Consider the following 71,663-nt stretch of genomic DNA (forward strand, 5'->3'; position numbering starts at 1 on the left):
GAAAAAACCCAGCATGCCCAGATCACTTGGAGCTTTGCAGCCTTGAGCAAAATGCTATATTTACAACCACTTTATTGTCATCTGAATGTCTGCAATACAATTGTTTGATGTTCAGACATGTCATTGACCTGGCAACTTATTACTTAGTAGTCAGTAGAAAGTAATGGGTGGCTCTCAGCAAAGGGAACTGGTTGCTGTACGTGACAGGCAGCTGATAAAACTGAATTTTGCTATTAGTTCAGAGATAACTCCTTTTATTACCCGAAAACCTCTGCTTCTTGACCTCTTTTTGAGGACTGGGCTGTTGCTCAGTGAGACTATCACAAATTAACCTTTAATTTGCTCAGATCTCACCAAGGCATGATGTGCCTAGATGTCATCAAGAGTCATGCAAAATGAGTAGGAATGTCAGCTAGAGCATGTGTGCTGCAAGCCGAGCCACCCAGCCTGGAACTGGAAGGAAACACTTGGAAACCACAGGGTCATAGAATGGTAGAATGCTTTGTGTTGGAAGGGACCATCTAGTTCTAATCCCCCTGCCATGGGCAGGGTTGCCACCCACTAGATCAGGTTGACCAGGACCTCCTCCAGCCTGGCCTTGAACCTGTGGGTCAACCACAAGCTCACTGGGCAACCTGTGCCAGTGCCTCACCACCCTCACAGTAAAGAATTTCCTCCTAACATCTAATCTAAATCTCTCCTCCTTCAGATTTAAACCATTCCCCCTTCTCCTATCACTTTCTGGACATGTAAAAGTCACTCTCCATCTTTTATATAAGCCCCCCTTAGGTACTGGAAGGTTCTGGAATGTATCCCTTGAGCCTTCTCCTCTCCAGCCCCCTCAGCCTGTCTTCACAGGACATGAGTCCCTCGTGACTGTGTGCTACAGTCCAGGTTTTAAAGCCTATCTCTTTGCTCTTTTCACCCAGAGTAGGACACTTTAGTCACTTCTCACCTAAATCCCACTTGGCATCTTGACAATTGTGGTCACAAAGGCAAGGGCTGAAGATTGACAGAGGTTAATCTAGGTTGTTTTAACAGAGTTCAAGGCACGCAAATGACAAGGAACACCAGATCAGCTGAGTTGGAACAGGTTTGCAACATGAGCATTGCTTTATTACCCAGCTGATATAGCTGACACAGCAAGATGTTGGGTGCACCAGCTTCTCTAAGGCTAAAGTGAGAGCAGCAAACTTTGAGAAAAAGTGTTATACATTTAATCAGACTGTACAAATTAGACTACCTCCTACCTATAGGCACCTGTAGGGTAGAGTTGAGATTAATGAAGGCAAAAAGGTGCTTATTTCCAAGAGATAAAAAGGGTATATGGAGAGGAAAGCTGAGATTGTGCTGGCAAGCCAGTTTAAAAATGCCTGTTGGGCTGGTAGAGTAGCTAGTGTTGCATAAAATTGCATGATTGTACAAGACATATTTTCAGTGGGAATCTCAAGAATAAATCTTGCTTACTCATAACTTTATTTCTGTCACAAAAAAACTTGTTTGCCAGAGAGCCAAGGGTGTGACACCAGGATTTTCTTATCTAGAGTTTTATAAACTAGTCAAAATATTCTCTATATCTCTACACCTACATTTTTTTTTCCTTCCCTCATGACTATCCAGGTATTTGCATGACCTTTATTCTTCTCTTACATAAGTACTTTGAAAGCGTTTACAAACTCACTGATAGTAAAATTTTATCTTGGCAAAGTGAGCACAGCAGTGATTTCACATTCTACTTTTATCAGCTGACTTCAGTCTAGAAACTTCGCAGCCCAGGGTTAATCATAAATCTCATGAACTTCATAATCTACAGGCAATGGGTCAGGAAAGTTCACAACCATTTTTATCAGTGTGAGTAAACGCAAAGTTCACTACTGGAAAAAAAGCCAGCACTGAAATAGAGCAGATACAATAAAACAAGGCTCCTGAAATGAGTTCCTTCAGGACTGTTTGGCTACAGAGGGGGATGGAAAGGGTAGGAAGCATTTTCACACCAGCTCTTCTGATTTTATCCTAGTGTCTAATGAGCCTGTAGGAATAGCCACAGGAATCGCTCAAGGATAACTACTACATGGGTAAGACTAGCAGGGTTCAAAGTAGCATTAGGCATTTTAAGGGGAATGAGAAATGACAGAACTGCAAGATTTTAATAGGGCAAAATGAAAAGATACCAGAATGATTTCAAAGTGAAAGATGAGAGATTTAGATTATATATTAGGAACTAATTCTTTGCTATAAGGGTGGTGAGGCACCAAACCATTCTATGATTGTATGAAAGTGTGAGATCAGAGGTGTGCAGAAAAAAAATAAGATGGACAAAATTTCATAAGCACCATAGATATTGATACACCTTGGGCACCAGCAGCAGCCTCTGTGCTGCAGGATCTGTTCTCTGGGTAGACTGTTCTGGCATTACACTCCAACTGAGATCTTCAGAATAGCCAAAAGAGTGAGGAGGATCTTTACCTGTGGCTCTTGATTCATGCAGATTTCAGTAGTTTCCAAGAGGTAAAGGTCCTGACCTGTCATTGCTACCTTGAAGGTGCTCACAACAATAATGGTATTGAAGAGGAAACCCCAGACAGGATCTGTATATCTGAATTTATCTCCTGCAGTGGACCACACATCTTTTTTGGGAGATGGGGCTGAATTCCCAACCCTGCCACAAGTCTTTTCTTGCCCCGGGCATCCTTTTTGCCACCAAAGCCTCCAGACATTTTCCATGCTACAAATAATAACACAGCTCCATGCTTGCAGACCCAGGCTGTCATACTAGACCAAGTGGTATATGAATTCCCAGTGCACCTGCAAAGATGTGTAATCACTCCTAAGTAATTTTTCCTGAGGGCATTCAGGGAAGGAAAGCATGGTCCCACCTAAAATTTTCCCGCTTTCGGCAAATTCCCACATATTTCAAAGGGAGGAAAAAGAAATCAAAAGGAGAGATTAATATTTGCTTAATGAATCTGCAGAAGTACATTTCTTTGTGGGAAACTTATTAAAAGTCCCTTCCTCATGGATATGTGGCTGGTGAGTAGGTACTTTGTCAAGTCTGAAAGGAAAAAATCCCAGATCGGAAGTCTAATCACATTAAAACCATATGTGCAGCATATGTCAGCAGTTACAGAGAGCTTTAGAAAAAACAACTACAAAACCTCGGCTTCTGACTTCAAAGGGGTTTTAAAAGAGCCAAAATGTTGATCACTAAATTTCTGCCCATTAGGGAAAACTCATGAGGATTTGTGTGTGTGAGTATGTGCATGTATGTGTATGTGTGTGTCATTGTGAATGGTTTTGCTGCAGAAAACTAACTAGAGATCCCAACCACAACAAAAAAAAACCTACCAGAGCTGGCTTCCTCCCTGGGACCCTACAGATCTCAGCACATACTGAGTCAGTTTTTTCCACAAATCAGGGCTCTGTTTTAAAGCCCAGTCCTGCCTCTGAAAAATGGCTTTATTCAACAACAGCACCATGGGGCTCTGTGCTTCCTGCCTCCCCTGGTTTCAATATGACATACACATTGTTTGCTCTCAGAGGGTAAATGGTCTTTCTATCAGCTGTTGAGACTAAAGACTCATTGTGGGTTGGAGGAGTTAACACAGGCACTTTCCCTTTTCATCTACAATCATCTCTGAAAACACTTCAGCATGTAGGTTGGTGGTAACACCCCCTTCACGGCCTTGATCCTCTTTTTTACTGCTATGGAGCACCTTTAATGAGGGAAGGCATGAGCTCCCAGCACAAACTGGGAGTTTGTTGTTGTACTGGGTTCTGCAGAAAAAGGGGTGAAATCCCTAAGCCAGATACTTGGAGACCTAAAGGCAGAGTGGGGGCAAGCACTCCTCAGCTCGTGGCTTAGCTGTCAGCACATGCCAGCTGTGTCTGCACTGCGAGAAGTCTTTGGCAGAAGGGGTAAGGGTTAAGTCCTCCGTGGAAGCCTGTGCACTGCTAAAGCAAACTTGCCACTTCTGAGGCCCCAAGCAGGAGAAGGTGCATAGGGAGACCCCAGCTCCCCCATCAGCTACTAGCTTTCCCAGGGAGAAGAAAACTCCCCAGCAGGGTTTGGGGATAGCAGAGATGTGAGAGACATGGGAAGGTGCCAGCACAGAGGTGTTAACAGCCCAGTGGGATGCGGCTCCTTGGGGAAACTGGTTCTACCAGGATGGTGCAATCACCTTAGTTCACACACAACCCTTTTTCCTCCCACCTGCTCCCACCATGAGGCTCCACTGGGCCAGTTGCATTTGTCTGTGAACTGGAAAATAGCAATCAGAAGCTTCTTTAGAAAGAGCTGGTGGAGAAATCAATGCAGGTACATAGAGCATCCAGGGAGCAGGCTGCCTCTGTGTACGTGGGTGTGTGGATTCTACATCACAGAGCTGTGGCAAAGGATACATTCGGGAGGTCACACCAGAGCAGACAGGATGGACAGGCAACAGAAACTTTCCTCCCAGGCAGTGCCACTGAGACACTTGGCTGACCCTGACCCTGACTCTGCTCTATTGAGTAGAAGATGGATACAATTCAAGATGGAGTTCCTCAGTCCTCTGTACGGCAAAGGGGTGCAAGGAAAGGCCATCTTCTCTCTCAGGGGACAGGGCCTGGGAAAAGAGGTTCATGTGGCAGTTCTCCAGCAAGGCTCATGCACCATTCTCTCCTCATTCAATGGCTGTCAAATATGAATGTCCCTGATGCCCCAGATAACTTCCCTCAATACACACCTTTTAAATCCCTACACAGCACACACCACAGGAGAACTCCATTTGATCCTTACTTCACCTAGCCTTCAGCTTTGCTCCTAACACTGACCTCCAGCACACAGACCTAAAATATCATTAACATCTTCAGCCCAAAATAAGGACTTAGTGATTTAGGATTTTCTCTGTTGCTGTTTTCAAGGCTCTTGGGAAAGCCTTCAAGTTGAGAAGCTACATAGAAGTGTCCCTGACATGTACTACCTCACCAAAAGTACTTGTAAATTCAAGCTGGTGGGAGATCTGAAGTGCCACCTCATTCAGCAAACTATATTTTGTTTAAAGATACAGCTTCTTGATCATCTTGAAAGATTTACCTTACACTTGGAAAATGAAGGATATATCAACCATTGAAAGCCACTGAAAAAAAATTTAAAGAAAATTCTTGAGAGCCCTTATAACAAGAAAGACATTGAGGTGTTAAAGTGTGTCCAGAGAAGGGCAACAGAGCTCAGGAAGGGTGAGGAGCACAGGTCTGATGAGGAAAAGCTGAGGGAGTTGGGGGGGTTAAGCCTGGAGAAAAGGAGGCTCAGGGGTACCTTATTGCTGTGCACAATTGCCTGGCTGTAGCCAGGTGGGGGTCAGTCTTTTTTTCCAAATTACAAGTGGCAGGACAAGAGGAAATGGCCCTAAGTTGCAGCAGGGGAGGTTTAGATTGGCTATTAGGAAAAAAATTCTTCCCCAAAAGGGCTGCCAAGCTCCAGAGGTGTTGATGGAATTTCCATGTCTGGAGGTGTAGGTGTGGCACTTGGGGACATGGTTTAGTGGTGGACTTGGCAATGCTGGGTTAGTAGCTGAACTTGATGATGATCTTAGAGGGCTTTTCCAACCTGATTAATGATATGATTCTATGGTTCAAGATCTTGGTGAAGTTTTAAAAAATAGTATTTTCTTTCCACATTCCTGTTTTTGTAAGGAAAAGCTATTTTATGGTAACCTAATTCATGAGCTCAATGCACTTAGGAGCTGAACACACTTCAGATTTGGACATTGTCTGAAAGATTTCAGAAAGAGATTTGAACCAGCCCAAGGAAAATGAGTTAAGAACAATAGTTGTGACTCACATGAATTCTAAAAATGATTTTGCTTGTTTGGCCTAGAGAAATAAGAGCAGATTACACCACACAATCACTTCATGTACAGGACTGTAAGCAGAGGGAGAAGGGCTGTGCAGGTTTAGCTGCTGTGGATCGAGCAAGGAAGGGGAGATTAAATTTAGCTGGCTATTAGAAACAATTTCCTGAGAATGAAGACAATTAGGCAGTGGAACTGTTTTGCCTAGTGAGGTAATTACTGCACAAACACTGGATGGATGCAAGCCAAGATGAGATAAGTATAGTGGAAAATGTAGTACAAGGTCTCTCCTGATGAGCCCAGAGGGGCTGGCTTTGCTGGCCGTGTGCCCAGCCAAGCAGTTGCAGCAAACTTTCCCTGGAGTGCTCTTGAGACAGCAGGGGCTTTACTGGGACAGGGACTGCAGGATCAGAGCTGGCTCATTTGTCAGGGCAGAGAGGAACAGAGAGCAATGCATCAAACCCCCTGCCATAAAAGCCCACAAAATGTCTGAGGAAGTTAGGAAATGAAAGTTGAAGGAAAATAAATCTAAACAGTAACTTTTGTGAGGGAGTATGAGCCTTTGTTAGGCTTTGTAAAGTTCCTTTTTGTTTCATATGGGGCTTGGATGTTTCTGCACTTGTTGGTTCATGTTGGGTTTTTCCTCTTTTCACTGACACATGTGGAGTGTTTGCTGAGTCTGGAGCTGGGACAGCTTCCAGAGAAAGGAGGCAGATTTTTGGAAGAGTCACTGGGCTGAGAGCAGAACACTTGAAATTTTGGACTCCTTTAGCATCTCTCAGAAGGAGGAAATGGCTGAGTCCTCTCCAAAATATATTTTCCGCAGCTATGACAATATAGGGTAACTCCTTCCCCTGTAATTAGGATAAGGAGATGGGAGAAAGACCCTGTCCTGCTGACAGACAAGGCTTCATCTCCACAGAAGATGGTACCCCACATGTGGCTCTGTACCATGGCTGAAGTCTGGAAGAAAAGGCAATGTGGGAGAAGGAGTAAGCAAGTAATTTTGGGCTGAAAGTAGCACAGAGTGATGCTCTTGGAGTAGCCATGGAATCCATCTTGGTGCCACACTAGGTAACCCAACCCTGGGGCTAAGCTCATCCTCACATGTCCCTGAGAAGTCCCAGGAAGGCAACAGGCACTCCTCCCCTTCACCAGCTACTCTCTTATGGGAGCATTTCTGGACCACAGCCTGATATAATCCAGTTGGAGGTTATCCCAGCTCAAAAACTAGCTCTGTAAGACAGAGGAGAGCATGAACGTGTAGGACACCCACCCATCCACCCCAAAAGATGGAAGCAGAGCAATGCTCAGTGTCAGCCTGGGTTTTATCTGCCAGCTATTTACTTAATGCAGTAAGTTGTCAGGTATTTCACACTGGAAATTAGGCCACTTAATCAAAATGCTGTGTTGTCCAGAGATGTTTAATAGTATATTTTCCCACCATATTGGTAATAAACCCCTTGGTTTATTTATCTGCCTCATTAAATAAGTGTGGCCCTTTTTAGGGAGGGGACAGAGGCAACTATTGCCCACCAGCATCACCAATATCACTTTTCTGTTTAGGGAAATTCCTCCTGAGTGGAAAAAGCCAGAGCTGAGCAAACAGGGAACCCTGCATCATCATGCCTTTATCACTTTTACAGTACCATCCCAAGATTTACACATGGGTTATTCAACCTGTGGGCTGGAGCTGCTACAGGGAAACCTTCAGGTTAGAATCTTAGAATCATTTAGGAAGGAAAAGACCTCCAGGACAATCAAGTTCAACCATTAACCAGCACTGACAAGCCCACCACTAAACCATGTCCCACATCTACACAGCTGTCACATTTGAGCACTTTCAGGGATGGTCATACTCCCACTTCTCTGGGTAGCCTGTTCCAGTGCCTGACAACATCTTGGGGAGGAAATTTATATAAAAATATCCAATGTAAACTGCCCTAGTACAACTTGAAGCCATTACTTCTGGTCCTGTCACTTGTTACTTGGGAGAAGAGACCAACCCCCACCTGGTTACAACCTTCCTTCAGGGAGGTAAAACTTAGAGAAATCTAATCTCCCTCCCCACGCAGCAGTGCTGGTTACAGCAGCAACAGCATGTTGACCATGTCTAATTCCAGAGGATGCTCTATCCCACAGTCCTGACACTCCATTACCTTCTACCTTCAAGCTCAGACAATGATGAAGAACTCCTGTCATCACCTATGGTACAATCACACCAAAGTGCCTGGGATGTCAAATTGCCCCTCCAAGCAGGATAGAGCACCATTTAGAGCAGTTAGCACCAAGCATCTAATGTGCACTGCATTGCCCTCAGAATGCAATCCAGCTTCATCTCTGCTCTATTCTGCTCCTAACTAAGGCCTGTTCAGACATTTCAGGGATATTTTTACCGTGACTGCAAATTCCTTTCCTGGTTAGTAGCTCCTTTTGGCCTTCTTCATGTAAAGCAGATGTTTCCCACTCCAGTGCATTAGTCCCAAATATTTCAGGGGCTAGATTCATTCATTTTGTCTGTGCTGCTTTCTGTTGATGTGCATCTCTTGAAACCAGTGATGTTACTCCTCTTTAAAGTGCAAAAACAAAGTTTATGTGACTCCTATGAAGTTAAATCAGGTTGAACACTCCAGTGTAAAGTACCAGGATAATTGGAGCTCAGTTCACAACCTCTCAAAACCCACACTGAACCTCATTTGCATGCCCTGGTACCTCCTTCCTGTGACTCTGCATTCCCAGTCTGGGGTAGCCAGGAGAGGGCTGCATGAAAAGTGGAAGGGACCTCTGCAGTCACCCCCTTTCTATGAATCCTTCATTTCTCCTGTGCCCCATCTCACCACACAACCCATCACCCTACAAGGCAGAAAGGGACCTGCAGGACCTGAGATTGTTCTTCAATCATTACCTCGTTAACCTGTGTTTTATTTCACTCATATGACACCCATAAGTTAAGTCTAGACCTAATAAACTCCTCTGGAACACGGTGATGCCATGACCAGGCACGGTCAAGGCAAAAATGGGAAGCAAAGTTCATGCGTGCTTTGAAACCCTTGCAAAATGTCCTGAAGCTGCTTACATAACAAAGCAAGAAATGCTTGTTCATTGTGGTCACCGTTCGTCACCACTGCCTCAGCTCTGCCAATTTACAACCCAGGGAGGCCAGATCAGAGGCTTCAGGCAGTACAGGATGTGAACTTTACCTAAGCAAATACAGGCTGGGATGAATAATTAACAGAACACTGTAATATTGAACTGTCCTATGAAGAATAGGAAGGGGCAAAGAGAATAATGAGAGAATATCACTCTTGTAAAAAGCAGCATTTTTTCTGACCTTCACTCTAAGCCTGGCCTCGATTTGTTCTGCTCTTCTCTGATCCAATCAGTAGCTCTCCTGCAAGGATTAAATTTGAAGAGAAACAGAGAATGTTTTTTTGAGAAGAGCTTTGCAGGACATCCAGTGTGTGGATGCCAAGTTTCCCCTGTGCAAAGAGGCACAAAAAGGAGGTGTAAAGATTCTCAAAACTCAATTAGTTTAGACACCCAAGTTCACATTTACCAGCTGCTGGTGGGGCTGAATACCTTCTTCATTCCTCTAGAGAGCTTTTTCCTGAGCTGAAGTTCCTGCTAAGGTACAGCCAGGAGGTGCCTGCTGAAGTCAGCTCTGAAAACCTATTGGCATGAGAGAAATTCTCTCTGCTTGAGCCAAAACCACCAAGCCAAATATTTTCCAGCTGTGTGCATTGTGTCTTTGCTCAGTTGACTCAGAGCCATGGTTGTCCCCCACAGCAGAAGGAGAGGTATCTATTTACCAATTCAGAACAGCCTGGGAACCCCTGGTGAGCTGCTTGCCATGGTTTGGAGAGCCCCAAAACTTCCACAAGTGTTTATGACAGAAATCTGCTGTAGTTGAAGAAGGCATCTACCCACCCAGCAGAGCAGTTTGGCTCTAAATAGCGCTGAGATGGGCAGGACTTTGATTTATATAATAGACCTGATCTATTGGAATCTGTCCCTGGCAATGGCAGGAGTTTCAGGACTAAGTGATCTTGAAGGTCTCTTCCAACTCAGGCCATTCTATGTTTCAATGATTCTATAGTTCTATAGTTCCATGATTCTATGGTTCTATGACACGAGAGCTCACACACCAACCTTCTGTCACCCAAACCATCCAAAGGTGAGCATGTTTCCCACCTTTGGCTTCAAGGCCTGTGTCCCAGGCTTTGACTTGGTGTCATCTGCAAATTTCCTGATGGTGGACTCAATCCCCTCCTCCATGTCATCAATGAAAATATTGAACAGGACTGGCCCCAGCACAGAGCCCTGAGGGACACCACTGGTGACTGATCCCCAGCTGGAAGCAGCACCATTCACCACCACTCTCTGGGCCCGGCCATCCAGCCAGATCTTAACCCAGCAAAGAGTGCTCTTGTCCAAGCCATGGGCTGCCAGCTTGTCCAGGAGTATGCTGTGGGAGACAGTGTCAAAGGCCTTGCTGAGCATCTCCTGAGATACCTGACCCTCCTTCCAATGCTAATACACCCTTTTTTTTTTTTTTTCCTTAGTTCCTTCAAAAGCTCCTTGCCCATCCAGGCCAGGGGTTTCCTCAGCAGTTCATCTTTCAACACACAGGGACAGTCTCTTCCTGTGCCTTCAAGATCTCTGTTTGGAAACATGCCCATCCTTCCTGGACTCCTTTTACTTAAAGGGCTGCTTCCCAGGGTGTTCTCCAAATAAGAGAGGCTGTTTCTTGAACAACCCAAAGTCTTCTCTCTAGAAGTCCAATGTGGAAGTTTTATTTATGCTCCTCATTGTTTCACCAAATATTGAAAACTCTGTGATTTCATGACTTGACAGTAAAAAACAATCAAAATAAATAAGGCAAGTGAGAACTCTATACTTTCATTGGAGTGTTTTACCAAAGAGACATATTCAACCTATTTACCTCCTTATTTCAGACAGACTATGGGCTGGTAACCCTACACCTGCCCTAGCATTTGGTGGTGTATGTTTTCAGCTTGGGTATTTGATTCTGTTTCACCACCTAAACAAGGCATTCCGTTTGGAATGGAAGGGACCAGCCATAGCTCTTCTCAGATTTACGAACCTAAGATTTGCAAATATTTTCTATAAAGAAAAGCAAGACCCTGGTGTAAGAATTTTCTAGTGTTTGTCTTAACACTTCTACATATGTGGAGCTGTACAGATTAGTGAAGGGTTTTGATCTTGTTTTACTTGGAATCTGGGTGATGCAGTCAGAAGAAATAAAATCACAATTGCTTGTGGTCTCTCTCTTTTCCTCCCTCCCTGCCTTTATCCATCTACCTCTGTATATACACCAATCATTTGTGCTGTTCTTGCAGCTAGTGAATCCTTTCCCATGAATTCAGTGGCAATGGAGAGGTTCCCAGTGAGTGTCCTACAGTTATTGGAAGGATTGATAGGATTAAAATACCTCCTGTGGTCAGGTTCAGAGCTTGTTCATTAATTTCGTTCATTTCTTGATAGGTTGTTTTCCCAAAATCAGCCTACAGAGTACATTCATGTTTTACAGATAATATGTATCAATTCTTAGACTCATACAGATAACAGGAGGATTTTATCTAAGATTGTAAAGCAAACTCCTTGCTGCTGGTCAGATGAAACTTGTCTGGTGGGAAGTCCCCCACTCTTGTGTTTGAGGGCCTCCCACTTCTGTCTTCAATCCTGTTCCCTGGGGAATTTCCACTGCTCTTCCTATTTCCTTCTGGTCTGAATTCCTCACATTTCAGTTTGGCAAACTAAACCCCTTAACAAGAGAAAGAGCTTGCTGGGATTGGTATCAGTTTACACAGAGATGCCAGGGTAAAAAACACACATTGTTTGAGTATTGGAAAGAGCAAGGACTGGTGTATAAGAGGGGTCAGAGCAGGGTCTAGTAAGGAAACATGAACACCAGTTTGTTTTTCTTTCCCTCACTGAGAAATAGCACTCGAAGGAATCAATGAGAGGTGATGTGACTCAAAATGCATGTGCAGAGAGATGCCCCAAACTTGGAAATAGACCTGAGGGGGCTCTGAGATGCCCAAGTCCAGTAGAGATGGGCTCTGGCCAGGCTCTGTTGGTAACCAGTGCTTAGGGCTGGAGCTTGGTTTTAGAGTGGGATCCAGTTCTCCCTTAGGGCTGCAAGAAGGGATGGAAAACAACAGAGAGACCTTCCCTCCTATTCCAGCTAATCTCTCCTCTATTGCTGCACTTTTGGCACTGCATCTCTTCTCATTTCAGATCTTTCTAAATATGAGCAAAGGGGCAAAAAGGCAGAGGAGAACAATGGTGGGAATGGTGTCAGTATTGGGATGCAGTAGGGAGGGAGGAATGTTGAACATCTAAAGCTCTTTTCCCCTTCTAACACACAGTGTCTTAGGAGATACTTTACATCACTGGTAGTTCTGGACTTAACAGGAACGTCCAGATTGAATCAAATATAAGCCCTGTCCATCTGGGCTTTTCTTCATGCATGTCCCCAAAATACCCATACACACATCTGACTTGCCTCCAGGGTGCCAGGGATTTGGTATGGAAATGCTTAGGTCCTGCTTTTTTCTCTGGGACGTGATGAGGGAAGGTCAGTAAGAACATGAAGCACAGGAGGGGGGTAAGAAGAGAAGAGAACAGTGAGCTTTAGAGGAGATGCAAGGAACTCTTTGCAAAATTTTGTGGCTGCAAAAGCAGAATATCTTTGTTTGCATTGGCCTCAAAAACAAAATATGTGTGATTGTTTGTCATTTATTCTTGATTTGGTGTCTAGTGGCAGCTCTGGCTCTGTGAAAAGCTGGGAGCAGTGTTCCTGCCCCTGGTATGTGAAGATGAACTTGTGGTCGAGGGCCAGGCCAAGGAATTTGGCTCCTCTGCCAGGCCCTGAAGCAGACTGGCTGCCTCAGACTCACAGCACAGCAGTGAGCATCCCTGTGCCTCAAAACGTTTAACCATCTGGGGGCATCTGGCTCCAAAGGGAGTGAGGAGAGGGAAGGGGCATCTTGGCCCTACCAGTTTGGAAAATATTGAGTAGTGAATTAAACAAAGCATTTTCCTGGTCTGTTGGACTCTTTAATGGTGAAGATTCACAGCACCTTTGGATCAAAATCTTAACCAGCACGTGTTCTGACTTTGGGCCTCATTAAATATAAGAGAAGACTCACTCTTTGCTCTCCTTGTGAAGGTCGGAGTCTAAGCTCAGTCAAACGCATCAGATACCTAATTCTCTTAGGCTCACCCACCATTTCCTAGACCCCAACCAGGTTTTCCTGGCGACATCCTGGTGCTCCAAAGCTGAAGGGATCTAGTAGAGATTCTGAGAGATGCTGTATTGTACTTTATGTATGTATTGATGTGTCATCTTTTGTCCCATTAATGCTTGCAAATGTCTTGAGACCCTTGGGAATAAAAAGGATTTGGGGATCAGGCGATCACACACATTGCCTATAAAAGTTTGCTGAGCAGGGAACAGATTTAAGCCCATATTTAAGGGAATTCTAGGCTTAAATGCATTCTGAAGGCATCCCAGCTTGTTGGTTTTATGCAGTTCTGCTGGGATTTTGTTCTCTGCATTAGTCAGGCCGAAACTTAGGAGATCCTCATACCTGTAGAGTAACACAGGATGGTATTTTTATTTTGGTTTCTGTTTCAATTCCTCAGTCTTCACAAAAGGACTCGTGTAAAGCCTGTTACATGAGGACTGCAAGCTGCAGGCTGCCTACCTTCCTCTCTTGCTAAAAGCACCACTGTTATTCAGGTAAAGCTTTCCTTCTACACTCTCTTGCTTTATTCCATGTCAGCAGCTGGGTTAATTTTGAAGGGTTTGCTCTGCAGAGAGGTGAAAGCACACAGCCACGCAGTCAGAGAGATTTCTGAGCATGGCAAGACAAAGCAATCTCTTTTTTCTGTATGCCTTCCTTGGATTTATTGTCTGCATCAGCCAGGCTCTTGGTTCCAGCTGCAAGTTTTATTATTCCAGGAATAATCATTTGGCTAACAGAGACCTCTCCCTGCAGACAGAGGGAAGGATCAACCCAAATTGATATTGCAGGTGGAAGTTTGCTTGGAACAGATCACAATACCAAAGAGAAAGCAAAGGGGTTTTAACAGAAGCATCTACCTTTTTTTCCCTGGTTGGCCTTTCTCCCTTCTCTCACCCCCCCATCCACCACCTTGAAAAAAAAAAAGAAACATAAGTGCAGAACTATATAGCTGAAAGAAAAGCAGCATAAAGACAGACTATCAGATTCCCTAAAGTGCAGATTCAATTCCAGTGGCTTATAACATATTTGGGTCAGGTCCTTTGGAAGAGTTGGAGAAGATACACAAAGGAGGCACCTACAGCATCCCTTTACTCACCCACTCATGGGCTGTGAGTCCTGAAACGGCTGATTGGCTCCTCAGCTTATTGAGCTGAAACGTCAGAAAATGGGGTTTGAAAATGCCCTTATGCCCCAATTTCTCACCCATCAGGTGGGAGTCATCACCAACAGAGAAGTGGGCATGTAGGAAATAGGAAGGGCACCAGTTAATCTGGGAATTAGGCAATATGGGAGATGAGAACTGTCTTGGACATAGAAACATTACTTGGTTTTGTTTGTCTTTCTCTAAATACTTGGTTTTACTGACGAAATTAATTCCCTTCTCTGTACGAGGTTAGCATTAATCCAGAGCAGCAGTGCTTCCCCCCATGGGGCATAGCCAGACTTCTGCCATTGTCCTGGGGAGCAGAATATATGCCCAAAGCACAATGCCTGTCAGCCCCAAACAGGTTGCTCTGCTGGCAAAAACACCCAAAACTTCACTTTTCCAAGAGCAGCCTATAGTGTTGAGGTCCCCACTGCTCAGTCCTGGTTATGGTTGCTAATATGAACTCTACACTTAACCCACAGGCCCCAGCTGCTCTCCACAAGGCATCCAGATGCATTCCTAAGCTCCACACACTCCACTTTTCCACAGTCACAACTGCATGACTCAGTGCTGCACAGCAGTTTTCATTTCCAAAGAGTTTTGCAAACATGAGCTGAGTAAGCCGTGCCAGACCCCTTTCCTTGCCAATTGTATTGAAGGGGCCTCTGAGGAGAAAAGCTGCAGCTCAGCCCAGAGGTGCAATTTCATTTTCAGTTGTATAAGCATTTGGGGGGAGGTTGAGAGACGAAAAAGTTGTTGTTAGTTGTTGCTGAGATTTTATGCTGATTTCATTGCCCTGTGTTCTTATTCAGGAATGCAACAACATCCTGGGTGCTGATAACAACCTCACCTCAGAGCATGGGACTCCTGGGCCTTGAGGGAAGACAATAAAGGTGATAGTTAATGTCTCTTCAGTGTTAAAATCTGGTGATAGTTAATGTCTCTTCAGTGTTAAAATCTGTGACTACAGGAAAGATGATAAACTTTCTAAAACTGTACGTGATCTTCCTTATCCCACCTCTACCCCTTAGTCTGGAGGGAATTAGAGCAGGGGCTACAGTTTTCACAGATCAAAAACCCTGGCTGCAATAAATTCAAACAAAAAAGCAAGTTCTGGTCTCTCAATCTTTTCATGTCATAGGCTTCTCCTCTCATATGAACTACCTAGAGCCCCTCTTCATGCTGCAGTCAGGGGTGGCACCACACAGACAGAGGGGTGATTCTGGGAACAGAAAAACATGGGGAGAACATCTCCATTACATGTCTTCACAGTTATTGCATTGAATCACAGAACCATTTGGGTTGGAAGGGACCTTAAAGTTCATCTAGCTCTCAGCAGGGACACCTTTACTAGACCAGAGCTCCACCCAAGTTGTCCTTGAACACTTCCAGAGATGGGCCATCCATAGCTTCTCTGAGAAACCTGTGCCAGTGCCTCACCACTCTCACAGGGAAGAATTTCTTCCTAATATCTAATCTAACCCGGCTCTGTGTGAGGTTAAAGCCATTTTCCCTTGGCAACAATCCCTGCCCAGCTCTCCTGTAGCACCTTTAGGTACTGGAAGGGCTTCTAAGGTCTCCCCACAGCCATCTCTTCTCCAGGCTAAACAACTCCAACTTTCTCAGTCTGATTCCCTGAGAGAGGTGCTCCAGCTCTCTGAACATCTTCATGTCCAAAGAGTCTTCTTTGGACTCGCTCCAGCAGGTCCATGTCCTTCTTATATTGGGGGATACAGCACTCCAGAGCAGAGAAGAAAGGGAAAATCATCTTCCTCAACCTGCTAGCCACACTTCTTTTGAGGCTGCCCAGGATACAGCTAATTTCAGTCTTCTAACTACTAGAGACAGCCTAAGCTGCAGTACACTGAACTGGCATAAACTTTGTCCCCCTGGTTTGATGTAAAAATTTTAGAAAATTAAAAATTTGGATCAGTCCTAGGGAGTCTGAGATGGAGATAGAGTTAAATGCTCAAATCCCAGAAAAAGAAATTCTTGATCTGTAGACCAATTACTTTTCAACTCTGCAATGAGGTGGAAATTTCCAAGCCTTGGAATTTGTATATTGACATCTGTTTTGCTAGGAAGCAGGTACCCAGATGCCCATGAACCTCTTTGAAATGCTCTACTTTTGATGCTAAGCTTTATCACTTAGCGTAGTTTGAAGGAAAATGGAAGTGAAAAGTGTCACTGAAGTCACTTCCTGTGGAATGCTTGAACATTCCTCTACTCACAGAAATCACACATCAGCATCAAGTAGTGCTGAGCTACCAGTGCTTTGAATATGGGAGTCCAAATGGTCAGGATGCCATCAGGGCCTTCAGCTCTTACCTGCATTTGTTGGGACAGCTCAGTTTTAGCATCTGTGAACTTCAGCTCAAGAAAATTGAAGTGTCTGTTTAAAACACTGACATAAGGTGTAAATCCATCTAGAAGAAAAGCTCAGTTTTATCAGAGAAGACTTGGCCTGGGGAAGAGCTAGTCTAAGCAAACCATGGTCTGGCCTGTACCATCTTGCAGTCCCAGCCAAAAAAAGCATCTGTATCTTGGCTTTACAGGACATGGCTCAGAAACACAAGTCACTCAAAGTTATAATCAGAAAAGAGCACTCAAGAAAATCACCAGAAGGGGAAGTCATATGTTGGCATCTCCCCAGTCTGACCATGGTTTTACTGATCATAACATCCTATAGAGTAGTCTTGGCATTTTGATAAATGTCATTGATTTTCCTGAATGCAGACTCCAAGCAATGTATCTTTGAGAACAGTCTATCAGTTTCTCTCATAACTAAGTGTATTTCTATGTAGGTATTGACTGTTACTGTAAGAGGATGTGAGTCAAGAGTGAAAGTGCTTTAGAAGAAATGCTTTTCTATAGTCAGTCCCATATTTGTGAACTTCATAACAAGTGAATTTTTACTGCTTTAATTATGCAGCAGATAAATTTAAATGATCATGGTAGATCCTTTCAGCTCTGGGGTCTCCAAATCATTGTAACTTAGGCTATGGTTGGTTAAGCATAAACATTAGCTACAGATGGTTTCATCCTTCGTTGTCCTTTTTCAGCCCTGGTTAGTCCCAGAGCAGGAATATTTTAGCTGTTAAGGAGGGAAGGTGATTTGCAATCAATAAACACATTGGCATTAGCAGTGCACAAAAAAGAACTAACTCTAATCACAGAAAGATCACAGCTGATCTACATTCACACCAGTCATTTTTGATGTACTTCTCTTGAGAAACACCAGTTGCACATTGATTTTTCTACACTGAATGTGATGAAAGACGGACAAAGATGCTCTGCTTGTCACATTTCAACTCTTGCCTCCATACTGTGCTTTCAGGTGTGCTTCAGTTGTTCAGAAATGCCATCAGGGATCCCTGGTCTTTGTGGTTGGCTGAGCACATTGAAACCTACAGTCTGGGATCCCAAGGAGTATCTATCTGTGGGGATACCAGTTGGGGCTAGTAGGAAATCCTCAGTGAAATTCTTTGGGAATTCATAAAATCATGGAATGGTTTGACTTGGAAACAGACCTTGAAGACCACCTCGTTCCAACCCCTCTGCCACGAGCAGGAACACCTTCCACTAGTACAGGCTGCTCAGAGCCCCATCCAGCCTGGACTTGAACATTTCCATGGATGTGGAAATGGCCCTGAACTTATTAATTTGCACAACAATAGATGGTACCACAAGGAGTACAAAAAAACCACTATTCTGGCCATATCTCATATGCTTTTGCAGTGGTTTAAATGACAAAACTAGGAGTAGTGCAATGGTGATTTGGGTTTGGTTGTTTCTGGGAGAATTCCACAATCAATTACTAAAAATTTTTATTGAGTGTCCATTTTTAATCAAAACTCTTGATGTTTTGGGATGGTAACAGAAGGTTAATTTAAGCTGATGACATCATTCTTTGAGGCAGCTGACCTCCCTGTTGCCCCTTGGTGAGGCACATAAATGTCTCTGTGGGCACATGAGGGTGCACCACAACCTGAGGAGATTTGGTCTGCACAGTCTGTAGGGTTGCAAAGGGATTCAGTGGCCTCTAAAACCCAGAACCTTTGTTTGGTTAGCTGGATCTGGACTAAATTAGAGGCTGAGCTAGTGGAAATGAAAACAGCAACAGCCTTTTGAGGTGGTATCAGGTGTCTGACACATCTGTGTGGTGTCAGGTGACATGATACAAGACCTGTTCACTCCTGTGCCCCACGGGAGTGGCAGCTGTAGGACAGCAGGAAAGCCCAGCCAGCATCTCACACAGAGCTGGATGGTTGTACCTGGGCAGCAACTGCAGTTCCCTGCTTTGGGAAATCAGATGTGCATCTCACAAGGAAACATCTAATGCAGACAACCTTAGGTACTTTAATTTCAAACTCAATCCAATCATTGTATAGCCTTTTTGTTCAGTGTGTTTTCTATCTCAGGATATTTTAATAAACATTTTTCCACATGTCTTAAAAACTTAGACAAAGACAGGTTGCTCCTGTGCTAGGTTACAGACACTTGGCTTCTCCATATTTAGGTGATGGATGGCAATGACCCAAAAACAATCACATCAAATATTACTAAATAAAATGTAATGAATTTGTTTAAGGAAAAAAAAACCTAACAAACAAAACAAATCAAATCAAAAAGGTTGTATAACTTGCTAAAGAAATTCACTTCAACATATCTGAAGTATGTAAGTAGACAAAAAGTCAGATTTTTAAGTCAAAATAATCTAAACTTTGTTTGTTGAAGACAAGATATGAAAGTGGCATTGATACTCATGCCAACAAGTCCTGCAAAGTATTGTGAAGCTTTCACATATAACAGACAGGCATAAGCAGGTATTATATCCATAACTTGTTGCAGGAAGAGTTTTGCAGTCCAATCTGACTGATGACCCAAACACATGGCATCATGGAGGTTGGAGGGTGGCTGAAGACACCACATGGCTTCTGGATGGGCACCTGGACCTCCTTCTCACTCCAGAGCAGTGGCACCACAGCTGAGCAATACATCCACAGCTGCCAAACCAGACACCCTGGGAACACAGGTCATTTGGATATCATACTTATTTCTGGGTTTGTTTGTTTGTTTGTTTGTTTGTTTTCACATATGAGTAATATTGGATCTGTAAGCAAAAAGCATAAGGATTTCTGTGAACAGGAAACTCATGGCTGAGAGGATCATCACAGCAATATTGACTGCAGCCTACAGTGATCTCTGCCTGGCTGTGATTTGCTGCTATGCACCAAAACAAGTTGCAGGGAAGGGAAAATATAAATTTTATCAATACAGTGTCTGAAACAAGGCCTCAGTTTATGAAGCAGTTATGAAGGTGGAAGTTGGAAACATAGAGGGGGGAAAACAAAAATAAGCAAAAGAACATGCTGGGTCCTATGGGAGGAGTTGGGCAGGTAAGAAGTTTAAGTAGTTGATGTGGGGTGCATAGTCTGATCACTGGTGGCATTTGGATCCCTCATGGATTTGCGCTGGCTCACCAGCTGGTTACTCACTGAAACAGATGGACCACATGATTATCTGGAAAAGGCACAACAGAGTCACTGCTGGATGTGAAAGTCTATAGTGATGCTGAAGGGCAGCAGTGATCATGAATTACTTATTGAAAAGATGACGAATGCATTAAAGCCCAAGGGAAAGACGGGTGACACTGGAGTTAAATTTGATCCTGCCAAGTTAAAAGGCAAGTCTTTGAGAGAGACAGAGGAGGTAATGCTTGGGGAGCATTTCAGGCCATTACTGTGGAATGATAAAGAATTCTCAGTAGAGACCAGATGGGAAATATTTAAGGAAGCAATAGAGAACACAGTAGGGAACTTATTGGGAGGCCTAAGCAAACAAGGAGGAGCTGGACAAACATCAAAACAAAAGCATTAGAGGGAAAATGCAAACAGAGCCAAGGATTATGGGAAAGTGGAAACAAAAGCACAAAACAAAGCAGAGGAAAATTTCCAAACCCAAGTAAACCTCTTTAGGTTATGGAGAAGCACCAGGAAAACAAGGTGTGAAATGAGATGGAAGAAAATTATGATTATTGGGAACAACAGTGTGCCTGTGCTAAGAGCACCAAGAGGAATCCTGATGACCTGGGAGAAAATGTAAGAGAGAAGGTGGAGCCATGGAAAGAGCAATTGGCTGAACACTCTTATCACCATTCTTGGAGGGATTTAAAAGATGTGTAGGTGTGGCTTTTAGGGATATGGTTTAGTGGTGAGCTTGGCAGTGTCAGGTTAAGTTGGCCTCAATCACCTTAAAGGTTTTTTCCAACTAAGGGATTCTGTAATCTACCTGGATACAATCACCCCAGACCCCAGAAGATTGAGAGTTTGGCTTGTAAGACCAAAAAAAGGCATAAATTCTGAGCCAGGATAGTCTGAAATAGGAAGGACTATGCAGCAGCTTTTCTATCCTTTTAGCAACATACATCACCACAGAACTGTTAGAGAACACCCTACAACTAAGGGAAAGGGTTCAAAACTAATGCACCTTACTGCTACAGTGAAGATATAAAGACATACACTAAAGCACAGTGGGGAAAAACAATGGAAGCAATTGAGGAATGGTTAAAGCAAATTGCATAGGAAGCAAGTGGTGAAAAATGGTAAAGTGTGGGAAAGGATTAGCTTAAATATCCATGCTCTGACTATGAGGATGAAAAGAGTAAGGATGATGATTAAAGGTGCTTTTGACGATCTTTATTTTGAGACACGCACCATGGAAAGTAAGAAAATTAGACATTTTTCAGCTAAAAGCTTTGTAACTACAGTTGCTCTGTGCAACAGTAGGAGTAGGGAGGAAGTTAAGTAATGGCCTCAAGTCAGAAGGCTGCTAACATTTCCTCATCTTCCCACATTGTGTAGTAACAACCCAAACTGAGATGGATCTCATGACAACGGGTGTTATACTATTAAGATCCTTATCTTATGCAAATGACACCAAGCAATTACACAAGCATGCAATAATCGCTGAAGCGACTGCTGCAAGAGTAAAGACAGCAATTGGAGGGAGAAAAATGCAGGGAGAGAACTAAAAGATTAATTTGTGTTTCTCAGGCAGCACATGCATACCTGAGATCTTCCTCCAGAAGAGATTTTTAAAGACACATTCCTTTGGTAACTCTGCTATGTAGAAAATCACAGCCAATGCAGGCTCAGAGACTAAGATGTCTTCACGGAGATGTATCAGTCTGAGATACCTTCAGCACTGCCCTGGGCAACTGGCTCACTTGCCCTCAAAGAAACATGTATCAAACAGAAGGAACCACGATGTCTTTGGGCAAAAGCAGATGCAAAGCAGAGCCATTTTTAAGATGAATAAAGAAAAGAAGAGAGAGGACTCGGGTCAAATGAAGAGAAGGACCAAGGAGAAAATTGGAATAGCTTTAAGAAACCTTGGTCTCAGCTAACCACTTATTCATCCAAATAATGCCTAAAAAATTAACAATTTGGACAATAGAGTCCAGTATCCTCACTAAAGCACTCAGTGGGAGAAGGTTATAGGCAGATCCAGCAGAAAATCATTGTATTATTCGGGGGATGAGATAACCTGTTAAGCCACCCAGCTTTGTTGGCAATGCAGCCTCGTCACAGCTGGCACAGACAAATGCAGTTTCAGATTAGCAGGAATGATAATCACAAGCACCACCAGCACAGCAAAGTGGCACTTCAGGTGTTTATATGTCATTCACAGTGCTGCTTCCTGGGAACGTGCCTCCCAGTAAAACAGAGCTGCCTTATATTCCTCGGCTTTTATCTTGGGATAACTCAGACACTTCCACTATTGCCAGAAGGGAAATGCAGGTTTTGTCTCCCACGGAGTCCACTCTTTGCTGTGCAGCTCTCTGGAACACTCTGAGTCATCAGTATGCTTCAGAGGAAACCAGGGGGCTTAGGGTTTGGAATTTGGGATTTGAGATTTGAGATTTGGGTAGAGAGTGATCTCCTGGGGAGCTTTGCTGCAGGCAGGAGGGCAGAGAAGGAGCAAAAGGAAGTGAAGGATGGAGATTAAACTGACCAAATAGGTAGGGTTTTGCCCACAGATATGAAATATGGTAATCCTCAAAAAATCAGCAAAACCTTCTGGGCCATTAGATCTATGCCTTGCTAGCTTAATCCCACAATTTGAGACAAAAACATCATGTTTCCAGCTATAAAACATTTCTGCCCCATTATATCCAGTTGTGTGTAACTATATCTTGTGTTACAAAGGCAGCTTTCATCCTTCCATTGCCAGTGATTATATCCCCATACATTTAGGCAGGGCAACTGTGTCTTCATTCAGCTTCTGTTTGGCAAGAAAAGTCAAGCAAGACTCACATCTTCGACCTACACGTTTACCTCTTGAGTGGGAGTGGATGAATAAAAGGAAGGCAGCACACCAAGCTCAGTGCTCAGGAGGGAAAACAAGAGGATCATTTTTTGCTGCACTATGAAACCAGCTTCTCATTGCTGGACTTCCACAGGTCACGCTTGTCAAGGCTGGTGTTAAGTCAGGACGATGTCAGGGGCTTCAGCAAGCCCTTTTCTTTCTGCATCCTCTTCCCATCCAAAGATGTGTGTGCCTGTTCCTGCTCTTCACAGAAGGCACCAACACTCACTAATCCAGCTATCATGTCAGTGGAGGCTTCTGCTGCCCTTATCTCTTGCAGCAGAAATAAAGTCTACTTGTTGATGAGGGACTGCAAGGCTGGAGACAGGCTCTGGTAGCAGCTAATACAACCCCACACATCCTTCTGTGAGGAAGATCAGCTTCTAAATTTGTCATTAAATCTTGGGCTTTCTCTGAAGCTCACACTTTGTAATACCATAGAATCATAGAATGGGGTGGGTTGGAAGGCACCTTTAAGATCATCTTGCTTCAACCCCCCTGCCATGTGGGGACACCTTCCACTGCACCAGGTTGCTCCAATCCCCATGGCATCTTGGCTTTAAACAGTTTCAGGGGATGGGGCATCCACATCTTCTCTGGGCAGCCTGTGTCAGTGCCTCACCACCCCCACCGTAACAAATTTCTTACATAACAAATATCTAATCTCAACCCATCCTCGTTCAGTTTAAGGCTGACGTAAATCCTCCAAGCATTGCTGACAACTCTCTGCTTGTTTCATTGCTACCCCATCCTTGGGTTCACAAGGTTTCTGGTATTGATGAGCATATATTTTGGACCATGAACAAACAGCCAATGGATCAATGTTCGCTGGGACAAACTTGCTGAGATGAAATATTGGCTTCATTTGTTAAACTTTAATGATTGACCTGCCTGGCAAAGCCAAGAGTGCAATAACTCCTATTTCTCTAGCAAGTTTAGCTATTGAGTAATTACACTTTAAGCTCAATGAACATTGTTTCTTTAAAAGCATTTCCTTTCCACTCAGTTAAAAGTACCTGTAATTAAACCTCAGAGGAACACATCACAGATTTAAGGTCTGAGGTTTGAATGACAGTTTCCAGCAGCAGCTTCTTCCCACATGGAGATGCCAACTCATGGAGTCAGCATTTCTATGTCCTTTGGGAAAGTGGGCAAAGAGAGGAGACTGCAGCCTAAAGAGAGCATCTATTAAAGCAGGAAAAGATGCATATGTCATCTTGTCTGAGATACATACCATGCTCGGTTACCATGGCAATGGACATTATAGGTAGCTTCAAGGGAGGGGGAAGAGTGATTAGCGGGCAGATAAGGGGGAAGACTGTGCCGTGCCCTCTCAGAGTATTTTCATTAAAATTACAAGAAGCAGGATCTAGATGGTAGACAGTAGGTGTTTGCATTCTTTTCCTAATGTAACTTTAAAAGTATCAGCCACAAGGGCATCCCTTGCTTCCCTCAGCAGGCAACTCCACCAGATGAAAGATTTTCACAGTATCTGGCCTCCTGTTGTCTTTATTTCCCACTCTAGTGCTTAATCTTCTCAATTGACAAGCTGAAGCGTGCCAAATCAATATTTTCTTTTGAAATTTGGCTGTTCAAAGGCTAACTGCATCAAGTAATGACTTTATGCTTTGGGCTAAAAACTTGCTTCGAAGGCTTCAGTGCACAGGTGAATTTTTCCTTTTAAACTAAAAGAAAAAAAAATCATAATCGTTTTAGCTGAGACTAGATAAAAGCAGAAGAATAGAAAAAAATGCTTTATTGTGACTTTTATTGGGAATGGAGTTATTTTGGTCCTTTTGCCTGGTTTGTGAACAAAATTATGCCTATATGGTCTTTTGCCTAGAATTTAAACATCAACATTTTTAAGCATGTTGGCCATTACCACCCACTTTCAGAAAATGGGAGTAGGAAGTTCCTACAAGTTTCGTTAATATCATCGACCAGGGAAAAGGAGAATTCAGGGCAAATTAAAGGAGAATTAAATGCAAATTAATCTATCTTGATGGCTCCCTTAATGGAAAGGCAATTTCTTATTCATCCTGCAAGGCAGCAACCAACTAATAAGCCAGAAAATACCTACTGGTCCACCAGCCAGTGCTCAGGGCCCTACCAGCGTGGCTGTAGGTTGTCCTTTCCTGACCAAAACTGTAGGGGACACTGGGAGAACTGCAGCATGCAAATGTTCATGGGATCAGTAAACCAGTTTTCGTTGCTCATGCAGCAAGACAAGTATGTCAACAGCTTCCTCCAACAACAGCATTTTTTAAAAAAATCATCTAAATCTCATCTATTGTTTCCTTTTTTTGCCACAAAACACTTTGCTGCAGGGCTTGTTTCAGCAACTGAAACCACCATTTAACCCACACATTTAACAAAGGCCATGGGTGTTTAGTGAAACCCATGATCCTCCATAATTGTGAAGTCAATGGAGCTTTAACAAATTCAAAATATTATGTGAGTTTAAGACATTTCTGGGATGAAAGCTGGACTTTGGAGTCTTGAAGAACTCTAAAGGTCTCTTCCAGCCTAAAGTTTTCTTTAAGTTTGGATCTTAAGATCTGTGTCTGCAGTCTGTATGCACGGTACAAAGCTCTTACCTTATTCATCCTTGGTTCTCACCTTGTCAATGTAAATTAGCCTTGTTTTACAGACCAGAATTCTAGGGAATTTTCAGGTCCATTTTTTCTGGATAAAGGACCTCAACCCACGCAGCAATATCATCTTTGGGAATGAGATGTCCAAAGCATCTTTCAGCATCGAGTAGGGTGTGAATTCCCTGAATGCACCACTCAGACTCTTTCAGTGAGGATTGGGTGATTAAATATGGGCCAGGCAGTCTAGCTTTGACTTCAAAGATTTCCACCTTCTCAAAGGGATTCTGAGTCTATTCATTTTGTGTGGGAAACAGAGACAAAAAAACTTCTGAGTATTTAGGATCTAAAGATGGGGAACTGAGCAAAAATCTCAACAAGGTGTTGGAAACATGCAAATACCCCTTCAATTTACAGTTACAGGTTGATTTCTTGATACCAAATCAAAGCAGTTCCAGAAAACTGAGAGGAAAAACAAATATAAAAATCCCTGTGTTTTCTATCCTTCCTTGTGTGACCTTATGAACCTTCATGACTCCAGGTAGCATTCAACACAGCTGAGGATGTGACCTTCCAGTGGCAGAATGAACTCAATCTATCAATATCATTACAGAAACAGGTCTTGAAAGCATGGCAGGGTTTTTCCACTTGTTGGCCTCAGAGCTTAACCATGGATCATAGCAGAAAAATCTCAGGATACATTGATTTGAACCAAGCAAACCTAAATATTTATTAATTGAAGAGCTAAATATTGACTTCATGTCAAAGTGAAGACAGTATCTGCAATGACAGCCTCAACATTTATAAAAAAGAAACAAAAATTCCAGTGAGCAGCTTGCTAGGAAACAGCCACCCACTTCCAGGAGCAGCTAATACAAGCACATGGACAAAAGCCCACACTTCTCTTAGGTGGGCTATTTAGGCTCCACAATACCTGAAAAGAAGATGCTTGGGCCCAGTGTGGGAATAAAACTATCATAAGTCCTCAAGTCTCCTCCACTGTCCATGGAGAGAGAAATCTAGTACAAGAGCATGCAGTGACAGGACAAGAGGGAATGGTTTTAAAATGAAGGAGGGCAGGTTTAGATTAGATATTAGGAATTCTTTACCATGGTGAGGAACCGCACAGTTTGCCCAGAGAAGCTGTGACTGTCCCATGCCTGAAAGTGTCCAAGGAGAGGGCTGGCCTGACTTTCTGATGCTGAATTTTAATCAAGATGCATAAAAAAGGTCTCTCCAGCTCAAGGGAGTTGAAATCCATAGACCCCACTAGCCAAAACAGTGTCAAATCCACCAGGCTATGGAGCAATTGGGATGAGGGGGCAGCAAGGGATAGGGACTAAACAGTGAGGAAGAGGGTCTCTTCTGTTCCTCTTGGTCAAGCTGGGTCACCAGGCACTAAGGAGAGCAAAATTCATGAGGCCAGGCAGAAAGAATGAGTAAGAGGAACCTTGACCCTTGCCAACAACCATGGAGTTTCCACCAAGAGGAGCTGGCTTCTGCCTCTTTTCCTCAATATGTGTATTTTTCCTACTGGCTCTCAATCAATACAGATATAAATCAACATGGTGAGCAAAGAGGTGACAATTTTCCATACCAGTACACTGGTCAATACAGACCAAGCAAGTTGACTGCAGTTAATTACTGATGGGGGGGCTCACATCCACAGGATATGGTCCAGTGACAGAGGGGGAGGATGGACCTACAGAAAAACCTGTGATTTTTACCAAGGCTGTACACACTAGAGTGCAAAGTGTGTCCAAGACTGCCACGCTCTTCTGAGCAAAATAAAAAACCACAGCAGCAAGTAGTTGTTTGTTTGTCTTACTTGTTACAAAAGTTCAAAAAATTTTGCTTCTAATTCTGAGTTGCTACCGGACTCCCACAAGGATGGGAAACATTCCCAGAGCAGACAGGTAGACCTCCCTGTTTCATGTTTTCCCAGAGGGAACTGATGATGTTGTTTGCTGTTGTCATCAGTGTTTTGTTTAAACTTCTTGCAATAACTGAACTCTTTCACAAGTAATCCTGCTGGCTGCTGCTGTGGGTTCTTCCTTCTGAGAAATCACATCAATGGCAGTCGAGTTTGGACAGCTTCTTAAGCCATTTCTTCCATCTCCACCACAAAGGAGAGAGTTCATGAGCAATCCCTTGCACAGCACAAGGGATGGTTTCCTCCTCTGCAGGAGTACTCATGTGGGGGAGGACATCAAAGTTAGAGATTGCCAGCACTGATCTGGCTTTGTGGCTTTTCCCAACAGTTTGGCACATGTAAAACCTCCTTTCCTGGGATTGCATAATTAGAGTAAGGGAAATGAGATCTCAGGGAGGGACTCAGAGATCATGGGGCACAACTCCAACTCTAACTCTTCTTACTAATCCCGTTTATGTCATCCTCATTCTCACTTAAACTTCTTTTCCCTGACACATCTAATAGATTCATTCAGGAGAAAGTCAGAGTGACTCAGACATCTTTCCTTTAGCTTAAGAATTCTTTGGATTTTAACAAGTCAAACCAGCCATGATGTTATCAGACATTGAGAAACACAGAACTGAGCTGGTGTCTTCTGGGAACAGAAGACCTCAGCATGGTCCTGGAAGAACCTAACTGGGAGAAGATGTCCTATGGTTCTCAGACCTGCTAGAATCTCGGCAACAGCAGTACAGGAGGGCTATTTGGAGAGAGAAAACTGAAGTTCCATTTCCGTCTTTCACCCTCCCCTGGTGTCCCAGGCAGTGAACTGTTTGAGACAGATGGGGAAATTTGTCCAAACACAGCATGGCTGGTTTTGCACAGGAAAGTTGAGTCCATGGGACTACACAATTCTGGGGAAACCCTGTTTTATCTTTACAAAAATATACTCTCATGTGTAAAATATGTAAAAAGAAATAGAAATAGTGATGGTGGGAAACAGGACCTTATACTAAACGTCCTCTAAAAATGGTGTTATCATGATAGTTAACTCTTTGGTCTGTTGGTGGGTGCTGGAGGGCCATAAAGATGCTCAGAGGGCTGGAGCACCTCTGCTGTGGAGACAGGCTGAGGGAGCTGGGCTTGCTCAACCTGGAGAAGAGAAGACTCCAAAGGAGACCTTAGAGCACCTTCCAGTGCCTAAAGGGGCTAAAAGAGAGTTGGAGAGGGACTTCTGACAAGGACTTGTAGTAATAGGACAAGGGGGAATGGTTTCAAACTGTCTGACAGAGAGGAGGTTTAGATTAGAATTTAAGAAGAAATTGTTGTAAGCGTGGTGTGACTGTGGTACAGTTGTTTATGAAGCAGCTAAGAATCAGATGGATGCATAACTAATTCTGTGCTACTATCACATCAGATCTAATCCTTATCCCCAAGTCACCCAGAACTGCCAACCCTCTCCTTGTCATGTTTTCAGTCAACTAAATCAAACTGGGCAACATATATATATAAGTACATACATATGTGTAATATATCTAAATATATATCATATATAAATATTATATATTTGTATCTCAGCCAAAGGATTTAATTTCCAATTTCTTCACCTTTGAACTGGCATTTTGCTTTACTGAGGCCAACTTTAACGTGGCAAAGGCCTAAAATGAGGCATGGAAAAAATGAACAAAATGGAAAATAAAACAAAAGTTTCCAGCTTAACAACTTCCCCAACTCAAAGGTATAAAAACTGAACAGTGTAAAGAACCTCTGAATGGATCCTTACAAGAGACGGTTCATGTGTGGAGATATCAATGTGACAGTTACATGGAAAATCACAATCTAGACTAGGGGGTTTTCCCATGGTTTTCCCCAAAAAAAGCATTTGGCTCAGCCGAGTCCTGAGCACACATTTCCTCTCCCTGGCTCCCTGGGGCTGCTCCTTGGCAAAGCTCTCACAGCCTGATGGTAATTCCCAAAAAGCAGCTCCTGAGACAGGCAGAGTGAGTACATATCCTGGAGAAGCCGCACTCGGAAATGCAGAGGGTGGAGAGGAACAGCTGTGACCCCTTCCTGATGCCCCCATACCTCCTGCCTCGAGCCTCAGCCCCTCTGACCAGAGCTGTGTTTGCTGGGTAAGGAAGTCACCCAACAAATCTTCAAGCAGTGATGCTCTTGGAGAAAACAGCTGAGCAGAACAAAAACAAATCAAACTCCTTTCATCACTTTTTCATCACAAAGAGATGCTAAATACAAATCTCAGCACCAGGCTTGCTTGAAGGTTGTGGTCTGAGCAATATGGGGTGAATGGGATGTTTCGGTGCTACAAAAAGTAAACAACAGGAAATCTGATTGTATTTCTTTAACTTTTTAAGAAACAAGCAACCACACATCTGAACAGGCCAGTAATACACAAGGGGTGCAAGATGCTGAGTATGAGAAGCTGTAGCCAGCCACAGGACATGTCCTGTGTGACTCATGGACCCTTGCAGTCTCTTTTGCCTTTTCCAATGTCATGGTATCATGACATGAGGCAAATGACACCCTGAGATAAGCTCAGTCGGTTTGGGCCTAGTGCTCAAAAGCCAAGGTTGTGGGTTCAGTCCCTGTATGGGCAATTCATCTAAGAGCTGGACTTCCTTGGGAGTTCCTTTCAACTCAGAATATTCTGTCAATCTGTGACTTCTGATTCCCTTTCCAGTACCACTATCTTGACTAAAGCCACCACTGGACCCTTACATCTAATGGCCAAGAAATTCTGATGCAGGGCTGCTCATTCACAGCCCCAGGCACTGCCTATCCTCCAGTGATGGGGTTCAGACTCTCTGTTTCCCACACTGTGGATTAATATCTGTTTTTGTTTGGTTTGTCTTTTATTTTTTCTGTTTTCTATTCCAAGGGTTGCACCACACAATTTGTAAGCCCCAGTCTCCTTCCAGCTGGCGTTGCTCAAACGTTGGTGCTGCCTTGTCCTATCGGCACCCCGGGGTGCTGGAGCTGACCTTGGCACTAAACGCCAGGAAAAGTGAATGAAAGCGGTGTTCAGGAATAGAACTCACGTCTGTAAATACAGCCCTGCAGAGGTCAGGGCTGGAAACAAGGTTGTGCTGAAAGGGCAGCTCCGGCGTGATCCCCAAGAAAGCAAAAGGAAAGACAAGGAATTTTAGCCAGGGGGGATGAAAAGCAGCAGCAAGGGCCACTGTGTATGTGTGTGTGTGTGCAAAGCTGTCTCGACATCTCCCCCCTCCTTTTCCCCTGTTAAGGGGGGTCTGCCAGCTCAGGAGTGGCACAGTCTAGCGCAAGTCCTGCCTCCTTCCTCCTCCTCCTCCTCCTCCTTCCTCCTCCTCCTCCTCCCAGATGTTCCCTTGTGTGCAGCCATCTGTTGAGCTCCCTCCTCCTGCGGGGAAGGGGACAGCCAGCTTGCCCGGCCAGCTGCACGCCTTGGACGGGGAGGAGGAGGGAGAAGGAGGAGAGAAGAAGGGGACAGCCGGCCCCAAGCCCTGCCGGCTCTCGGGGCTCCCGCTCCCGCCGTGGGAACCGGCCCGGCGCTGGGGACCGACCCTGGCCCCGGTGAGTCCCTCCCTCTGCCCCCACCTCCTCCCTGACCCTCGCATCCCCTCCCTGACCCCCACCCCTTCCTTGCGCCCTCCATCCCTTCCCTGGCCCCTGCATGCCCCTTCTGCACCCCCCTCCAAACTTCCCCGGGTGTGCAGAACCGTGGGGCTCATTTTTGGGGAGGGGGGAAGCTGTACCGCGATGGGCTGAGCCCTCGCTGCCGCCTCCCCGGGGATGCGAAGGGTCAGCCCCGGGAGTCCCTGCTATGGAACCCTCCATAGCCTCAGAGTGCGAAAACTTTTTTTGGTGGGATGAGTTTTTCCTCGCAGAGAGGTTCAGCGACCGGGGGTGCAGGGTAAGGGGGAAGGACAGAGGTCTAGGGTGGAGGTAAACTACTTTTTCCCCACCTCTGGTTTTTCCAGAGGGGGAACTTTGAGATGCGGTGTGTGCCTACGAGCCCCCAGCCCGGCTCCCCGCCCGGGGTAAAGCGTTTCCAGCTGGAATCCCTTCTCTTCTCGTTCCCCCTGTGGAATGGGGGTTTGTAGAAGTCTCGGGATCGCCACGGCTGCAGAGTAATCCGAGCAGCAGCTGGAGGCTCCGTACCGCCTCCCGTGCCCGGCTTCGGGGCTTTGATTTCACACAGGGCTCCCTGTCTCCCCTCCTCTCCCTCCTCCTCCTACTCCTTCTCCTCCTCCTCCTCCTCTCCCGGCCCTCCCCTCAACTCTCGGGAGCGAAGAGAAGCTTTTTGGTGGCTTTATGGTGCTGGGAGGCTCGCAGGGTATTGCAGCTTACTCAAGGTAAGGAGAGAAAGGAGAAGGAAAGGAAAGCTTAGAGGGGTCGGCTGGATGGGGTGAAGAAGGTGGAAGGTGCAGAGGGGGGGGTCCTTTCCCTCCGGGCTGTATTGATAAAGGCATGGCAAATTCCTGCCTGGGAATTTCCCATCTGTAAGTGGATTAAACTGACGGGGAAGGTGTGTTTGGGAAAGGGGGAGAGGAAACCGAGCAAGATTTATTCATTCTCTCATTGAAAAAAAAAAAAAAAAAAAAAAAAAGAATGAAAGAAGATGCTGGGTGTGACTTCTGAAGCAGGAGGTCAGAAAGCCCAGGGCTCCCCTGACAATGCACACACCCTGTAAACTTTTAAGCAGCTCCCAGGAAACTTATTATTAATGCTGCAGTCATTAAAAGGCGCAGCCCACGGCAGATTTATTAGCTCAGTAAACCACAACACGTGCCAGGCTCTCTGGAAACAAAAGGGTCTGTCAACTTTCCTCCTCTTGCCTGGGATTTGAGAAGGCTGGGAGGAGAGCGGTGGGGATGGAGCTGGTGGCTTTTGTCGCGGGGAAGTGGCATCGCCTCCGTTAGCCGACGCTCGCCAGCGCGGTTCGTGAATGCAATTCCGTGGCAGCGAAGACATTGGAGCACGGCTGTAAGGAAAGCACAGCGAACCCTGCTGAGCTCACAGTGCTCGCGGCAGCGGGACGAGCAGCCCCCGGTCTCCCGAATGGAAAGCTTTCCCCGTGTGCCTGCCATGATAAATCAGCTGCCGTTCGCCTGAATAACAGCATTCACTGAAGTTACAGTAGGAAACTTGTCTGGGTGGACACTGTGCCATTGCTCTGCGGAGAGCAGCCGGTGCCGATCGCGGCGTTGCGCTGAAATATCGCATTGATTGCCGCTCCAGAGCTCGGCTGGCAGCACCGGGATATTGCAGCGGCGAGGAGCAGGGCGAACACCGGGAGAAGAGGCGCCGGGGAAAGGCAGGGCTGGACCACCTCGCCGATCTCTCCGGGAATAAGAAGCACGGGATGTGTTAGATGCCGAAAGGACCGGAGGAAGCTGGCACGTCGCTGGGAGGGTTTGCAGGCTAAACTTGGCTGGGGGCTCGCTGTCGGCAGCCGGGCGCTCGCAGGCAAAGCCGGTCGGTGTGTGCCATCGCCCTGGCGCGGGGCATGGCTCCCGTCCCACCGTGACCCGAGGGAGCCACTCCCAGTCCCTGTCCTGGAGAGGAGGTGGGAGGTGCCTGCTCACACGCGGATTATAAATGGCCCGGCGAGGAGCTGCCGCTTCCCTCCTGCCGAGGCGGTGGGTGCGCGGGGTGAGCGATGCTCGGCGCTGGGGCAGGCAGGAGGCTGGGGGGCAGCGCTCAGACGGGTTTTCCCTTGCGGCATCCTGGAGCAGGGCAGACGCTGCTGGTTTGTGAATGAATTTGAGCAGCTGCTGTCAGAGACAGTGGGGAGCAATAACAAAATGCCTGGAGGAAACGAGGACGTGACAGACATCCCAGGGGACGTTAATTTCTGATGGCAGGATGGCAGGAAAGGCTGCAGAGTTGGGGTGAGGGTTTCCTGGACCCCTATTATTTACAACTTAGTGCGAGGAATAAACCGGCATTGAATGGATGAGAGGAAATTGGGAGAAAAGGATAAAAACAGAAGTTTATAGGGGGTTTTGTGGATTTTCTTTTTTATATAGGGAAAAGCATCCAGTGCTCCCCCAGCCACACAGTGAGCAGCAGTGCGTGTCACCCCTGTGCAAGACCGAGCTGGGAATAAAAGGTGAGCCACCGTCTTCTGGAGGTTTAGAGTTTTCCCTCCATCCCTAACTGCTTTTTTTTTTTTTATCCTCTTTCAGTCTCTCCTCCTTCCTCCTCCTTCTTCTCCTCTTTTGTTAGCTGGCTGGTGGGGAGAAGCAGAGTCTGGAGGGTGGGATGAGACAAGGCGTCCTTGTCCAGCAGCCCCCCTGACCCCTGGCACCCCCGGGCTCTGCACGGTAGCCGCAGCACCGGCCGCCTTGGCAGGCTATCAAAAGAAACTTCCCAACACTGAGATGTTGAGGGCTGGGAAGAGATAAAGCCTGGCTTGAGCAAGCTGTTTCTTGTCTTAAAACTTGGCACCTGGACCTATTGAAGTAAATGTATGAACGGCTCAGCCATTCATTGCAAGGAAATCTTGAGATTTTATTTTTTATTGTAATTTTTATAAATTTTTGTTGTGGTTTTTTTTTTTCCTTTAATTTCCTGGGTGTTTCTATCGTATTCATGGTGTGCAGCAAGGGGCAAGGAAATATGTACTCTGGGAATCACCCCAGCCTTCCCGTCTGCTTGCAGACACTGCAAAAGATTAAACCATCCTGGCTGCCTTAGCATGGGACATTCCTGAGTTGCATTAACCAGGCTGGAAATCTCCTGTCAGAACAGCAGCAAACTGGAAAAAAGCACTTTATCTTCACCATAGCAGACAGAGGGCCATGTGCTGTGTGTAATGTCTGAATGCCAGTGTCTCTGGGGTTTCTTTTCCTTCCTCTTTGTCCCTTCCTCATTCTTTTTTTGCATTCTTTTTCTTTTTCTGTGTATCTGTGATGGTGACTCCTTTCCCCTGATTCTTGCCAGCAGCTCAAACCCAGGGGTGGGGAAAGAAATCATGAAATAGTTTGGGCTGGACCTTAAAGATCATCCAGTTTCAACACCCTGGCTATGGGCAGGGACAACTTCCTCTAGGCCAGCTTATTCAAAGCTCTGTCCAACCTGGCCTTGAATACTTCCATGGATGAGGACTGTATTTTCAATGAATGGTTTTTTTGTTTGATTGGGTTTTTTTACTTCAAATAAGATGATCCTCCTCAGGAAAAATTGAGACTTAAACTCCTATTGTGACTGATGGGACAAACCAGATGTGATTCCTCAGCCCCATCATGTCTGAGGTGATACATGTCCATGGGGCTTGTGTCACCTGTCTCCAAGTGGGACAGGTCCCTGACCCCAGAAGTGCCTCTTTCCCTCCCATCCTTGAGAACAATGTCTGTAGCAGTTGGCATGGTGAGGCCAAACTGCACAGAGCAGGACAGATGAGATCCTTTCTCCAAAGCACTTTAATCCTACTGCAAAAGTTCAGTTTGTATCTGTCCAGGACCAAAGCATTGCAACCGCTTGCAAGCGATCTCCAATTCAACAATTATAGGATCATAGGGTAACTGAACCTAGCCAGTCTCATCCATCCCCTTCCCTCTCCCCTGGCCAGGCTGCCCATTTTGCAGAGGGCAAAGCAGGGCTGCTGATCCTAGAGTGTCCAGGAAGGCAGGAGCTGAACATGGTGCCCAAGGACAGTGGTAAGATTTGGCTGGATCAGTTATGGCAGTGGCAGTGTTGGGTGGGAACTTCTGTGTGGGGTGAGACCCACAGGCCTTGTGCTCCCTTCCCAGTTAAACTGGTGGGAATTAAACCTGGGCAAGGTACCCCCATCCCCACACAGGAGTGAACACCTCTCAGACTTAGTGCTAGTCATCCTTAAAGTGTCAGGAGGGAAACTGAGGCACTTAAATGAGGACTCGGGATAGCATCGGTGGTGAGAAATTGGTCATGCTGGGGAAATGGCTCTCTCAACCCACTTCAGATGATCCTTCTCCAAAATCCTCCACCAAACAAGAGGGACTGGATAATCCCAGGCCAAGGAGGGGAGGAAAAGAGCTGAGGAGATACTGCACATCATGGGGGCAATGAAGCCCCCCCATCTGCAGTGGGAATCATGGTGAGGATGACACACTGCTGGTAAACCCTTCATCAGCTCTACCTAGACCCCTTCCCCTCCCGAAATCCCCCCTTCCCAAACTTTGTAGGAAACCCACTGAGTCTAGTAAATGTCCCACATGCTTCACTGGGGTGGGGGCAGCTCCCGAAGCCCCAGCTGATGCTCTACCAAGCAGTTTCACTGGCATTCATTGTTTACAGCATCACGGTGCAAGAATTATTGGAGAGGGGGGCAAAGAAAGACCATGAGAGGAATGAGATGGGAGCCTCCAGCTGTGCTGTTTGCAACAATAATGGTCAGGATTGTATTTGTTATCTCCTCAGTGGAGGGTCTGCAGCTGCACGCTGAGAGCCTCAGACAGCAAAGAGGCCCGGAGATTATTGTGCATGGAAAAAAAACCAACCACAAAAATAAATAAAAAGCCCACAAAGAATCCCTGGGCCAGCTGGAGCCGTGCCAAGGGGCACTCAGCTTAACTCCCAGTCTCCTCGTTTTGCCCTTCTCACTGAAGTCAGCAGCCCCGCAGGGCTGTTAGGAGAAGGGAGATTGGCAGCTACTGCCTTTCAGAGAGCTAAAGCTGCATGGGGTCCTCTTAAAATCCTTCTGCCAGGGCTGAAGGCGTTGCCCAGCCAGGTTGAATTTCTTTTCCCTCTGCTTTCTCATGATTTTTTCCAGTGCTGTCTGCACCATGACGAATGCATGCTGTTGGAGGCAGTACTTGGATCTGATCTGCAGCCACCTCTGTTGTAGTGGATTCAATTCTCTTAGAGGTCTTTTCCAGCCTTAATGATTCTATGATTCAAGGAGAAAGAGCTGGAAAGCCATTAGAGATAGGACGATTAGGCTGTGATGAGTTGTTTGCTCTTGGTAGGATGTGTCTCACCGGGAAGAGCAGAGGCATCACCCTGGGATGTATCACCTTCTCCTCCCTCCTCTCTCTTGTTTCCTTCCCCCTGCCTAGCTCATCTTCTCTGGGGGAACCCATCCATGCATACCCATGCAGCATGGTCTCTCTGCAGCACAGGACAGCCCTCTGGGGTGACAGGAAGCAATCCAGATCAGGAATGTGGGGTACATCCATAAGCATCACACCTTTCCCTCATTGACCAGAGAGCTGCTGTTGGTTCTTGGCAACCTGTGCTTCCCTGACATGTAACATGGTGCATGCCATCCCAGGGATGTGCATGGCACGTGGCATTTCCCAGCTTGGCACAGAGACATGGGAGATCAGCCCTTCTAACAGCTAAAACCAAGAAGTATCTGTTGTGGGTAGGAGGTTTCCTCTCCCCATGCTGCACCTCTTAACGTTCCTCGCTGGCATATGGTGTTCATCCTGGAGTGCATTCCTCTGGAATTATATCATGTCTCTGGGAGCTGGAGTGCAGTGAAAAAGTATCATCACAGCAGGAGCCAGTGCAGGAACCGTCTGGGGTTGGCTGTGTCAGGTGTGCATTGCCAAGGACTGAGGCTCCAGGAGAAACTTGCTGAGATAATTTTTGCTTGCAATAATTACCTAGTTAAGAGAGAAGGAGGGTTTAATCCTCTCAAGGTTACTGCTGTGATTTGGGTAAAGCCTGGGTTTACTTGCAGGCTCCCTTCATGCCTCACAAGGAATTCCTGGGCACTGGAGGTGATGGGACAGGTAGCTTCACCAGACCTTTCCTCAGCAAAATTCACTAGGACTGGCATAAAACTCTGTGTAAACCTCTCCTTTGACTATGAAGCACTGTGTTGAAGGGCTGGTCTGTTCCTGAGTTTGTGCCAAAATAACGGAGACCTCCCATTCTGGGACATGTCGCTATGATAAAAATTCTATTCGGGCTGAGTTAGAGATCGTTAAGAAAATATTTGTGTTCTTGGCAGAGATGAAGTCTCCCTTATACTCAGTGAGTGCCAGGATAGTGAGGCCTCCTGCTCCTGGAAATGCTCACAGCTAACAAGCAGAGCGGGGAGGGCGAGAAATAGCAGTTGTTAGGGGTAAAAGAATTCAGGGTCATGCTGGAAGTGATTCTAGAGCAGGAGAAAGTCCTGAGCTCTTACATCCCTTGCAGGCACCTGTTTGACTGATTCCATGCATCCCAGGCTGCTGGGAACCAGTCGAGGCTGCCAAAGCTCCCAGTTTGAGTGGTTCTGCAGCTGGAATAGCCAGGAGGCAATGGTGGGGCTGGGATGCTCTCATGCTGTCTGCTCCCAGAAAACCCTGTGAATCCCTCATCGTGCTACATCACTCCAGCACCTGCCTTCCCCTGCCCCCAGCCACTCAGGAGGCCTGGCAAACAATTTCCTTTTGGGAATGCCCCCTCTGGGCACAAGCACAGCTTGACTTGAGGCTGGAGAGCAAAATTGGTTTCAAAAGCCACAGGAGACTAATTCCTCCACCTGGAAATAAACGGCTATTAAGCTGACAGCTTTCTGGGCTGAGCAGAGAAGCAGGAATTTTGTGCAAATCCCGATGCCACAGTGATTTAATTCCTAATTTTCCTGTGCTGGATGTGGCAACAACATTTTCCCACTTGTGGAAAACTGCCTGGAGTTGGGCTGCTCTTCCCTCACAAAATGCATCTTTTCAAGGCACAAAGCTTTTAGTGTGGCAGAAATTCAGCCGTGGATGTAAATGAGCTGGAAGTTACTGTATGGGCTGGTAGACCTGCCTGAACATGTTTTCCTTTTGTCAGATCCCAAAATGCGCCACCCTGCACCTTGATTTCCTCCTCCAGGGGGAATGAGGGATGCCTGAGGGGGAAGATTGCACAAGTGGAATAAACTACTAGCTGTTTAAGCACTAGGATGATAAATTATCTGTGGCCTCTTGCAAAGCAGATGGGAATTCTGACATTAACAGTTGTAACAAAGTTTCTTTTAATAGGTCTTTTTATTTCTTTATTAAATAAAGGATTTTCTTTTTTCATTTAAAAAAAAATAGAGCAGAGACTTTCAGCCAAGCAAGCATTTCAGTGCCTTTTCCCAAGTAACAAGCAATAGGACAAGAGGAAACAGCTTCAAGTTGCACTTGGAGATGTTTATATTGCAAATTAGGGAAAATTTCTTCACCAAAAGGGTTGTCAAGCATTGGAACAGGCTGCCCAGGGAAGTGTTTGAGTCACCATCCCTGGAGATATTTAAAAGATGTGCAGATATGGCACTTAGGGATATGGTTTAGTGGTGGATTTGGCAGTGCTGGGTTAACAGCTGGATTCAATGACATTCAAGGTCTTTCCAAATCTAAACGATTCTATATTTAAAAACAGATCCATAGTGTGGCACTGTAGGGCTTGGAGGTGCTGGGTTCCCTGTAGATCAGTCCCACACATCTTCTCTGCAGCCCACGTGGTGGGTTGAGGGGCTGCTTGGCTTTGCCTTTGGGGCTCTGAAATGCTTTTGATGTTTTTGATGCTTAATTTAGCTTTGCCTTTGCTAATCTTATCTATCCTATCCCCTGAAACATCTACAAAAATCTCCCTAAAGGATGGGGAACGTGGTTGGATGCCGGAAAGTCATTGCAGTTTTGGCTCAGAAATTTCTGTCCAGAGAGGAGAAAAGCAAATGGAAATAACCAAGATGGAAACATGTGGAATGATATCTTTGTTTTTTGTTCTTTGCCCCTTCTCGCTGTCCACAACCTTTATTCCATGGGGTTTAGTGAGATTCAAGTGTTGCAAAGACAGACTTGATTCAGAACAGTGAGGTTCTTGCCCAGATCAGGAAGTAGCATCTTGTTTCTGTTTATGCAGTTTCTCCACTCCTCACTGGTTTCCACTTGAACATCAAGCTGTTGACTTTATCTCTTGAAGTGTGACTGTCCAGCCAATTCCTTATCCACTGAGTCATCCAACCATCAAATCCATGTTTCTCCGTAGAGATTAAGATGTTGTGTGGATCAGTGTCAAATGTTTGCACAAGTCCAGGTAGATAACCTCAGTTGCTCTTCCCTCATGCACCAACACTGTAACTGTGTCATAGAAAGCTGTGAATTCCAGCAGGATGTGTCCTTAGTGAAGTCATGTTGCCTGTCACCAACTACCTCCTTACTTTCCATGTGCCTTAGCAAAGTTTCCATGACAATCTGCTCCATGATCTTGCCAGACAAAATAATTAAAGCATAAAGGAATTCACAGCAAAATCTTCTTTTTTTTTTCTTTTTGCATTCTTTCAGTTTCATTCTGATTTTTCCCAGGGAGCAGGAACATGGAGCAAAAACTGTTCAGGCACCTGCAGGATGCCTTTTCACTCCTGCTCAAGCCCTTGGCATCTCTTTACATTAAACCATAAGGGCTAAAGTCACCACCCCAGTGGCTGAGCTTCCCCTCATCCTAACATTTGCATGCACTAGTGAGGGAAATTGGGTTGCAAATCCCTGTCTTTATATTCTATTGGAAAACTGGGGATAGCTCTGCTGTTCTAAGCAGCTTTGCAAGTCCCACCAATAAAACCATCAGTGTGAAGTGAAGGGTGATAACTTATCCCCTAAAAGTGACTTGTGCAAGGTCTCCTGATGGAGGCCTCCATGAAATCAAGTGCAATTTGGAAGAGCAGAGGAAATAATTCTCAACCTGCTGATAGAGTTACACCTAAAGTAACTCCACTGAACTCTCTCAAACCTATCTAACAAATGCAGGATCAAACATAAAAAAAACCCAGATACTTCTTGGATTCCCATTAGCTCTCCTCTCCCTAAACCCCAGAAGTCTCAAACACTGAGTATAAAACCAGGACTGTTTGCAAAGTGTCTCCCAAACCAGCAAACAACAAAATGTAACAAGCAGGTCAGAAAACACTGTTCCCATTTACACTAACATTTTTTGGTGAAGTTTAATAATATTTATCAAGAGCTCTTTGCAGCATTTTTGTAGGGAACACTTCTGCAGGAAGAGCTGGTCTGAAGCAGGCAAAGCAAAAGCCTGAATGACCTTTACTTTCAATAGATTCGCACAAAAAAAAAAGCCAACAAAAAAAGAGTAACCTTGTCAGCAGCAGGCTCTTTATTATGGGAGGGGTGTGTGTCTGCAGCAAGGGTTTAATGGTCTCTGGCTGTAGGCTGGTTTGAGCTAGTTTTGCTGCCTGCTCAAATTGGCATATGGGATCAGGAGACCCGACCGCGATTGCATCTGTGGCGTCATTTGGGCTCTGCCGGGAGAGTCCACACTGGAAAAGTGTAGCTGCTGCTAGGGCTGCACTTTAGCCGGTAATTATTCTAATTTTACAGAATAATTAACGGGTGGAGAAGGGGAGGAAAGGTCTCTTATGCAATTTTGTTGTCGAGAAGCAACTCTGGAGCATTCTGGTGCTCTGCAGCTTCTGTCCCAGCTGTCACTTAGCCTTCAAGATATTTAAAAAGAGAGAGAGCCAATTTTTTTTTTTCCTTTCCCTTCAGTCTGGAGGATTTATGGCCCCTATCATAACCTATTCACTTGTTTTACTTTCCAATAACGTTCCTTTTCCCCTGACCCCAATTAGTGCAAGCAGCCAAGTGGGCCTGGTGAGCTTTGCTATAAAGACTTTGTTTATTTCTTTACTAGGCTGATAAAAGAGACAGAAGACAATCTCAAAATTTTCCTCATGAAATATTGTTGCTAATCTAACTCTTCTGTCCTTTGCTAGAACAACAACTCTATTTGGGACAGATGGAGTTCAGCTCTGTCTTTTTGCCTTTTTTCTTTGAAATTTTCTCTATTCACTGCTAATCCAGAATTAATATTGGCAAGAAACGTGGAAATTACAGATTCATGTCATCTCTGATCTGGTCTAGTTGTGGGCTGCTGTGGAAAAGAAAGATTCTGTTTTCCCCACTCCTGTGTGAGAGCTGGTAACCCTGTGGATGGTCACCTGAATTTATTGGAAAACTGACCCAGCAAAGGTGAAAGAGGAAGATCAGAGGGGTTTTTGTTGGGTCAGTGAGCCAAACTGGTTCATCCAAGTGCACCTGGTTTTTGGGAGGGATTAGGGTTTGGAAGATGCAGCCAAGAATGGTGTGGAAAGCAGGGAGACTGGGTATCCTCCCTAGTCTCCATCATGGACGAGGGAGAGAGGGACATCTCCAAGGATGTGTATGGTCTTAGGTTGGTTTCATCCCCTTCTTTTCTCTTCACCCCACTGTAGAGACAACCTGGTCTTTTGGGGGTTTTTTCCCACTTCTTACCCATGTGCCTCAAGCTTCATTGGTCAATTTGGGCCTTTAGCTGCAGCCCAGCTGCATTTCAGACAATGGTATGTTCAAAGGCATGTTGAGGGAGGCTGAGGGAATGAAGAATGGGGCAGCTGATTCCTGACTCCATCAAACAGCAAACTCTAAAACACCTCCCCTCGTATTATTTCTTTAATTAGTCATTGATTTTTTGCTATGGGGAATTCCAGCTTGGTGGTTGCCAGGGCAACTGGAGGTAGCCAAGGTAGCATCCTCTTAATATCCACATTCCCAAAGAGGGGGACCAGTCCCCAGGCAATGGGCTTTCATCCAGGGAGGGATGTGTCAGCTGATCTCCCTAATAAGTAAAGTCTTTAAGGGAGAGAAGAAGGAAGAAATCAAGTGCAGTGAGAAGCGTGAATTTGCAACAACACCATAACAAAGCTTTCCTCTCTCCCAGCTCATTCCCTGACCATCACCTGAGGCTTGGCATTACCTCTGCAGTCTGTTTTTAATGCTGGGGGCTTTTTGGCTGGGAAATCTCAGAGTGAGTTTTCTGTGTGAGTCCTGCCACACAGCATTGCAGTGGATGAGCATAGCAGGGAGAAAGCATAAGGGTATCCGCAGACTAAAGGAGAGATGTGGGATCTGAGGAGAAGGCTGGCATCCTGCTAGGAGCTCGGTTCAACACTGGCTCAATGGACACAGACTCTCCTTAGGGTTGTCTCAGAATATCTGCCCTGCAGAAAGGATGAGCAAGATATAAAGACCAGAGCCCTGCAGTCACTACAGGCACCTGAAACGTGGGGGAAGATATCGCACCCCCAGCAGCTCCCATTGCAATCAGCGGGTATAAAAAGACCCCTAGAGCTGCCAGATCATCAAAACTGATCCCTGGGATCTCTCCACACCTCAGTAGTCATAGAAATGAAGAGGATCTGGCTAAACCAGCCCCAGGGTGGGCTGCCTTCGCCTGGTGACTTTTCCCTCACTATCCTAAGTGATGGGGCCAGTTGTTTCTTGTTCGTGGTGTTTCCCTAGGTGAAACTCCCCAGTGCTGCAAGAGGATCTAACTCCTCTTCCTTTTACAAGGAGATACCTTGGCTTCCTGCCTTTATCAACAAAGCAGCTTGTGGGCAGCAATCCAAAGGCATTTTGGTGCAGTTTCAAATGCACACTGTACACAGAACTGGAAATGCCTGCGGTGTGTTTCTTTCCCCATTTTAAAGAGAGATATCGATTGTTCCATACAACAATAAAACATGCCTGTACCTGACTAAGCTCTTTGCCAATTATGTGGCAATGTATGAGTCTCTTTCTTGGACTGGAAGATGACCAATAACTTTATTTCTCCTATCTTTTATCAGAGCTATTAACCAAGTGGCATGTTAGCCTATGATGCTCCATGCTGCTCCATAAGGGAGTTTCTAACTGGTACTAATGGATTGTATCCCATCTGCAAAGCAATTGCAGAGCCAGTAAGAGAGAATTTGTGGCATTGCTGTGAGGAGAGAAGAGGCAATAGACGCTGTGCAAATACTTCAGCTGAGCTTTGTGTACTGCATTTCAGCTGTGTAATGTTTTGTCTTTACTGCTGGCTGAAGTGATGGATGTTGCAGTGAGAGTCAGCCCTATTCTGGCAATCACTTTTGAGGCTGATCAGGAGGGGAATTCCCATGTCAAAAGGGGTGGAGCAGCTGCATAAACCAAAGCCCAGCATCAGTTTTCAATCTTCTCTCAATTCACAGAATCATAGAATAGCTTGGCTTGGAATAGACCCTTTAAGGCCACCTAGTGCAACTCCCCACAGTAATCAGGAACATCTTCAACTAGTCCAGAATGCTCAGAGCCCCATCCAACCTGGACTTGAATGTTTCCAGGGATGGGACATCTACCACCTCTCTGGGCAACCTGTGCCAGTGTTTTACCACTTTCATCACCTTTTTCCTTTGATCTAGGTCGGACTCACCCCTGTTTTAGTTTAAAACCATTATCCCTTGTCCTACTCAGGCCCTAATAAAAGTCAGTTAAATTCGGACTTTGGATTTTGTCCTCTTTTGTTCAGATGTCCCAGAAGGAGCCAATGAAGGTTTTAGCAGTGCTCAGAAAGAAAAATTTCACACTGGTGTGTCTTTGGACTTCCTGGTGCATGAGCCAGCTCCCACCAAAGCTAAAACAATTCCATGAGGAAATGAGCTGCACTTTTGAAAGAGAAGTTGGGAGGTCCTTTCCATATAGAGATACCAAGTGGGAATAGAATTTGGGAGAAGAAATACCAGTAGACTGCACTGATACCAATGCAGGTACTTCCCTGTACATGAGATATTTAACATTTGAGGTTTTGCAATTTTAGTTTACAAGGAGCTCCCCACTGATGTAACTTCCCATGGTAATAAAACATTTCAGTGCAATCCAAATGCAGCTTCATGAAAAAATAAAAATAGTTGTATTTCTTTTAGGAGGGACTGCAGAAGCAGAAAGCTATGTCTGTCTGCACAGAACCAGAGGGGATCAGCCTTGATGTCATTAGGAAAGGGATATCTGGAAAAGTGTCTGCAGAGAAGTGCCCTACTCCCTATGCCTCCTCTGCACACATATGTGTTTTCTCAATAAACAGTTGAGATGGGCTGAGGCTAGGGCTCATCTTACCAATTTTCTATTGTTTCTATGGAATAAAGGACCCCAAAGGATTCCAAGCTGGCCTTCAGCAATGGTTTAGTTGCAAGCAACTTGGCCAGAGTCCCAATCTCTGCTCTCTATTTGCAGGAGGTCTGGGAGACACTGCCATATAACTTACATCAGTAATCAGGATGGTATTTTTGCAACATTTTTCCCCCTTTGCGATTTTTGCACATTGGCAAGTAAGCCCCAGTCAGCCTCCTGGGAATGAGAGCAGGGCCAAGAAGACCATGCTAAAAAGGAAGAGAAACAGATGACAAAGGGTGAGTGAGGGGAGATGAAGTGTGAATTTCTAGGAAATTATCTTGGGGAGGTGCAAGGACTGTGAGGAAGGAATCTCAGCCAGATCAAAGGGTGTATGGGAAAGATGATACTGCAAGGAAGTTGATGAAGTGCTTTTAAACAGTGGTGGGAAAGGTAATAGACCAGGGAAGCTGAGGTGGGGATGGGAACATTAATTTAAAGGGATTTCTTTTACTTTTTTTTCTTACTGAATGAGCAGTTGGCATGTGAGTGTCTCTTTATGGCCAGCAGCATAGTCAAGGACCACTGCTGCTGGATCTGCTTGTCTGGTTCCGTGTAATTTTTTGTTTCCAGCCTTCTGGAGACCTTGTTTGTAAGTTATGAAGAGGCATCACCCATGACTGCAGTAGGAACTAGTGAGGACAGTCCTTGCTGCCTCTGCTGACCTGCAGGATGCTGACATGCTCCTGTGTACCTCTCCAGAGACGCAGAGCTAAAGATTCTTTTGGCTGTCTCATGAAATCATGCAGCTGTTGTTGCCCACTGTTGTGTGGGTGAGTTGTTAGGATGCCATCTGAAGAGGTTCAGCAAAGCTGGAGGGTGCAGATCAGCTCTCTGCCTCTCTTGTGTGAGATGATGGAGAGAAAGAAATGTCTTGGAGGGAGGAAGGTCAAAACCAAAGCAGTAGAAAGAACTCCTGCTTACTGGCATTGTTAATCAAGAACAATACTTCCTGCAATTAGCAGAGGGTCCCCAGAGACTCCATATGAAGCAAATTGTCTCTCTCCACTGTGCAGGGGGCTGAGCCCACCACAGCAAAGGCTGGGTTAGACTGAGCAAGCCTTGGTTCCTCTGCTCTGGTAGAAGCTGCCACCAGGGCAAGGAGGGTTGTTTTTAGCCACCTGATAAAAATCCAAACTTCTAAAATTTGCATCTGAAGTCCAAGGAAGGGAGATGTGATGTCCACTTGGGCAGTAAGGAGCTCACCTTTTCAGCTGTTAATCCTGGATGTTGTTTTGAGGAAATCTGCATTGAATTTTGGTTTCTCATCTCTCAATAACCTTTAGATAAATTCCTTTAGATACCTAAGGCTCCCACAGCCTTAATGATTTATCCAACCTGTCAATGCAGGGTCTTGAAGTCAGTGCTCCCAGATCTCAGGATCTTTGACATGAGACCTCTGCGTGCTGAAGCTTGCCAGGTTGTAAAATGACTCAGTGTTTGAGCTGTCACTTAGCTTCTTCTGTAGTCCAGTCAAGAGCAGATATGTTTGATAGATCATGCTTTAAGGCAGCCTACACCTCCTTTCCAATTTTGTCTTAATTTGATTATGTGTATAATGACTGCAGACCCAATTTTTTTTCTCCATTAAGTTCCCACTTCATGGGATTCATAACATGAGAGAAAAATCTTTGGGATATCCATGCTATTTAAGGGTATGCTTAATCTCTCCCTTTGTAAAGAGAAAGGACAAGACTGCATAAGTCAAATAGTAACACATCCTTCATAAAGTAATTTCTACAGCAATTAAATTGCTTTTCTATTGTCTTGTTTTCCAGGAGAACAATGCATTTCCTGGCCTGGTTCAATTTGCTGCTTCTCCTTCCTTGTTTTGGTACCACAAAAACCTGCTTCCCTGGCTGCCACTGCGAAGTGGAAACCTTTGGTCTCTTTGACAGCTTTAGCTTGACTAAGGTGGACTGCAGTGGAATAGGCTCACACATTGTTCCTGTCCCAATCCCTCTGGATACCTCCTACTTGGATCTATCATCAAACAAACTGGAAACAATAAATGAATCGATGCTTACTGGCCCTGGATACACCACCCTGGTGAGTCTCGACCTGAGCTACAACAAAATTGCCAAGATTTCCTCCACAACATTCTCCAGGCTTAGGTACCTGGAGTCCTTGGATCTGAGTCATAACTCTCTGGAAGTTCTTCCTGAGGACTGTTTCTCCAGTTCTCCTCTAAGTGACATAGATTTGAGCAATAACAAACTTTTGGGTATAGCTATGGACGTTTTTGTTTCAAAAGGTCAAGGCAAATCCCTGAATGTGGATCTATCCAATAATATACTCAGCACAATTACAAGGCACCATGAAAAGAGCATTCCCAACATCCAGAACTTAAATCTTTCTGGAAACAGGCTGACATCTGTACCAAACCTTCAAGGCATTCCTCTCCGATATTTAAATCTAGATGGAAACCCTCTGGTTACGGTTAAGAAAGGAGACTTCACAGGGCTGAAAGACTTGATTCATTTATCCCTCAGTGGCCTGCATGGCTTTAGAGAATTATCTCCTCACAGCTTCAAGGAACTCCAAGCCCTCCAGGTTCTGGATTTGTCCAACAATCCCAACTTGAAGTCACTGACTGCTGAAGTTATCTTTGGTCTGAACTCCCTACAAGAGCTCAACCTCTCTGGGACAGGCATATCATCCTTGCCAAAGACTTTGCTGAAATACCTGCCTTCCATCAAAAGCATCACCTTAGGGAAGGACATACAGTGTCTTAAGACCATCAAAGAAGGACAGTACCACCGACAAATTGGGCTGACCAAAAAAGAAGTCCTCAGTTGCTACGACAGCAATGGATCTGTAGCAGCAGCACCTTATGTTTCATGATGAAAGCTGGGGAGAAGAAGGGGTGGGGCAGGGAGGGTGGGGGGACATGGGACTTGTACAGGTGTCGGACTGAGATGGCTTGCAGTGTGCCTTTTGTAAAACTGTCAATAATTTATATATTTGTATTTGCCAATAGTTGATTGTTTGTGGATTTTATAAACTCTCGAATCTCAGCCCGCGTTATCTGCAGGCTCCAGATTTTACCCAGTGCATTGAGGTCCTCATTCATCCCGTTGGCTCAAGAGCAGTGGTGCTGGAGGATGTGGGGACAACTCGCTCTGCAGGTCCCAGGGCAGAACAGTCAGTCTGGAACAAGCCCTTCATGCCTCAGACATGTTTATAGGTACATCTCTGCAGAGCACACACCAAAATGTACAGCTCTGCAGCTGCTTGCCTACAAACCCATGCATCATCCTTCTTTCAATTAGTACTCCCCAAAATGTGCCTTCTGGATGTTGCCTTCATTAGCAGCACCCTGTTTTCTGTCATGCACTTTCAGTCTTGAAGAAACATTTCCAGACAAACCTGAATACAGGGTGCACCTAATGTGTTGGGTTTTACATGTTATTTGCATAGGTGTGCAATGAACACTAAGTCGAGACATTTTCCCACCAATTTCTCCTTGTTTTCCCACCTTTTCATGTCTAATTAACTTAGGTCCAGCTTTGGCAACCTCCTGTCTTTTTAACCTCAGTCAGAGATGATGTGCAGCAGAGGAAGGGAAGCAGAGGGGTCTGCTGACAGCCACATCTCACCCCAGGAACTAGCCTTCAGTGAAGGAGGTTGCAAAGGGAAGAGATCATGTAGCCTAGCTCAGAAAAAAAGAAATGGAAAATAATCCCTCCTCCCTTTCTGGGGAAGCTTGGAAGGAAACATTGACAGGGATTCTTTCTTGATGACCTTATGAAACCAAGACACAGTCCTAGAGGATATGAGAGGAAGTTGTTTCCAGGCTGACATTCCCCATCTGAACACAACATCTGCAGCTCATCTGGACATATGTGAAGCAACTTGCAGTGCCAAAACACTTCTGAGAATATGCCAGGGGCAGAATTAACACTGATGCCTGTGGCCCTGGAGCACTTTGCCTATCAGAGAAAAGATCTTTGGTTTTTTTCCCAGAGTTGTGGCATTTCCTTCTCTCACACAGCTCCTTGGTTGCCAAGTGAATCTGATAAACTGAAATCTGATACAAAGCCTGGTCCTCAAAGTTTTACACATTTTTTCCTCTCCATTGCCAAAATGCTGACAAAGGGGAACCCCTCTGGAACCTCTTTTTCTCCAGTCTAGGAGGAAGTGGGAGAAGGCAGCACAAGATGACTCAATGCCATGTGTGAAGCCTTCAGCTTGCTTACAGGAGCAATGGAGGTGACTGCTGAGGTCTGGCATGCTCTGCCCGGGGGGATGGGATGTTGTGAATGAGGGTCCTGCTCAAGCTGATCTGAGGTTTGATCTCTAAACCCAGCCCTGCAAAACGGCCACCTTCAATTCTTCATTTAGGGAGATCACGTAAAGGTGATGCAGATATAAACTCATCTCACAGCTGTCCTTGGGAGTGTTGGAAGAAGCTCAGGTTTTCTCCTCGTACCCCCAAAAGTCCTGGAAAGTGGAAGCCCTGTTGCCCAAACCCACTTACTCCATACAAGTCAGAGTGAACACCTAACTTTGGACACTGAAATTTGGTACTGAAATACTCCCACATTTCCATCTATATCCATTTCAATAATTTGTTTGGGTAGCTTAGGGTGGGATTTTTACCCAGTTTTTTTGTCCTTCAGTTTTGGGGATTTCTTCCTCTCTACTGAGCCTTTGCAACATTTGACCAGCCTTCACAATCACGGGAAATATGCTGATTTTCTTAAAAAGGCAATGGGGCTGCCTATGGGCAGAGATCTGGAGGGGAACAGAAACAAACTGCAGTGCAAGACAGGGGCAGTTTGTGAGGAAAGATGTGAGGGTTTTACTGGATCTTGCCTTTTTAAGAGAATTATTTTCTGCTGGCAGAAAATATATTTTTTTTAAAGAAAGCTTTTTACTTTTTTAAGCCTGTACATAGATGAAACACTACGGTTATCACCTACTGTCAAAGTTACTGTCTTCTGTCTTTGCAGCACTGTGGTAAATTTAAAACCCAATGTGACAATCTAATTGAAGACTGCAAGATTTCCTTGTGTAATCTCATGCTGGCTGCTAGCTAAACTAGTCTTAGCAAAAGCTGGCAAATACTGTCGCTGTGTTTGTTTTTTTAAAGAACCTCTGCAGCATTGTAAGACTTTGTGATTACTCACAATATAATAAAGTGATTTGGAGGAGAATAAACCCAGATCCCCCAGATTTATTGCTTTAGAGCTGAGCAAGTGGCAGCTGTCACTGGGTCTGAAGTGCAACACAGCTTCTCTCCTTGCTCTGCTGATCCCCACCACCCTCATGGGTGCTGCATCTCCAAACTGGGGGCAGGATTTGTCCCACAGTGCTTGGCTCACTGTGCTCTTCAGTGATGGAAAGGCTTGAGAGCTCCTCTGGTTGACTAGAAGGAAATGAGGAACACATGGCAGTGAGGCAGCAGAGAGCGTGTGGTGCAAATTCCCTGCTCCACGACCTGCTCCAAAGCTTGTAGAGCAGGTGGAGATTTGTTCATGGATTTGACCAGTCTGGGGCATGGTCTGCTAGTGTTGCAAGGCTGGATTTACAGCAGGTGGGGTGATGTGGGGAGACACCACAAGACCGTGGAAGTGTTCCAGAACATGTAGATGTGGTGCTTAGGGAGACGGTTTAAGGGTGGACTTGACAGTGCTGGGTTAAGGGTTGAACTTGATGATCTTAGAGGTCTTTTCCATCCCTAAGGATTCTGTGATTCTGTAGGGATGGAAAGGAGCAAAGGGGTGCAGAAGTGATGCCACAGCACAGGAAGCTGAACACTGCCAGACAACAGAGCTTCTGGCAGTGAGACACACGTAATCCAGTCTCAGCACCCTCCTCTGAGGAGCTGGGGCTGCTGCACAGAGAGCTAAGACCATGCAGAGCCATTGCACCTAAAGAATAAATAGAGACCTTTCTGGAGGGGGTCTTCCTGCTCTTAAATAGCAACTTTAATTTTAAATGCTTCTTGGTGCTGTGTATAAAAGTGGTGCAATCAGAGACCCACTGAGAAAACTGCCTCTGGGAAGTTGCAATGTTCCTGTTCCTCCCAAGCTTGAAGGAACAACTGCATCTTCCACCCAGGCTGTTGGTTTTTTATCTCCCAAAATACCCCGTCCTCCAGGATGGTGTACAAGGTAGTCAGGTGATAGCCTAGGGTGTGAGATCACCAGGGAAGGCCAAATCTTGCTCATAGAACTATTATGGACTGTAGGGGAAAAGCCACCACCAACCATTAGAAATGACTGTTCCTCTGATATCCACCACAAGGTAGTGACCATGAGGCTACACCACCACACCCTTTTGGGGTGGAATCACTTCTGCCCTGGGGTGTGGGCTTAGTCAAAGTGGTGAAGAATTGTCCTCCTCTCCTGGGGAAGGACAATATCCTGGGACCCATGGGTCTGAAGCTGTACTCTCCCACCTCCTTGTAAATGCCCTATATATGTGATGCTCCAGCACTGTGATAGGTCTTGTCCCTCCCAGTACTCCTTTTCTCCCTTGCCTTAACATCTTATTTGGCAACAGCTTTTTATTCATTATTTAATTAATTACTTAATTTATTATTTTGATTATTGTTAATTAAAATATTGTTTTGATTATTATTTCTTATTTAAATAGCCTTTCCAAAGTCCTCTGAAGGGAAGAAAAAGGCAAGCCTCTACCAGCAACATAAGACCCCACATTGCCCATGTATGTCCCCTCTGCACCAGGGGGCACAAACACCTGAAACAACACTGATGTCCCCACAGAGGAGGAAGGGCACACCGGGGCTGCAGGCTTGGATGAGTTGAGGAGACCCTCATTCAAGCTTCCTGTCAGCTTGATAACACAGTGTGATGGACACCTGGTGTCAGGATTCAATCCCCACCTGTGCCAGGACAGCCACCTGTGCCAGGAAGGTCAGCCAGGAGGGTTAACTGCAAGCTTTGGCTGTCTCCACAACCAGTTCAGCTCTGTGGCCAGATATGTTTGCCCTGGCAAGCAAGATGGGCGTTTTAATTATAGGCTCAACATTTTTAGAAGCAGGAAAACCTCAGCAGAGGCTCGGCAATAAGGCCAGGCTGGGTAAGGGAGGAGGAAGAAGTGAGTGAGCTTGCATTTGCTTGCAGTATTCTGTCTGCTGGAGAGTTATCAGCATCTCATCCCTCCTTCACAGCACGTGGGGAAAGAGAGTGAGGGTCATTTCCCCCATCTGCCTTGTGCCCAGGGAAGCACAGGACAGAAATTCTTCTCTTTATTAGAGAACGTGTACCTCTCAGTACCCAAAAACTCTCATTTTCTTCTCATCAGTCTGCTGGAACCATTTCTCCTGGCAGTCAGCTGTCAGCCCACAGAAGTCCCTTGCTGACTGATTATGTGGCTGACTTCATAACAGCAGTAGGTGCTGTCCCTTTTAAAAATAGCTGTTCCTCTGTACATTTTCCATTTTGCAGAAGGTTTTTATTTCCAGCACGTTTGTTTCACACAACCCTGGCTTGGTGAGGCAGGAAAGCACGGATGCACTCTTTCCATGCCAGAAAATAATGTAGCATGGCTGGGCATAATCCTCTGCCTGTCCTGGGATCTGCCTCCTAGGAAAGTTTTGGGGCAGCAAAACCCCTTTTTGCCCCATGCATGTTTATAGAGTATTATTCCTGCATCATCACTCTGAGATTTCCTTTTCCTTCCCTTTTTGAGTGGACAAGGAGACCTGGGAAGCTGATTAAAAGGTGGAAAATTGGGGCTGAAACTAGGCCATCAGATAAATCCTTTCCTGTAATAAGCAAGTAGTTGGAGTACCATCCCTTAATCACAGCCTTTGTTTCCCAGCATTTGTATGCCTGTGTGCACCCATCCTCACCGCCAAAACAAACCCACCCCCTCCTGCCCCATCCCCACCCCTGCACTCACCGCCTTCCATTAATGGGATTAAAATAAAAGTGGTTCATGCTGCCACAGAGAAGCACCCTGGAGAAGGCAGCAGCACACTGAGGCAGTGCCAGGCACTGAGCATCCCTCAAAAAACCCTGCCAGACACAAGGGGGTTTGGGCAGGGGGATGTGCTGCCACCCTGCCCAGCTCCACCTATTCCAGTGGTCTGGCCTCTACTCTAAGTGCACCACAGAAGGGTTAATCAGCCTGAAAAAAAAAATCCTGGTAACTTTCCCACCCCCCTGGTGATGTCCTTTAACCCCCACTGCTGCCCGTCTGGACCTCTGCGCCACATGCTCCCCTCCCTCCTCTTCCTCGTTAGCAGAAGTGTCACAGCACTTGCTGATAATTGACTGGGGCCGTGCTGGGAATTTGAACCTACATTTCAAAGAGATTGTTAACCTCCTTTTCCAGCTCTTTGAACTGCTTTGCTTTATTGTAGGTTAAAGGAAACACACGGCTTCTTCCTCCCAGAGCCTCTTTTGATGGGAGTGTGGCACATCAGAGCTGGTGGGTTTTTCCCAGCAATGATGTTGGTAGCATGGTGCTGCTAAGTGGCATGTCATGATGCATTTTGGGGCAATCAAAGTGACATCAGTGTTCTGACATGACAGGAGGGGGTTTCAGCCAGTGGAGAACCTAGGAAGGACCACAGGTTAAGAGCTGCTCACCCACAAACTAGGTTCAAGACCCTCTGCCATGCTGGACTTTCTGGATGGGTTTGGATACACAAATGACAATCTTTATGATGTGTGTTTGAATGGCTGGTTTAAGTTACCCTGTGACTGCAGGGCAGTAGAAAGAAGTTGTCCTGACCTTCCTCTACATTACACAAAAGCTGGAATTTGTGTAGCCCTTGAAAGTATCGAAAAAAGATCAAAGACCACCAGTTTTCAGGCAGATCAGTGAGCTAAACCATCCCATCAGGCCATACAGTCACTAAAAATAATGCACAGCTAGAAGAGGATGGTTGTCTGCAAAATAAGCACTCCAAGTCCCTCTTCCCAATAGTAACTGGACTCTATCACTCCATCACTCTGGAGTGATGGCTGCATCCATCTTAGGTTCAAAGCAGGTGTTCTGAAGGCTCCCAAGTATCTCTCAGCATCTTGCTTACTAATAACCTAAAACTTGGTCCTGGCTGGTCTGCTGTGAAGATAAATGTAGGTACGACTGTGAGCTGTTGGACTATTAGGTTAGAAAGTGTCCTGAAAGACAAGCTCTGCATCACCAGACCTGTCACCTGCACTGGTAGCTCTCCACTGACCACAGGGGTCATCTTAGGCCTGTGGTAATTCTCAGACGTGTTAATCTGCTGTCTGTATCAAAGGTGAGGAACTTTTGAAGAGGGCATAACTTTCCCTGTGCGATTCACTGCAGGAAACTTCTGGTTTGGTCCTTACCTGCAGCCTTCTTTCCAGGAACATAAGGGGCAAGGTTTTCCCCTATTTTGTTCCTAATCCTAATTACTGGTATAAAAATTCTTAATTTTCCCCAGATAGATTCATTAATGGAATTCTTCTCATTTAAATTTTTAATGAAGTGATTGTTTGCCTTCAAACCCCTCCCTCCCCACACAACAGCTCCCTGTTTGTCACAGTGCCATGTGCGACCTGCATGCCAGAGACTGCAGAGGTGAAAATCTCCTTGAATAAACAGGAAAGGGGCAGGGCATGGAACATATACCTATGATATCCCATGAGAAATGCCTGGATAATCCATGGTGGCAATCACGTCACAATGCTATTTTTACCACTGTTTGTTAAATGTCCTTTGGCAGCATCCTCAACCTCCCAAAGCAAAAACTACACCACATCTAAATTGGAATAGATCCTGTCCCAGGGATCTTGCAAACAATATCCAAAAAGGATATTGTCACAGAAAATATGAGATTATTAATACTGTGTTTCAGTTAGTTTTCCCCAAAACTCATCACAGTGTTGTACTTTTTCCTTGCTCGTTTTAGGAACCCACCATGACTCCATCAAGTCCATATCTACTTGGCTTAAGACTGCCCTAATGGTGTGCCAAGCCTTTTGACAAGTCCAGTGGTCTTCTGCCTTTGGAATTTACTTCCCAGCTGGGTTTGAATTTCCCAGTGAGATACCTTTTCAGCCTATAACATTCCCCATAAAAATATTCTTGTCTCTACTTCTGCTCCTCAGCTCCTCAGCACATAGAAATCTACATTCGTATGCAAATCCCTGCTCCACAGAAAAAGTGAAGACACTTGGTGATGCCAGGGACAGAGATGCTGTTCTGGGAAAGAACACTACCAGACTCACAATGGGTTTGGGGTTCACTGTCTGGTGGGAAAAATAGTGCTTTTCTAGGGTGACTCTGCAAGTACCGTTCACTGGGTTTCAGCAACCCAGAAAAACAGTGGTAGAGTCATAAAATCCAAGAATGGTTAGAGTTGGAATGGGCCTTAAAGATCAACAAATTCCAACTCCCCTGCCATGGGCAGGGACAATTTCCATTAGACCAGGGTACTCAGAGCCCCATCCAGCCTGGTTTTGAACATTTCCAAGGAAGAGATGTCCACATCTCAGGGCAACCTGTGCCAGTGACTCACAGCCTTACATCTTCCCCCTTCCTGAAGCTAAAAGTCAGAGCTACAAAGTCTGCATTTTTCCAGTATCCCAAAGCAGAGTGGAAGCCCCTCAGCTGGCAGGCATCCCATCCCAGTGTCACCAAAGGGATGTTGAAATTACAGTAACAGCCACAGCAGCATAATGGAAATGAGGTGACAATTCCTTTCTTTTGTCTCTACAAACCACAGCAGAGGAGAAAGTCTCCAGGACAATCCTTGTGTTCTTATGTCCATTTCAGTGCCACAGATCCCTGCATGATCTGTTGCAGAAGAGAAGTTAGTAGCCCAGTCTGAAGCAGCAGTTTCACATGGCAGAGCAGCTATGTAGTTTCCAGCAGAGCTCTGGAGCCAGCCAAGCACCATTAGCCTAGTTTTTCAGCCAAGCAAGGAAGTCCTGGCTCCTGGCAGGCTTATTAGCTTTGGCACTGAGCTCCTCTGACACCCAGCCAAGGCATTCTGGCTGCAGCTGCACCCGCCTGGCTTCTGTCCCACAAGTTTAGGTCTCTCCTCATCACACCTCCCTATGCTCTTGGTTCAGCTTGGGAAGTGGAAGATTGTGTGCCTGACCACCTGGGCAATGGGGATGGCTACAGCCTTGGGATTAGAGGGGCTGTTCAGACTCCAAACCTCTCGTATATCCAAATTTCCCTCAGATTCAAACACTTCTGAGCAAAACACTTGCTTTTCCAAGAACAGAGATTTTCCTTCCATCTTAAAAAAGTGACGCTGGGCACAACCAGGGATTAGTTTGTTATATTTGCTGTTATCACTTACCTTCCCTCCTTCAAACTCTCAAGATAGGTTTGAAAGCCCAAATAAAAGGTGCATGGCTCTTCACAGAGATTGAGCTAATCTCAGAAGGAGTTGGAAGAAAGGACAAAATCCCTGAAGCGGACAGGCTCAGGAGATCTTCTTACTAGATCTTCCCTGATGATTGTGAAACTCAAAATCGAATCATAGAATGATAGAATGGTTTGGAATGGACTTTAGAGATATCTTAGTTCCAGTCCCCCTACCATGGGCAGGGACACCTTCCACTAGACCAGGTTGCTCAGAGCCCAAATCAGCCTGACCTTGAATATTTCCAGGGATGGGCATCCACAGCTTTTCTGGGCATCTTGTACTACTGCCTCAACACCCTTATAACAAAACACAGTTTCCTTATGTCTAATCTAATCAACTCCCCAACCTCTCATCTGAATCTTCCCTAGCTTCAGCCTGAGCAGGCAACTCCTCGTCTTCATGCCTGCAGAAATTAATGACTTAGAAGGAACTGTGCTGAGTTTCAGCTATGTGTGAACTGCTGAGCCCCTGCTGAAGGCTGGTTCTCTCATTAACCACCTTCCAGCCCCAGGAACAGCCTGGGATGCAGCAGATAGCGTTTTTATCAGCTTTGCAGAAATTAACTGGGGGATCTGCTCTTCTCCCACGTACCTGCCACATGCTGCAGGTAAAACGGGGAGCAGACAGCATGCACAGAAAACAAAGGGGATGCTCTGTTGGGAAGAGATAAGAACAGGAATTGCCTCATGGTGGTGATCTTGGTCACAAGTTGCCCTGTCACCAGGTTAATACTGCTGGCAAGAGACAGAGCTTCTGCTGATCTCCCTGTACTGGGGCAGGCAGAAGTGAGATTCTGGAGGGAATTAAGGTCTGGTTAGGGTGGCAGCCTCTGGATCGATCCCCTTCACAGCCACAGCAGCAGAAGTAGTGCTGCCACATACTGAGCTGCTAAGAGGGAGCTGTGTCAGGGTGACACAGGTTGTCACTGCTTGTTCAGAAGTTGCATGCATTCAGGGGGGGCAAAGAAATTGTTACATATCACTTCTTTTCATAAATAATGAGAGTTCTTCTGTCCTTGAGATGACTTTGTTAGGAAACCATAACACTGCACCTCCTCATGGTAGTGGGTGCCATTTTCCTGCCAGGAGGAGGGTGCAATGTTAACATCATCAGGGATGCAAGTCATTGAAAAATACAAAGCATGGCAAGTCTCTGGGCATTCCCAAAGCAAAGCCTGGAGATCTCATATGAGTGTTTTCATATCACCTGGTCAGCCAGTGCCTGTCAATTTCCTGTAATATCTGTATTGACATGAGTCAGCCAGACCTCCAGACAAGTAGCATAGCCACCAAATTCATCCGTGCAAAGATATGGCATTGCACCACAGAAGAACACATCTATTAAAGCTAAAGGCAATGGCACTGGGAAATGAAGGGGATCCTCCACATTCTTTCCACCCCAACATCAGCCAAAAGCCTTTTCCTTATGATCTATTCTGTCCAAGGACGACTGATTTTTCTGGGGACAGGGAATGAGTTGCGATTATGATTCAGCCTTTGCCTCAGGTTAACTTCTTCCTGGCAGAAAAGTTTAGGTGGGCATGGGTGTAAATTACTTTAAAGCCAAGCTCATTCAGTATATCCTTGATGGGGCAAGGCAGTCTGGCTCAGGCTCTGAAAGCTCCAGGCCTGAGGTTCAGAGGCATCTTTTTAAACATTTCATACATACAAAGGGAGCATAAGGTCAGGATTAGGCCGATCACTGGATGTGCTCAGCAGGATCACAGGCACTCACTCAGAAATCCCTGACAGACCTCTCTAGTCACTGTTTGGAAGAATGCATCATAACAAGGTGGATGGAGCTGAGAGTTAATGATCTGCAGCAAGGGGGGATGGTCTGCTGTAATGGCATCTGCCAGATCAATAGGCCTGGATAACTCACTACCAGGAGCCATCAAGAGGTGACTCAAAGAGTCATCAACATGAAATCTAACAAGCCTTGGGGAACCACAGGGAAAAGGAATGGGCTGGCATAGGGCTTAGGTCATAGCAATATTGGCAGAGTAGAAGGGGACAACCAGAAGGGTGAGCACCATCAATTCTTAGCAAAAAATAGCTCGGTTAATTTGGGATTTCATCAACGGGCTTGCAATCTGGACATATGTCTATAAACAGTCAGATGGCAGAGCAGGAAACCTTCATCAGCATTCATCACATTTCAGCCTCTGCTGATAAAGGCAGCTGTGGCAATGTCATACCTTGTTGTTCCTCCAAGGTGTTCTGCTTTTTTCTTCTAAACTGCATTAGATGAGATTAACAAAACACACATTAAATGGTGTCAGAACTGGCCCCTTGACAGAACTTGAAACGTGTCTGTAAAGGGATGGGGTTGTAAACCTTTTCTTAACAGACAAGGCTGAATGTGGACAGCCATGGAGAAGCAGATAGAAGCAAGTCCAGGCGTGGAGGATTAAAGTGTTCAAAGCCTGGAGGCAGGCTCAGGAAGAGGGCCTGGGGAGGAGGCACTGAAAGGCAGTGCAGAAAGATTTTAAGGGGACTGAGAAGCAGATGGGGTTTGCAGCAGAAGTTCAAAGGTCTGTGGGATGGGAAATGTACTAGACTGATATATAGGTACATCCACAGTAGGAGAGAGAGTCAAGAGGATATCAATCTAGGAGACAAATACCCTGACAGAAGCTATTTCACCCCTAAAGGGTGAGAGGCTGCCTTGAACTGCAGCAAGCTGGGGATAGATGAGTGCCAGCCAAGCTGATGTGCCAGAAGAGGCTGACAAAGATCGTGGGGCATCCAAAACAAAGAAAGGTCTCACAGAAAGGACTCCTTCTTGCCTTAGTAGACAGCAGGCAAGGGCTGCTGGGAGGTGATGGGTGAATTCTGCTGGTCATACACCAGGGGCTGGGGAACTCACAGAACGCCAGAGATTAGCTGCACACATGTCAGCATAAGGATTTAGGAACATAACCTTATTCATCAAAGAGAAGGCTGAAAGGGATCATTACCTATGGGTATTTACTTAGGGAAAAGCTGTCTGATAGTGAGGCAGAGAAGGGGAGGTTCTTCAGCTGCGCTGATAATGAGAACAAGACATGATAGGTGGAAGATAGAACTAGATTAATTTGGTCTTTGAAGTGGACACCAACTCACTGCTATGAAGGTAATTAAATATTGGAAAAGCTTATCAGGGAAGCTGCCAAGTCACCAGGGCTTCCTATGTTGAAATAAAGATTAGATATCTACAAAAGGAGATGCTCTAATCCAGTTTCTGGGAAAAGTCTGTTTTCTGTATACATAAGGTCAGATAAGATGATCCTTGTGGTGCCTTTTGACAGTGCAGTCTGTGAATTCAGGAAGCATAAATTCCCCTGTGGAAGGAGCCATCTTCACATCTTCATCTGGTACATGACGTGTCAGGCCAATCAAGGGGAAACACATAACACAGGCTGAGATCCCAGCTCATAAAGCTGAGAACATACAGCCAGTGCTGGGGAAGAGAGCTCAGAAATTCCTGGCTCTTTTCCCATTAGCCTACTGCAAGACAGATAAGCCTCCACATTTCTTCAAACATCATACAATTGCAGAACTACTTAGAAGGGGTTGGTTTTGCCTGGTAAATCTATTGCAACAGCAATAAAGAGATGCAGTCTGACTGTGCTGAATTGATAAAGGCAGGAAAGGGTCCTCTACCTCAAAAGTTAAAATATTGATGAGGATATGAGAAAAAAGGACTCACTTTCCACTTGGTAGGAACAGCACCAAAACACAGTCCACATGGAATCAGCAGTGGTTGCCACACAGGGTGACATTAACACGTGAGACATTGGAGGTGAGATGAACTCCAAAGAGCCAGAGGAGGCCCAGACTCAGGAGATAGTTATTTTTCTAAGGCAAAGGAAATTTCAGAGAGGCTGAAACTGCCCACAAAACCAGGTTGCTCTGTGGTCTTCTACACTGTCTGACTGGAGAGGATGCTAAAAAATCCCAATTCAGCCAAGTCACAGATGAAGTGGGGTAGCCAGAAGCCCAGACTGTTTTTCCCCTTTTTTTTTTTTTTTTTGTTTTTGTTTTTGTGGGTTTTTTCTTGTTTTTTGTTTTGTTTTTTTGTTTATTTGTTTCTTTTAATGATATATCTCTGAGAGGAAAAAAAAAAGGCAGGGGGAAGGTAAAACATAAGACATGCTAAGCAATGCAAATTAAAGCCAAATTGTTTCATTATGGACAGAAAGTGAATACCAAGCATTACGCCACAATGAAGTCACTTTCAGTGGTTTCTATTATTTGGTAGATTTTTTTAATCATATCACCAAAACCCCCTTGGAAGACCCCTCTTGCTTCAAACAGAAAGGAATTTTTATTTTATCTTTTTGATATCAGTCAGTGAAGCACAAAATCCAATTTCAGTTCAGGTTTCTTAGATAGCCCTGGGCACTGGCTGGCAGAGGCCCCTCTTCACTACACATCCCTGTGGAAGCAGGAGCAGAGAGGGGAACACACACCTAGTGAACACACACACTCCTACTCACTGCAGGAGTGGGTTTGCAAGGGGCAAATCAGGCAGGGTTAAAACCTTTCCCTCCTCTTCTGCTGTCTCAGGTCCCTGCTCCCAACGGGAACAGGATTCTTTTAACCCTCTTCTGCATGATTCCACACAGATCTTTCTCCATGGGCTGAACCTGCTGCCAGTGACAGCACAAAAGGGACTCTGTGTTTGTCAAGGGCTGACCAGGACAGATCCCCAGGGGTGGGCCAGTGGCAGCAAAGGACAAATAAGAAAACGTATTGGCCAGATCAAAAGTTCCCCCCTTCCCCCCAAAAAATGCACAGGAAGAGGATAAGTGCTGTTTCCCAGAGTGATTCCTTGACTCCAGACACATTCCTGGATTCTGACCAGTTTCCCATGGGATTTATGTGACTTTGTCACATTGCCATGGTTCTTCAGCAAAGAATTACTCACTGCATGAACAACTACCTGTGTATGAGAGAGAGAACAGTAATGAAGAGAGAGGAAGGAAGGAAGGATTCCAGGAAGGATTCCAGGAAGGATTGGAGGAAAGAAAGGAGGAAAGGAAGGAAAGGAAGGAAAGGAAGGAAAGGAAGGAAAGGAAGGAAAGGAAGGAGGAAAAGAAGGAAAGGAAGGAAAGGAAGGAAAGGAAGGAAGGAAAGGAAGGAAGGAAAGGAAGGAAAGGAAGGAAGGAAGGAAGGAAGGAAGGAAGGAAGGAAGGAAGGAAGGAAGGAAGGAAGGAAGGAAGGAAGGAAGGAAGGAAGGAAGGAAGGGAGGAAGGAAGGGAGGAAGGGAGGAAGAGAGAGAGAGAGAAAGAGAGAGAGAGAGAGAAAGAAAGAAAGAAAGAAAGAAAGAAAGAAAGAAAGAAAGAAAGAAAGAAAGAAAGAAAGAAAGAAAGAAAGAAAGAAAGAAAGAAAGAAAGAAAGAAAGAAAGAAAGAAAGAAAGAAAGAAAGAAAGAAAGAAAGAAAGAAAGAAAGAAAGAAAGAAAGAAAGAAAGAAAGAAAGAAAGAAAGAAAGAAAGAAAGAAAGAAAGAAAGAAAGAAAGAAAGAAAGAAAGAAAGAAAGAAAGAAAGAAAGAAAGAAAGAAAGAAAGAAAGAAAGAAAGAAAAGCCCCTGTCACTCTCTCTCTGTCCAGGGCTCTCTGCCACAGCAGAGATGGAATTACAGTGCTGGAGGAAACTCAGTGAAATAATGATTACCCTTTGGATTTAATTAGCACATAGCTGAGGCGCTGTTGAACAAGCATGTCTGTACATCAAAACATTCCTCGTGGCGCCGGGGAGCTCAGACCCAAACCACTCATGCCTGCCGGGCTCAAACCAGGAATGGAGGGCAGAGAACTGGCTGTTTGCTCCCTGCCCATGGTGCCAAGCCAGGCCAGGGCACGTGCCTCACCAAGGACGTGGGGTCAGGGGTGGCCCTTCAGCCTCCAGATGGGTCTGTGGCTGGAGAACCATGGCTGATCCTCCAGGAGCACTTTGTCATGCTGTGCACTGCACTAACTTACCAAGGGTGCCATGCCCACTCCCAAAAGACTGGGTGCTGCTGAAGGGAAGACCATCTCATGTTGGGGCTTCATGTCCCCCATCCTTCAAGGTATAGTTCCCCCAGAGAGATAAAGTCCCTCCCCTCCCTGCCCCGGGGCCAAAAAGCCACCTGTTATTGACACTTCACGGGGAATGAATAAGTAGGGAAGTATTTCCATGAGAGAACCATCTCTGAGACATCCAACCTTCTCCAGCAACAGAGTGGGAAAAGGACAAAGGAGAGGGCTGGGAGAATGCCTCAGACATGGAGCAGGACTGTAATAGAGGCTCAGGAGGTGGTTACAAACTCACCTCCTGTCTGAGCATCCTTCTATGATTTGATTCTAAGAAAAGCACTACTAGGAAAGCTGATTTCCCTCTTCTTTTGGCCAGGCTTTGTTTCTGGTGCAGGACAAGAGCTCGAGTGAAGAGTGCTCAGGGAGGCTGAGAAAACCCAGCATGACCAGGGAGTTCACAAAAGCTTGATATCCTATGTTTCCAAAGCCAGTATCTTCCTTTTCCCACTGGGGAAACAAAGGCAGAAAGCACAGAGCTAGGATCATCAAGCCCTCATAAGACTTCCCACTACAACAAACAGCATCAGGAATAAGATCCTGCCGGTTCATTCACAACAGACACCTTGCACACCTGTAATTATAAGGGCCAGTAATGGGAAAATTTGGAGGTGAGTAAATTAAGGCAGGATTGATTCACTTGAAGAGAGAATACAAATACTCAGAGGGACTGGCAGATCTTGGTTTTCTCAGCAAGGTTGCTGAGACCAAGAGGAGAAACATAGCTCTTTCAATTTTAATTAACTTTTTCATTTTAAAAGATTTCATGCTATTAGCTATACTTACACCAAGAGCTCCTGCTCATCCACAGTCAGGGATATTTTAGAAATTGTTCCTTTCAGACCTCTGGAACAGGAGCTCAGCACTTGACCACTTCTATCCTGATTTTCTGTCCAGTCCCTGTGTCATAGAATCACAGAATCATGGAATGGTTTGGGTTGCAAGGGACCCTAAAGATAATCTAGTTCCAATACCTCTGCCATGTGCAGGAACACCTTCCACTAGACCAGGTCACTCAGGGCCTGATTCAGCCTGGCCTTGAACATTTCTGGGGATGGGGCTTCTTCCTTTTTATTAGAGTTGCATTTGCCCTGCTTGTAAATGCAGGTAAATCCTGCAGGTATTTATGGTGATTTGGGCAGCAGTGTGCAAGCACCATCCCCTAAATCCAAAATTTCCCTGCTCATCCTTCCATCACCTGGACATACTTGTTGTGCTTGGCACGGATAATTACAGTATAAATTATGCTGCTCAGCTACATGTGCAGCCCCTGAGATCCTCACACCACGATCACAACACCAAACAAAATTAATAGGACCCTAAAACTACTTCTTCATCCCTCTTACCCCAAGGATTTCTTTAGGATACACAGAAAAGGAATGTTTCCCACAGCTGGTTACCAGGGGGCTTGCAGTAACAAGATACACACTATTAGGTCTAAATGAATAACATTGCTGGCTACAGGGTCTGCTGAGTACTGGCAGCTGATCTCAGATGGTATGTAGCTGTGGTCTTAGGAAAGACCATTAAAAAAGTGTGAAAAAAATTACAGCTAATTGTACTGTCATAACATTAGCGCTGTAATTTCCAAACACGTAAAACTAAAGGCTATTGTCACTTCTGGCAGCATTCAGCATCATCAGACAGGGCTGAAATGTCCAAATTTTCCCATTTAATGGGGCTCTGTGGAGTGTTTTTCATAGCCTGGCCAAGCATGACTCTTCTGCTGGCTTGAAACAGCAAGGGGCCAAGTGTGATTTCTTGGTTTTTGTTGCCAGGGAAGATATGCAGCCTTACCAGAGGGAAGACAGCCATACTCAGCTCCAGAGAGATTAAATGAGCCAAAGTTACTGACTTTTTGGTAAGTGGGAAACTAACAGATTAAGGAACTCACTCCATTGTCCTCTCACCTGCATGTCCAAGAGACCAGCCAGTCTCTATTAAACCCTTCTGTGTACAGATGATTTTTGCTCTGTCCCATGGTCTGTAAGCAGAGGAGCTGGAGCTGGAGCTGTTTCTCCTCTTTCAGCCAAGAGAAGGATTTTATTCCTTTAAAACAAACAGCTGTCTGCCTTATTTTCCAGCCTTCCATGCTCCCCCTTTTAGAATAAATAGGAATCCACCCTTGTCCAAGATGAATCTCAATAAGCCACTCCTAATCAGAAATGTGTTCAAGAGAAAAGAGGAGGCATTATCTTCCTCGTAAATCATTTGCAATGAAAGGGGTGGGGAGGCTAACAATTTTAAATTGATACTTTGGCTTTTCCTTTACTGAGAACGAGGAGGTAATTACATTGACCTTGGAGATCACATTATTCTCCTTGAGCCAGAAGAAAGAAGATATGAAGGATTGCCCCAGCTCTTCCTAAGCAAGGGGTGAAGTTCCTGAAGACTGACATGTTCAATAGCTAAATAGGTATTTAATAATAGGTAATATCTAAATGGGGCATTTGCTGTGCTGTCTGACTCATTTGCTACCTTCTAAGTAAACCATAGAGCCATAGAATATGATGAGCATGAACGGGACTGCAAGAATCAGCAAATTCAACTCCTGTCCCTGCACAGGACACCCCAAGAATCACACCATGTGCCTGAGAGCATTGTTCAAATGCTTCTTGAACTCTTGCAGGAAAGTGTTCTTGTGCCTGGTTTTCCTTGTCTTTTATTTTATGGATAGGTTAGGGCCCTTGGGTTTGATTACCATTCCTTCTTGTGGAGGCAAATGCAATGGATTGGAGATAGGGATTTGAGCTGTCTTTGCACTCAGAATTTTATCCATAAGCCAGTGGGCCTTGGTGAGAGCTGCACAGTGCAGAGGCACAGGAGTTATGCCCTCAAACCAAGACAGTCATAGAAAGCAGCCTTCTGTGTTTTGTCAATGGAGCAAAGTAGAGAAGTCCTCAAGGTTCACCTCTGAGCCTGATCCAACACCTCATGTAATCCCAAAGCTGAGTTACACCAAGCAGAAGTCTTTCTGATTTAGAACCACTCAGTTATTTGAGAAGACATCTTGCTATGACTGTCGAGGCTCTCTATATCATGAGGCAGCTGAGGAGGTTGGACCAAAAATAGAGACAGTTCAGGAGCTGGGACAAGAAGCAATGGCAGAAGGAAGGGATTTGTTTTATCATATGTGGGTATCCCCATTCAAGCTGGCAGCCCAGACTCAAGGGAGGAGACTGCTCTGTGTGAATTAGTTCATTCAGGGTTGAAGATCTGAAGAGAGAGGATCATACCAGAGAAGTATTTCTTTCCTTCCACTGATTATTAAGGAAAGCCATGGTGACCAGCTCCATGATGATCCAGAGAGATGAATCAAGTCCCACCATGGGGCTGTTCAGAGAAACAATTTCTATCAGAGCAAGTGCAACAAGAAATTACTCCCATTGTCCTTCAGATTCCAAATAGTTCCCAGACTTTTCACTGTTCTACCTCGTTTTCCATGTGGAGAAAAGGCACAGGCAAAGATGGAAATGGGAAAAAAGCTATGGACAAAGCCAATCTGTTCTCTCCCTAATTGGTGTCTTTGCCAACAGCTACCAAAGGTGGGTGACTGGAGACAGAAAAATTTAAGAAATGAAGGAAAACTGTACAGAATCTCACTGTATGATTGACTGTTTCAGAGACTGATGCTCTGGGCAGGTTCTGTCAGACATGTGTCTTAAAGGTTAGGACTGAAATTCTCCTCCAGAAGAGCTAATTTGCAATTTGTCACACTGAGTTCTGCTCTTTCCCCTATCACCTGGAAACGGAGACACACGTCAGCAAGATCTGTCACCTCTGCTCATTAAAATAGCATCCAAATGAATTGGAATAGTTGGGCAGCAGTAAGGTCATATGGTAAAAGGCACAGGCTCTGATGGAAGCAGTACCTGCTACAGGAGGGTAGAGCAGGGTCACACACAAGCTTGAATAATAGATAACATGAGCTACAAGAAAGTCTGCTGTTAAAGGTATGTGAGAAGAAGTAGATCCTTGCTCTTCTGCCATTTATTTTTTTCTCCCAGGTTGCCCCATTTATGCCAGAAACTTCCTAGAGAAAAATCCAGTTCGGTCTGGTACAGACAGATGCTATGATGGTCCACACAACATTTGAGCTGTGTCTAAATTTGCCTGCTGACCCCTCATATCTCCATCCAAACAAATTAACTCCTTGCTTGGCAACATCCCAGTGAGAACCACTGTTTGGTATAAATAAAGCCCAAAGGAAGTTGTTTAAGAACTGGAAAGGGGAAGTTAAACAAAACTATGCCATTTGAGGCTTGTGAAGGAGATTGTGGGTTCGATGGGATAAGGAGCTGCTGTTCTGCAGTGTAAGTGGAAGAGAAGACTTGGCTCTGTGGGAATGTGAGCTTGCCACTTTTGCTTTTCATTCACACCAATCAAAGCTCAAAGATCTTGCTGTGGGAAGATCTCCACTGCCAGCTGTCTAAATACTGAACACTGAAGACCAAGTTAAGACTGTGCTCAGGTCTTTGTCCAAAATACGATCTCTGAGAGGTCTACAGAAGAAAGAGGGGGCAGAAAAACTGTGATTAGCTAAAGTGTAGGAGCCTGGAGCAGAGAGAACCATAAGCACACAACCAGCTTGTTCATACTGTACAGCTTCCTTCCTTCTGGGCTGGACAATTCCAAAGAATGGCCTTGCTGAACCTGGCCGTAGGCCAAGGTAATTTAATTGATTGTTAACACAATTGCAACTGTTAGCAGGAGGCCTTTTCTGGTCTCCCTGAAGGTCCTATGGCTCTCACCCATCTTCACCTACCTACTGCTGCATCTGGGTGGTCACACCAGCCTGCAGCCCCCCATCCAGAGGTCTCTTGCAGCAGAGCTTGGAACAAGGGAAAGTTCCCATAAACCTTCGTGTTTGCAAGTGTTTCATTGATCAGGCTTTGTCCTAACAGGAAAAGAGCCCAAATATGTGATGGAGTCGAACTGGGGGAGGTGGGATGTGAGCAACAGAACAGAACAAGGCTCAGGAGTTTTAAGAGAGGAGCAGAAATAGGGTGTGCAAATGTGTGGTTTGTGTATGGTAGGTGGGAAAGGTTTATGTGGAAGAGAAGAGTGAGAGCAAACACATGGCTGTGGGAAGGAACAGCATTAGAAGCACGTATTTGAAGGAAAGCAATCCCCAAACACCATCCCAATCGGTTTCACACAAATTTCTCCTCACACTTGTTAAAAGGGAGCTGCCCTCCAGCATGTGGTGGCAACCAGCCACTTACACTGAATTTGTTCAGCAAGCCACCAAACAACTCCCCCAGGGAGGACAATCATTGTGGATCTAATTAAAGCTTGTCACGCTGCTCTGCTCTGCTGACCAGTCTCTGTGCGAATGAGATGACCTCCATTAATTTTATCTGACAATGATCATTGCATCAGGGCCAAATCCCTACATGGGACCTGACACCCGCCAAGAGATGGACAAAACAGCCAGAGCTCTGGAGGGGCAGGAGGGAAGAGGGACATGGAAACCCCAGTTATGCACTGGAAGGGTCTGGCTGTCCCCTGTCCCAATGGACTGAGGATACTCCCTGATGCCACATTGGTGAGACAGTAGCTGTCAGAGCAGAGCAGGCAGAAATGTCTGGAAAACTGGGCCTCCTCTGCACAAAAGCATCATCAGCCCTCTTCTAGGAGCATGGGACCAGCTCACGCTGTCATTCACCTCCACCAGAGCAGTCTGTCAGAGAGTAGGTGGTTATTATTAAATGACAAATCTACTTGGATGTGGAACAAAAATCTAAAGGTATTACCTACAGTTTGTTAATAATCACTGGGCAGATGTTTCTACCTCCCTACCAGCTTTGGGAAAGGATTTTGAGGCAGATCCTCTCCATCCATGCTCCAGGGCCCCAAGGAGTACAGCTGTGCTCCTGTACCTATCCTCTGCACAGGGTTGTGTCAGGACTCAGTGCTGTACTAGCCATGTCCTGGCGACAGCTTGGAGCACCAGGAAAACAGCAAAAGGCTGGCCTAGGAAGAGCTGTCCAGCATGACAGAGAGAGAAAGAGACACTGTGCTACAGCCCTGCATCTCTGCTTGTGCTCCCTGATGGTCAGCAGATGGGGGGTGAATATCACTGCCCTCATCTGCCTATTGGGAATGGTTCCTGCCCCATGTTATCCCTTGAAACCTGCTCAGAAACTGAGCACAGATGTGATACTTGATACTAGATACTTGAATGGTGCCCCAAACCCCAGAGAAAGCCCTGACACTAGTTAATTGATTAACATGGAAAAATTGGACCAGATCTTTGATCAAATTGTCCTTCATAAGATCTCTGAAGGAATGAGGACTTCGAGAATGAGAGAGCAATCTCATTAACCAATGTAATTTATTAGTAGCGTTTAAATAATCACTCTGAAGACACAAACACCCCTTAGGAACATCAAAGAACTGGGAAACTGCTATGCATCTTCGGGTGGCAAACATGGGTCTGGGTGACCTCTGGGAATTTGATAGTTCTGTAATGCATCTAAGGTTGAATCAGTGTGATTGACTTTAAACTGCTGTAAATTTGCAGGTAAATAACCAGGAACACACACACACACACCAAAACCACACACATTTCTCTGTGTGGCAGCAAGAACCTCTAAGAGCACCTGACAATATGAGATCTCAGCTTGTTATTCTGTTGTCAGAATCTAATTCCCTTTTTAATATACAAACTTTTAAAATAATTTTTTGTAGCCACAATGTGAAGCCCATGTAAGTCAGGATCATCCTCCACACCAGAATCCACAACTCTCTCCAATCAAAACAAAAATATGCACTGTCAAAATCCAACATTCGTACTAGCATGAGCAGTTAATCAGCACTTATGTCCCTGTGATTAATTTAACAAGTGTCTGTTGTACTGCAAACATTTCACTTGCTCTGGTTCCTCTCTGTTTGCAAAGTACTGTTTGTGGAGGAGCTGGGCACGAAGTCACTTGACTGTAGCAAGAGTTTTCTGACTGAGTCAACCAATCTGAGATGATCCTTATGCAGCTGTACAAATCCAGGTATTTGCGAGGCAGAGAAACAAATCCAGGTATTTGTGAGGCAGAGAACAATGATTAGTGGGTGCTTTGATGCTTCTGAAAGGCATTTTAAGAAGACATGAAAAACCTGTTATTGAAGAAGGTTTCCTGAGAAGCCAGCTTCCAAGAAGGTAGACTTAAAGCTCATTCCTTGGTGATGGTGATAACCAAGACAGAAGACACCCAAGCTGAGTGTTTGATATGAAAACAAGTAAACAATAATCAAAGGAAAGAATTTGTGAGGGAGGCAGAGGGTTGTTTTGTTGCTTTCAGGCTGCTGACTAGGAGATGGTCTCAGGCAGGAGATTCAGGGTTGCCACATTTTTAGTGTAAAGACTGACTCTGTTCAGTATCACCTTTTCTAGTAGCACCACTGAATTTCTGTTTGTGCCTCTGAATATGAGGAATCTGGTTGTTTTTCCTTAGGCTACATTTTCTTCCCCCAGCACTTCTGCATTGTTTATTGCACTAATTGTCTCCTGTCAGGCAATTTGATTCTAACATTGATGATGTGCTACATCACCTCAAAATAACTTTACCGAAAACTATGGACTGGATTCTTTGTTTAATGAGAGCAAGACCCCCAGTTAAGCCAATAGGTGTAGCTTTTGCCTTAGTGGTAAATCAACCAACTTACCCCACCTGCAGATCCAGCTATATGATTTTATATGAGGCACCAAGCCACAATACATCTGAACATCAGAACATCAAGGCCACTTAATACTGTCAGGTTTTATTATGGAAAAAAAGTTCTTTTGAGTTGGAATTGCAGCAAAGATATTCATGTTCTGATCTGACTCTCCAGCTCAATGTATTATCTCTGGAAAATAGAAAGATAATAATTCTATGTGTAAAGAATGTCTGTCAAACTGCCAGGGTTTGGAGGTTCTTTTTTTTCCCTTTTAATTACTGGAAAGTAAGATGGGGAGCTGGTTCTCTACCTAAGAACTGGAGCTAAAAGCATTTCATAATGAGAAATAACTTAAGCAAACATCTTTCCCCTATCTCTCACAGTTCTTTAGGCTTGTTTTGATTTATTTTTCTTCTTAAGACCGAATTCTATATAGTTAATAAGCAGAGTGATAAAAAGAAAGCAATGCTCCGTCTCCAAACTGATGTATTTCTGCTCTGAGCACAATTTTACTAGCATATCCCTTAAGGTCTCACTCAACTTCTCTCCCCGTTTTTTATTTCCTTTGGTGGTTGCACATCAAACAAAAGGGAGAAAAAAGAAAATCAGGCTGAAAGGTGGGATGTCAGATGTGAAGAGGTAGAGAAGGAAAGGTACATGATATGGTCCCTGTAGACAGACTGAGGGAGAGGCAGCAGGGGTCTGCAATTGGCATTGGTTTGACAGTATAAGAATTTCACAGTCACTGCATTTACCTCCTATCCCAGTTCAGTCCCAGTGTTTAAGATCTCAACCTGCCATGACTCTGCCCTTGGGTTGAAGGGGCATTTTATATCATTATTGATGCTATTGATCGAGCCTTGCACATTTCAGCTTTGAGTTCCTCTGTATTATCAGTGCTTGCAAGAATAATACTTCCCCTAGGAGCAGGAAAAACTTCCAGACTTAAAGGGATGAGCTCCTACATGGTGTGAGGAGATCACCCCAATTTGCTCCTCTATATGTCTACCATGAAGGTGCCCAAAAAGTAGTTATTGGTTTCAGAGCACATGAGCTAGGATCCTCTACGTGAGGACTTAGACTCCTTCTTTGCTATAGCTTTCCACACCCAAATAAACAAGCAGCCACAGATGTCATGTTCCTAATGCCTGAAGACACAAGCACAAGGTCACATTACACTGTCTTGAGATACTGCTCATCAGCAGCTTGTAGATAATGAGAGGTAATCTAGTTTAGGCTCATCCTCTCCACTTGTGATCTAAACTAAGACCAATAATAGTGCTTTTGCCCGGCAATGAGTTTACATCCAAGAAATTGCTGTGGCTCAGCTGATTTGTTGTAATCTGCTCATGCAACAAGCACCAACCATTTCCGAGGCTGCTGTAACAGCTTGCTCCAAGGACAGCAGTTACAGCTTGGCAGTGAGACCACTTAGCTTTAAAGCAAAGGCTCCTTAAAGAGCACCACTGCCTTTAAGGCTGGAAGCAATAGGCTCTTGATTTAAGGCTGGAAGCAATAGGCTCTTGACCTCCATTTGGTTCAACAGCCATTGCTGAGAAGAAATAGGACTCTGCAGCAGGGATGTTTATAAAGCAGGGGGTAACACGTGGAAATGTCACCCCTAGTTTAATTCAGACCATAAAACCAGCAGATTCCTGCTTGCATTTTTCTGAGCAGGCATTCCTGACTCAAGCAAATTAATGAGTTCCATGTAGTTCTCCTGCATATTCCACTGTCCTATGGCATTAAAAAAAACTAAAATAACTATGTTGGGTGGTTGGTTTTTTGCAATCTATGATATTTCCTTTATCTTAGATTTCACCAAAAGTTTCCATTTGTTCAGCCTCTTAAACCCACCAAAGGGAGACATTTGAAAATGCTGTTGTGCCTTGCAGAGCTCAGTCACAATGGATTTCACAGGCCATGCTGCCCCTATAAAAGAGGAATGGGATTTGGTCTCACAAGGCCTTGCTGAAATACATCAGTTTAATTAGGTAATATTTTGCAAAGGTGAAAAATATTCTGCATACAAAGTAGAAATGACCAAAACTTGCCTCATTAATGTTGATTCACTGTAGCCAGCACACAGTGAGTACAGGCTGGAGCCCCCTGATGAATGGCACTCCCTTCATGCCAACATACTCTGCATCCATAACGGCTGAACAAGGCTCATTTTATGGGAGCAGTGGTGTGGAGAGGAGGCAGGACCATGGGCACACAACCTGTACATGGACCAACACCTGTGCAACCCCAGAGGCTGGAGCTTGGGTCATCTCTGAGGGGATGGTGCTTCCCACTCACTGCTTCCAAACCCTTCCTGGATTCTGCTCTGGGAATCAGGCAAGAATGGCAAACGAAGGGAAGGGAAAAGTCTGGGATCAAAATTGGGGATTGTCTTCAGTGAGGTCTCAGCTGCCCTTTTATTGCCACTGGTCTCAGATAAAGCTTTTCCCTAGATCAGGTATCTCCAATCACGCTGTCAGCCTTGGCCCCTGGTTCAGGAATGGCACATGACCCACAGCACCTTTCAGCAGCAGACACAGGTCACAAGGGGACGACACAACCCCACCCCACACATGCTTCTCCCAAA

At 45.2% G+C, this 71,663-nt stretch overlaps 1 protein-coding gene across 10 annotated transcripts; it reads left to right on the top strand.

Moving 5' to 3' along the window:
* The first annotated feature begins 30,482 nt into the window (after positions 1-30,482).
* On the top strand, positions 30,483-47,005 carry TSKU (tsukushi, small leucine rich proteoglycan). 10 transcript variants are annotated; one of them, XM_088159211.1, is made up of 4 exons: positions 32,751-32,774; positions 33,152-33,234; positions 44,090-44,265; positions 45,805-47,005. In XM_088159211.1, exon 4 carries the CDS (start codon positions 45,812-45,814, stop codon positions 46,868-46,870), a length of 1,059 nt encoding a protein of 352 aa, XP_088015337.1. In that variant the 5' UTR covers positions 32,751-32,774; positions 33,152-33,234; positions 44,090-44,265; positions 45,805-45,811; the 3' UTR covers positions 46,871-47,005. The 10 variants fall into 10 exon arrangements, 7 of the variants coding, with proteins under 7 accessions (XP_088015336.1, XP_088015333.1, XP_088015334.1 ...); XM_088159210.1 differs by lacking the exons at positions 32,751-32,774; positions 44,090-44,265 and adding an exon at positions 30,483-30,692; XR_015801295.1 differs by lacking the exons at positions 32,751-32,774; positions 44,090-44,265; positions 45,805-47,005 and adding exons at positions 31,199-31,474; positions 38,934-40,116.
* Positions 47,006-71,663: the final 24,658 nt, after the last annotated feature.

Source organism: Sturnus vulgaris, chromosome 2 (assembly GCF_052056855.1).
Source record: "Sturnus vulgaris isolate bStuVul1 chromosome 2, bStuVul1.hap1, whole genome shotgun sequence".
Taxonomy (NCBI): Eukaryota; Metazoa; Chordata; class Aves; order Passeriformes; family Sturnidae; genus Sturnus; species Sturnus vulgaris.

Coding starts and splice junctions, on each gene's coding strand:
- TSKU (XM_088159206.1), top strand. CDS start 35,162: ATGGGGGCAATGAAGCCCCCCCATCTGCAGTGGGAATCATG. Junction 35,203..45,804: donor CATCTGCAGTGGGAATCATG/GTGAGGATGACA, acceptor CTTGTTTTCCAG/GAGAACAATGCATTTCCTGG.